Here is a 69,604-nt window from a genome sequence, read left to right on the forward strand (position 1 = left end):
GTGAGTAGTAGAACGTAGTAGAGAGTAGTAGAGAGTGAGTAGTAGAGTGAGTAGTGGAACATAGTAGAGAGTAGTAGAGAGTGAGTAGTAGAGAGTAGTAGAGATTGAGCAATAGAGAGTAGTAGAGAGTGAGTAGTAGAGAGTGAGTAGTAGAGAGTGAGTATTAGAGAGTGAGTAGTAGAAAGTGAGTAATAGAGAGTAGTGGAGTAGTAGAGAGTGAGTAGTAGAGAGAGAGTATTAGAGAGTAGTAGAGAGTGAGTAGTAGAGAGTAGTGGAGTAGTAGAGAGTGATTAGTAGAGAGTAGTAGAGAGTGAGTAGTAGAGTGAGTACTAGAGAGTAGTAGAGAGTGAGTAGTAGAGAGTAGTAGAGAGTGAGTAGTAGAGTGAGTTGTAGAGTAGTGGAGAGTAGAAGAGAGAGAGTAGTAGAGAGTGAGTAGTAGAGAGTGAGTAGCAGAGAGTAAGTAGTAAAGAGTGAGTAGTAGAGAGAGAGTAGTAGAGAGTGAGTAGTAGAGAGTAGCAGAGAGTGAGTAGCTGAGACAGAGTAGTAGAGAGTGAGTAGTAGAGAGTAGTACAGAATGAGTAGTAGAGAGTGAGTAGCAGAGAGAGTAGTAGAGAATAGTAGAGAGTGAGTAGTAGAGTGAGAAGTAGAGTGAGTAGTAGAGAGAGTAGAGAGAGAGAGTAGTAGAGGGTGAGTAGTAGAGAGTAGTAGAGAGTGAGTAGTAGAACGTAGTAGAGAGTAGTAGAGAGTGAGTAGTAGAGTGAGTAGTAGAACATAGTAGAGAGTAGTAGAGAGTGAGTAGTAGAGAGTAGTAGAGATTGAGCAATAGAGAGTAGTAGAGAGTGAGTAGTAGAGAGTGAGTAGTAGAGAGTGAGTATTAGAGAGTGAGTAGTAGAAAGTGAGTAATAGAGAGTAGTGGAGTAGTAGAGAGTGAGTAGTAGAGAGTAGTAGAGAGTGAGTCGTAGAGAGTAGTAGAGAGTGAGTAGTAGAGTAAGTAGTATAGAGTAGTAGAGAGCGAGTAGTAGAGAGTGAGTAGTAGAGAGTAGTAGAGAGTGAGTAGCAGAGAGTGAGTAGTAGAGAGTAGTATAGAGTGCGTAGTAGAGAGAGTAGTAGATAGTAGTAGAGAGTGACTAGTAGAGTGAGTTGTAGAGTACTGGAGAGTAGAAGAGAGAGAGTAGTAGAGAGTGAGTAGTAGAGAGTAGTAGAGAGTGAGTAGTAGAGAGTGAGTAGTAAAGAGTGAGTAGTAGAGAGAGAGTAGTAGAGAGTGAGTAGTAGAGAGTAAGTAGTAGAGAGTAGTAGAGAATGAGTAGTAGAGAGTGAGTAGTAGAGAGTAGTAGAGAATGAGTAGTAGAGAGTGAGTAGCAGAGAGAGAGTAGTAGAGAATAGTAGAGAGTGAGTAGTAGAGTGAGTAGTAGAGTGAGTAGTAGAGAGAGTAGTAGAGAGAGTAGAGAGAGAGTAGTAGAGGGTGAGAAGTAGAGCATAGTAGAGAGTGAGTAGTAGAGTGAGTAGTAGAACGTAGTAGAGTAGTAGAGAGAGGGTAGTCAAGAGTGAGTAGTAGAGAGTAGTAGAGAGTAGTAGAGAGTGAGTAGCAGAGAGAGAATATTAGAGAGTAGTAGAGAGCGAGTAGTGGAGTAGTAGAGTGAGTAGTAGAGAGTGAGTAGTAGAGTGTGTACTAGAGAGTAGTAGAGAGTGAGTAGTAGAGAATAGTAGAGAGTGAGTAGTAGAGAGAGTAGTAGAGACTGAGAAGTAGAGAGAGTAAGAGAGAGTAGTAGAATAGTAGAGAGTGTGTAGTAGAGTGAGTAGTAGAGAGTAGTTGAGAGTGAGTAGTAGAGAGTTAATAGTGGAGAGTGACTAGTAGAGAGTAGAAGAGAGTGAGTAGTAGAGAGAGAGTAGTAGAGAGTGAGTAGTAGAGAGTAATAGAATCAGTAGTATCGAGTGAGTAGTAGAGAGTGAGTAGTAGAGTAGTAGAGAGTGAGTGGTAGAGAGTAGTAGAGTGAGTAGTAGATAATAGTAGAGAGTGAGTAGTAGAGAGAGTAGTAGAGAGTAGTAGAGTAGTAGAGAGTGAGTAGTAGAGAGTGAGTAGTAATGGGAGTAGTAGAGAGTAGTAGAGTAATAGAGAGTGAGTAGTAGAGAGTGAGTGGTAGAGAGTAGTAGAGAGTGAGTAGCAGAGAGTGAGTAGTAGAGAGTGAGTAGTAGAGAGTGAGTAGTAGAGAGTAGTAGAGAGTGAGTAGCAGAGAGTAGTAGAGAATGAGTAGTAGAGAGTGAGTAGCAGAGAGAGAGTAGTAGAGAATAGTAGAGACTGAGAAGTAGAGAGATTAAGAGAGAGTAGTAGAATAGTAGAGAGTGAGTAGTAGAGTGAGTAGTAAAGAGTGAGTAGTAGAGAGAGAGTAGTAGAGAGTAGTAGAGAATGAGTAGTAGAGAGTGAGTAGCAGAGAGAGAGTAGTAGAGAGTAGTAGAGACTGAGAAGTAGAGAGAGAAAGAGAGAGTAGTAGAATAGTAGAGAGTGAGTAGTAGAGTGAGTAGTAGAGAGTAGTTGAGAGCGAGTAGTAGAGAGTTAATAGTGGAGAGTGAGTAGTAGAGAGTAGTAGAGAGTGAGTAGTAGAGAGAGAGTAGTAGAGAGCGAGTAGTAGAGAGTAGTAGAATGAGTAGTATCAAGTGAGTAGTAGAGAGTGAGTAGTAGAGAGTGAGTAGTAGAGTAGTAGAGAGTGAGTGGTAGAGAGTAGTAGAGTGAGTAGTAGATAATAGTAGAGAGTGAGTAGTAGAGAGAGTAGTAAAGAGTAGTAGAGAGTGAGTAGTAAAGAGTGAGTAGTAATGGGAGTAGTAGAGAGTAGTAGAGTAGTAGAGAGTGAGTAGTAGAGAGTGAGTAGTAGAGAGTAGTAGAGAGGGAGTAGCAGAGAGTGAGTAGTGGAGAGTAAGTAGTAGAAAGTAGTAGAGAGCGAGTAGTAGAGAGTGAGTAGTAGAGAGTGAGTTGTAGAGAGTGAATAGTAAAGAGAGAGTAGTAGAGAGTGAGTAGTAGAGAGTAGTCGAGTGAATATTAGAGAGTAGTAGAGAGTGAGTAGTAGAGAGTGAATAGTAGAGAGTAGTAGAGAGTAGTAGAGAGAGAGTAGTAGAGAGTGAGTAGAGAGTAGTAGAGAGAGTAGAGAATGAGTAATAGAGAGTAGAGAGTAGGGAGTGAGCAGTAGAGAGTAGTAGAGAGTAGTAGAGAGAGTAGCAGAGAGTGAGTAGTAGAGAGTAGTAGAGTGAGTAGTAGAGAGTGAGTAGTAGAGAGTAGTAGATAATTAATAGTAGAGAGTAGTAGAGAGTGGGTAATAGAGAGTGAGTAGTAGAGAGTACTAGAGAGTGAGTAGTAGAGTGAGTAGTAGAGAGTGATTAGTAGAGTGAGTTGTAGAGTGGGTAGTAGAGAGAGAGTAGTAGAGAATAGTAGAGAGTGAGTAGTAGAGTGAGTACTAGAGAGTAGTGGAGAGTGAGTAGTAGAGAGTAGTAGAGAGTGAGTAGTAGAGAGAGTAGTAGAGAATGAGAAGTAGAGAGAGTAAGAGAGAGTAGTAGAGTAGTAGAGAGTGAGTAGTAGAGTGAGTAGTAGAGAGTAGTTGAGAGCGAGTAGTAGAGAGTGAGTAGTGGAGAGTGAGCAGTAGAGAGTAGTAGAGAGTGAGTAGTAGAGAGTGAGTAGTAGAGAGTAGAAGAGAGTGAGTAGTAGAGAGAGAGTAGTAGAGAGTGAGTAGTAAAGTGTAGTAGAATGAGTAGTATCGAGTGAGTAGTAGAGATTGAGTAGTAGAGAACGAGTAGTAGAGTAGTAGAGAGTGAGTGGTAGAGAGTAGTAGAGTCAGTAGTAGATAGTAGTAGAGAGTGACTAGTAGTGTGAGTTGTAGAGTAGTGGAGAGTAGAAGAGAGAGAGTAGTAGAGAGTGAGTAGTAGAGAGTAGTAGAGAGTGAGTAGCAGAGACAGAGTAGTAGAGAGTGAGTAGTAGAGAATGAGTAGTAGAGAGAGAGTAGTAGAGAGTGAGTAGTAGAGAGTAGTAGAGAGTGAGTAGTAGAGACAGAGTAGTAGAGAGTGAGTAATAGAGAGTAGTAGAGAATGAGTAGTAGAGAGTGAGTAACAGAGAGAGAGTAGTCGAGAATAGTAGAGAGTGAGTAGTAGAGTGAGTAGTAGAGTGAGTAGTAGAGAGAGTAGAGAGAGAGTAGTAGAGGGTGAGTAGTAGAGAGTAGTAGAGAGTGAGTAGTAGAGTGAGTAGTAGAGTGAGTAGTAGAACATAGTAGAGAGAAGTAGAGAGAGAGTAGTAGAGAGTGAGTAGTAGAGAGTAGTAGAGATTGAGCAATAGAGAGTAGTAGAGAGTGAGTAGTAGAGAGTGAGTAGTAGAGAGTGAGTATTGGAGAGTGAGTAGTAGAGAGTGAGTAATAGAGAGTAGTGGAGTAGTAGAGAGTGAGTAGTAGAGAGTAGTAGAGAGTGAGTAGTAGATTGTAGTAGAGAGTGAGTAGCAGAGAGAGAGTATTAGAGAGTAGTAGAGAGTGAGTAGTAGAAAGTAGTGGAGTAGTAGAGAGTGAGTAGTAGAGAATAGTAGAGAGTGAGTAGTAGAGTGAGTACTAGAGAGTAGTAGAGAGTGAGTAGTAGAGAGTAGTAGAGAGAGTAGTAGAGAATGACAAGTAGAGAGAGTAAGAGAGAGTAGTAGAGTAGTAGAGAATGAGTAGTAGAGTGAGTAGTAGAGAGTAGTTGAGAGTGAGTAGTAGAGAGTGAGTAGTGGAGAGTGAGGAGTAGAGAGTAGTAGAGAGTGAGTAGTAGAGAGTGAGTAGTAGAGAGTAGAAGAGAGTGAGTAGTAGAGAGAGAGTAGTAGAGAGTGAGTAGTAAAGAGTAGTAGAATGAGTAGTATCGAGTGAGTAGTAGAGATTGAGTAGTAAAGAGCGAGTAGTAGAGTAGTAGAGAGTGAGTGGTAGAGAGTAGTAGAGTGAGTAGTAGATAATAGTAGAGAGCGAGTAGTAGAGATTAGTAGAGAGTAGGAGAGTAGTAGAGAGTGAGTAGTAGAGAGTGAGTAGTACAGGGAGTAGTAGAGAGTAGTAGAGAGTGAGTAGTAGAGAGTGAGTAGTAGATAGTAGTAGAAAGCGAGTAGCAGAGAGTGAGTAGTGGAGAGTGAGTAGTAGAGAGTAGTAGAGAGCGAGTAGTAGAGAGTGAGTAGTAGAGAGTGAGTTGTAGAGAGTGAATAGTAAAGAGAGAGTAGTAGAGAGTGAGTAATAGAGAGTAGTAGAGTGAGTAGAAGAGATTGAGAATTAGAGAGAGAGTAGTAGAGTGTAGTAGAGAGTGAGTAGTAGAGAGTAGTAGAGAGTGAGTAGCAGAGAGAGAGTATTAGAGAGTAGTAGAGAGTGAGTAGTAGAGAGTGAGTATTAGAGAGTAGAAGAGAGTGAGTAGTAGAGAGTGAGTAGTAGAGAGTGAGTTGTAGAGAGTGAATAGTAAAGAGAGAGTAGTAGAGAGTGAGTAATATAGAGTAGTAGAGTGAGTAGAAGAGATTGAGAATTAGAGAGAGAGGAGTAGAGTGTAGTAGAGTGAGTAGTAGAGAGTAGTAGAGAGTGAGTAGCAGAGAGAGGGTATTAGAGAGTAGTAGAGAGTGAGTAGTAGAGAGTAGTGGAGTAGAAGATAGTGAGTAGTAGAGAGAGAGTAGAAGAGAGTGAGTAGTAGAGAGTAGTAGAATGAGTAGTATCGAGTGAGTTGTAGAGATTGAGTAGTAGAGAGCGGTAGTAGAGTAGTAGAGAGTGAGTGGTAGAGAGTAGTAGAGTGAGTAGTAGATAATAGTAGAGAGTGAGTAGTAGAGAGAGTAGTAGAGAGTAGTAGAGTAGTAGAGAGTGAGTAGTAGAGAGTGAGTAGTAGAGAGTAGTAGATTAGTAGAGAGTGAGTAGGTGATAGTAGTAGAGAGCGAGTAGTAGAGAGTGAATAGTAGAGAGTGAGTTGTAGAGAGTGAATAGTAAAGAGAGAGTAGTAGAGAGTGAGTAATAGAGAGTAGTAGAGTGAGTAAAAGAGATTGAGAATTAGAGAGAGATTAGTAGAGTGTAGTAGAGAGTGAGTAGTAGAGTAGTAGTAGAGAGTGAGTAGTAAAGAGTGAGTAGTAGAGAGAGAGTAGTAGAGAGTGAGTAGTAGAGAGTAAGTAGTAGAGAGTAGTAGAGAATGAGTAGTAGAGAGTGAGTAGCAGAGAGAGAGTAGTAGAGAATAGTAGAGAGTGAGTAGTAGAGTGAGTAGTAGAGTGATTAGTAGAGAGAGTAGTAGAGAGAGTAGAGAGAGAGTAGTAGAGGGTGAGTAGTAGAGCGTAGTAGAGTAGTAGAGAGAGAGTAGTCAAGAGTGAGTAGTAGAGAGTAGTAGAGAGTAGTAGAGAGTGAGTAGCAGAGAGAGAATATTAGAGAGTAGTAGAGAGCGAGTAGTGGAGTAGTAGAGTGAGTAGTAGAGAGTGAGTAGTAGAGTGAGTACTAGAGAGTAGTAGAGAGTGAGTAGTAGAGAATAGTAGAGAGTGAGTAGTAGAGAGAGTAGTAGAGAGTAGTAGATTAGTAGAGAGTGAGTAGTAGAGAGTGAGTAGGTGATAGTAGTAGAAAGCGAGTAGTAGAGAGTGAGTAGTAGAGAGTGAGTTGTAGAGAGTGAATAGTAAAGAGAGAGTAGTAGAGAGTGAGTAATAGAGAGTAGTAGAGTGAGTAAAAGAGATTGAGACTTAGAGAGAGATTAGTAGAGTGTAGTAGAGAGTGAGTAGTAGAGTAGTAGAGAGTGAGTGGTAGAGAGTAGTAGAGAGTGGTCGAGTGAGTATTAGAGAGTAGTAGAGAGTGAGTAGTAGAGAGTGAATAGTAGAGAGTAGTAGAGAGTAGTAGAGATAGAGTAGTAGAGAGTAGTAGAGAGTGAGTAGAGAGTAGTAGAGAGAGTAGAGGATGAGTAATAGAGAGTAGAGAGTAGAGAGTGAGCAGTAGAGAGTAGCACAGAGAAGTAGAGAGTAGTAGAGAGAGTAGCAGTGAGTGAGTAGTAGAGAGTAGTAGAGTGAGTAGTAGAGAATGAGTAGTAGAGAGTAGTAGAGAGTGGGTAATAGAGGGTGAGTAGTAGAGAGTAGTAGAGAGTGAGTAGTAGAGTGAGTAGTAGAGAGTAGTAGAGAGTGAGTAGTAGAGAGTAGTAGAGAGTGAGTAGCAGAGAGAGAGTAGTAGAGAGTAGTACAGAGTGAGTAGTAGAGTGAGTAGTAGAGTGGGTAGTAGAGAGAGAGTAGTAGATAGTAGTAGAGAGTGACTAGTAGAGTGAGTTGTAGAGTAGTGGAGAGTAGAAGAGCGAGAATAGTAGAGAGTGAGTAGTAGAGAGTGAGTAGCAGAGAGTAAGTAGTAAAGAGTGAGTAGTAGAGAGAGAGTAGTAGAGAGTGAGTAGTAGAGAGTACAAGAGAGTGAGTAGCAGAGACAGAGTAGTAGAGAGTGAGTAGTAGAGAGTAGAACAGAATGAGTAGTAGAGAGTGAGTAGCAGAGAGAGAGTAGTAGAGAATAGTAGAGACTGAGAAGTAGAGAGATTAAGAGAGAGTAGTAGAATAGTAGAGAGTGAGTAGTAGAGTGAGTAGTAAAGAGTGAGTAGTAGAGAGAGAGTAGTAGAGAGTAGTAGAGAATGAGTAGTAGAGAGTGAGTAGCAGAGAGAGAGTAGTAGAGAGTAGTAGAGACTGAGAAGTAGAGAGAGAAAGAGAGAGTAGTAGAATAGTAGAGAGTGAGTAGTAGAGTGAGTAGTAGAGAGTAGTTGAGAGCGAGTAGTAGAGAGTTAATAGTGAAGAGTGAGTAGTAGAGAGTAGTAGAGAGTGAGTAGTAGAGAGAGAGTAGTAGAGAGTGAGTAGTAGAGAGTAGTAGAATGAGTAGTATCAAGTGAGTAGTAGAGAGTGAGTAGTAGAGAGTGAGTAGTAGAGTAGTAGAGAGTGAGTGGTAGAGAGTAGTAGAGTGAGTAGTAGATAATAGTAGAGAGTGAGTAGTAGAGAGAGTAGTAAAGAGTAGTAGAGAGTGAGTAGTAAAGAGTGAGTAGTAATGGGAGTAGTAGAGAGTAGTAGAGTAGTAGAGAGTGAGTAGTAGAGAGTGAGTAGTAGAGAGTAGTAGAGAGGGAGTAGCAGAGAGTGAGTAGTGGAGAGTAAGTAGTAGAAAGTAGTAGAGAGCGAGTAGTAGAGAGTGAGTAGTAGAGAGTGAGTTGTAGAGAGTGAATAGTAAAGAGAGAGTAGTAGAGAGTGAGTAGTAGAGAGTAGTCGAGTGAATATTAGAGAGTAGTAGAGAGTGAGTAGTAGAGAGTGAATAGTAGAGAGTAGTAGAGAGTAGTAGAGAGAGAGTAGTAGAGAGTGAGTAGAGAGTAGTAGAGAGAGTAGAGAATGAGTAATAGAGAGTAGAGAGTAGGGAGTGAGCAGTAGAGAGTAGTAGAGAGTAGTAGAGAGAGTAGCAGAGAGTGAGTAGTAGAGAGTAGTAGAGTGAGTAGTAGAGAGTGAGTAGTAGAGAGTAGTAGATAATTAATAGTAGAGAGTAGTAGAGAGTGGGTAATAGAGAGTGAGTAGTAGAGAGTACTAGAGAGTGAGTAGTAGAGTGAGTAGTAGAGAGTGATTAGTAGAGTGAGTTGTAGAGTGGGTAGTAGAGAGAGAGTAGTAGAGAATAGTAGAGAGTGAGTAGTAGAGTGAGTACTAGAGAGTAGTGGAGAGTGAGTAGTAGAGAGTAGTAGAGAGTGAGTAGTAGAGAGAGTAGTAGAGAATGAGAAGTAGAGAGAGTAAGAGAGAGTAGTAGAGTAGTAGAGAGTGAGTAGTAGAGTGAGTAGTAGAGAGTAGTTGAGAGCGAGTAGTAGAGAGTGAGTAGTGGAGAGTGAGCAGTAGAGAGTAGTAGAGAGTGAGTAGTAGAGAGTGAGTAGTAGAGAGTAGAAGAGAGTGAGTAGTAGAGAGAGAGTAGTAGAGAGTGAGTAGTAAAGTGTAGTAGAATGAGTAGTATCGAGTGAGTAGTAGAGATTGAGTAGTAGAGAACGTGTAGTAGAGTAGTAGAGAGTGAGTGGTAGAGAGTAGTAGAGTCAGTAGTAGATAGTAGTAGAGAGTGACTAGTAGTGTGAGTTGTAGAGTAGTGGAGAGTAGAAGAGAGAGAGTAGTAGAGAGTGAGTAGTAGAGAGTAGTAGAGAGTGAGTAGCAGAGACAGAGTAGTAGAGAGTGAGTAGTAGAGAGTAGTAGAGAATGAGTAGTAGAGAGAGAGTAGTAGAGAGTGAGTAGTAGAGAGTAGTAGAGAGTGAGTAGTAGAGACAGAGTAGTAGAGAGTGAGTAATAGAGAGTAGTAGAGAATGAGTAGTAGAGAGTGAGTAACAGAGAGAGAGTAGTCGAGAATAGTAGAGAGTGAGTAGTAGAGTGAGTAGTAGAGTGAGTAGTAGAGAGAGTAGAGAGAGAGTAGTAGAGGGTGAGTAGTAGAGAGTAGTAGAGAGTGAGTAGTAGAGTGAGTAGTAGAGTGAGTAGTAGAACATAGTAGAGAGAAGTAGAGAGAGAGTAGTAGAGAGTGAGTAGTAGAGAGTAGTAGAGATTGAGCAATAGAGAGTAGTAGAGAGTGAGTAGTAGAGAGTGAGTAGTAGAGAGTGAGTATTGGAGAGTGAGTAGTAGAGAGTGAGTAATAGAGAGTAGTGGAGTAGTAGAGAGTGAGTAGTAGAGAGTAGTAGAGAGTGAGTAGTAGATTGTAGTAGAGAGTGAGTAGCAGAGAGAGAGTATTAGAGAGTAGTAGAGAGTGAGTAGTAGAAAGTAGTGGAGTAGTAGAGAGTGAGTAGTAGAGAATAGTAGAGAGTGAGTAGTAGAGTGAGTACTAGAGAGTAGTAGAGAGTGAGTAGTAGAGAGTAGTAGAGAGAGTAGTAGAGAATGAGAGGTAGAGAGAGTAAGAGAGAGTAGTAGAGTAGTAGAGAATGAGTAGTAGAGTGAGTAGTAGAGAGTAGTTGAGAGCGAGTAGTAGAGAGTGAGTAGTGGAGAGTGAGGAGTAGAGAGTAGTAGAGAGTGAGTAGTAGAGAGTGAGTAGTAGAGAGTAGAAGAGAGTGAGTAGTAGAGAGAGAGTAGTAGAGAGTGAGTAGTAAAGAGTAGTAGAATGAGTAGTATCGAGTGAGTAGTAGAGATTGAGTAGTAAAGAGCGAGTAGTAGAGTAGTAGAGAGTGAGTGGTAGAGAGTAGTAGAGTGAGTAGTAGATAATAGTAGAGAGCGAGTAGTAGAGATTAGTAGAGAGTAGTAGAGTAGTAGAGAGTGAGTAGTAGAGAGTGAGTAGTACAGGGAGTAGTAGAGAGTAGTAGAGAGTGAGTAGTAGAGAGTGAGTAGTAGATAGTAGTAGAAAGCGAGTAGCAGAGAGTGAGTAGTGGAGAGTGAGTAGTAGAGAGTAGTAGAGAGCGAGTAGTAGAGAGTGAGTAGTAGAGAGTGAGTTGTAGAGAGTGAATAGTAAAGAGAGAGTAGTAGAGAGTGAGTAATAGAGAGTAGTAGAGTGAGTAGAAGAGATTGAGAATTAGAGAGAGAGTAGTAGAGTGTAGTAGAGAGTGAGTAGTAGAGAGTAGTAGAGAGTGAGTAGCAGAGAGAGAGTATTAGAGAGTAGTAGAGAGTGAGTAGTAGAGAGTGAGTATTAGAGAGTAGAAGAGAGTGAGTAGTAGAGAGTGAGTAGTAGAGAGTGAGTTGTAGAGAGTGAATAGTAAAGAGAGAGTAGTAGAGAGTGAGTAATATAGAGTAGTAGAGTGAGTAGAAGAGATTGAGAATTAGAGAGAGAGGAGTAGAGTGTAGTAGAGTGAGTAGTAGAGAGTAGTAGAGAGTGAGTAGCAGAGAGAGGGTATTAGAGAGTAGTAGAGTGTGAGTAGTAGAGAGTAGTGGAGTAGAAGATAGTGAGTAGTAGAGAGAGAGTAGAAGAGAGTGAGTAGTAGAGAGTAGTAGAATGAGTAGTATCGAGTGAGTTGTAGAGATTGAGTAGTAGAGAGCGGTAGTAGAGTAGTAGAGAGTGAGTGGTAGAGAGTAGTAGAGTGAGTAGTAGATAATAGTAGAGAGTGAGTAGTAGAGAGAGTAGTAGAGAGTAGTAGAGTAGTAGAGAGTGAGTAGTAGAGAGTGAGTAGTAGAGAGTAGTAGATTAGTAGAGAGTGAGTAGTAGAGAGTGAGTAGGTGATAGTAGTAGAGAGCGAGTAGTAGAGAGTGAATAGTAGAGAGTGAGTTGTAGAGAGTGAATAGTAAAGAGAGAGTAGTAGAGAGTGAGTAATAGAGAGTAGTAGAGTGAGTAAAAGAGATTGAGAATTAGAGAGAGATTAGTAGAGTGTAGTAGAGAGTGAGTAGTAGAGTAGTAGTAGAGAGTGAGTAGTAAAGAGTGAGTAGTAGAGAGAGAGTAGTAGAGAGTGAGTAGTAGAGAGTAAGTAGTAGAGAGTAGTAGAGAATGAGTAGTAGAGAGTGAGTAGCAGAGAGAGAGTAGTAGAGAATAGTAGAGAGTGAGTAGTAGAGTGAGTAGTAGAGTGATTAGTAGAGAGAGTAGTAGAGAGAGTAGAGAGAGAGTAGTAGAGGGTGAGTAGTAGAGCGTAGTAGAGTAGTAGAGAGAGAGTAGTCAAGAGTGAGTAGTAGAGAGTAGTAGAGAGTAGTAGAGAGTGAGTAGCAGAGAGAGAATATTAGAGAGTAGTAGAGAGCGAGTAGTGGAGTAGTAGAGTGAGTAGTAGAGAGTGAGTAGTAGAGTGAGTACTAGAGAGTAGTAGAGAGTGAGTAGTAGAGAATAGTAGAGAGTGAGTAGTAGAGAGAGTAGTAGAGAGTAGTAGATTAGTAGAGAGTGAGTAGTAGAGAGTGAGTAGGTGATAGTAGTAGAAAGCGAGTAGTAGAGAGTGAGTAGTAGAGAGTGAGTTGTAGAGAGTGAATAGTAAAGAGAGAGTAGTAGAGAGTGAGTAATAGAGAGTAGTAGAGTGAGTAAAAGAGATTGAGACTTAGAGAGAGATTAGTAGAGTGTAGTAGAGAGTGAGTAGTAGAGTAGTAGAGAGTGAGTGGTAGAGAGTAGTAGAGAGTGGTCGAGTGAGTATTAGAGAGTAGTAGAGAGTGAGTAGTAGAGAGTGAATAGTAGAGAGTAGTAGAGAGTAGTAGAGATAGAGTAGTAGAGAGTAGTAGAGAGTGAGTAGAGAGTAGTAGAGAGAGTAGAGGATGAGTAATAGAGAGTAGAGAGTAGAGAGTGAGCAGTAGAGAGTAGCACAGAGAAGTAGAGAGTAGTAGAGAGAGTAGCAGTGAGTGAGTAGTAGAGAGTAGTAGAGTGAGTAGTAGAGAATGAGTAGTAGAGAGTAGTAGAGAGTGGGTAATAGAGAGTGAGTAGTAGAGAGTAGTAGAGAGTGAGTAGTAGAGTGAGTAGTAGAGAGTAGTAGAGAGTGAGTAGTAGAGAGTAGTAGAGAGTGAGTAGCAGAGAGAGAGTAGTAGAGAGTAGTACAGAGTGAGTAGTAGAGTGAGTAGTAGAGTGGGTAGTAGAGAGAGAGTAGTAGATAGTAGTAGAGAGTGACTAGTAGAGTGAGTTGTAGAGTAGTGGAGAGTAGAAGAGCGAGAATAGTAGAGAGTGAGTAGTAGAGAGTGAGTAGCAGAGAGTAAGTAGTAAAGAGTGAGTAGTAGAGAGAGAGTAGTAGAGAGTGAGTAGTAGAGAGTACAAGAGAGTGAGTAGCAGAGACAGAGTAGTAGAGAGTGAGTAGTAGAGAGTAGAACAGAATGAGTAGTAGAGAGTGAGTAGCAGAGAGAGAGTAGTAGAGAATAGTAGAGAGTGAGTAGTAGAGTGAGAAGTAGAGTGAGTAGTAGAGAGAGTAGAGAGAGAGAGAGTAGTAGATGGTGAGTAGTAGAGAGTAGTAGAGAGTGAGTAGTAGAGTGAGTAGTAGAACGTAGTAGAGAGTAGTTTAGAGTGAGTAGTAGAGAGTAGTAGAGATTGAGCAATAGAGAGTAGTAGAGAGTGAGTAGTAGAGAGTGAGTAGTAGAGAGTGAGTATTAGAGAGTGAGTAGTAGAGAGTGAGTAGTAGAGAGAAGTGGAGTAGTAGAGAGTGAGTAGTAGAGAGTAGTAGAGAGTGAGTCGTAGAGAGTAGTAGAGAGTGAGTAGCAGAGAGAGAGTAGTAGAGAGTAGTAGAGAGTGAGTAGTAGAGATTAGTGGAGTAGTAGAGAGTGAGTAGTAGAGAGTAGTAGAGAGTGAGTAGTAGAGTGAGTACTAGAGAGTAGTAGAGAGTGAGTAGTAGAGAGTAGTAGAGAGTGAGTACTAGAGAGAGTAGTAGATAATGAGAAGTAGAGAGAGTAAGAGAGAGTAGTAGAGTAGTAGAGAGTGAGTAGTAGAGCGAGTAGTATAGAGTAGTTGAGAGCGAGTAGTAGAGAGTGAGTAGTGGAGAGTGAGCAGTGGAGAGTAGTAGAGAGTGAGTAGTTGAGAGTGAGTAGTATAGAGAGAGTAGTAGAGAGTGAGTAGTAGATAGTAGTAGAATGAGTAGTAGAGAGTGAGTAGTAGAGAGTGAGTAGTAGAGTAGTAGAGAGTGAGTGGTAGAGAGTAATAGAGTGAGTAGTAGATAATAGTAGAGAGTGAGTAGTAGAAAGAGTAGTAGAAAGTAGTAGAGTATTAGAGAGTGAGTAGTAGAGAGTGAGTAGTAGAGGGAGTAGTAGAGAGTAGTAGAGAGCGAGTAGCAGAGAGCGAGTAGTAGAGAGTGAGTAGTAGAGAGTGAGTTGTAGAGAGTGAATAGTAAAGATACAGTAGTAGAGAGTGAGTAGTAGAGAGTAGTAGAGTGAGTAGAAGAGATTGAGAATTATAGAGGGAGTAGTAGAGTGTAGTAGAGAGTGAGTAGTAGAGTAGTAGAGAGTGAGTGGTAGAGAGTGAATAGTAGAGAGTAGTAGAGTGAGTAGTAGAGAGTAGTAGAGAATGTGTAGTAGAGAGTGAGTAGCAGAGAGAGAGTAGTAGAGAGTAGTAGAGACTGAGAAGTAGAGAGAGTAAGAGAGAGTAGTAGAATAGTAGAGAGTGAGTAGTAGAGTGAGTAGTAGAGAGTAGTTGAGAGCGAGTAGTAGAGAGTTAGTAGTGGAGAGTGAGTAATAGAGAGTAGAAGAGAGTGAGTAGTAGAGAGAGAGTAGTAGAGAGTGAGTAGTAGAGAGTAGAAGAATGAGTAGTAGAGAGTGAGTAGTAGAGAGTGAGTAGTAGAGAGCGGTAGTAGAGTAGTAGAGAGTGAGTGGTAGAAAGTAGTAGAGTGAGTAGTAGATAATAGTAGAGAGTGAGTAGTAGAGAGAGTAGTAGAGAGTAGTAGATTAGTAGAGAGTGAGTAGTAGAGAGTGAGTAGGTGATAGTAGTAGAGAGCGAGTAGTAGAGAGTGAGTAGTAGAGAGTGAGTGGTAGAGATTAGTATAGTGAGTAGTAGATAATAGTAGAGAGTGAGTAGTAGAGAGAGTAGTAGAGAGTAGTAGAGAGTGAGTAGTAGAGAGTGAGTAGTAGAGAGTGAGTAGTAATGGGAGTGGTAGAGAGTAGTAGAGTAGTAGAGAGTGAGTAGTAGAGAGTAGTAGAGAGCGAGTAGCAGAGAGTGAGTAGTGGAGAGTGAGTAGTAGAAAGTAGTAGAGAGCGAGTAGTAGAGAGTGAGTAGTAGAGAGTGAGTTGTAGAGAGTGAATAGTAAAGAGAGAGTGGTAGAGAGTGAGTAGTAGAGAGTAGTCGAGTGAATATTAGAGTGTAGTAGAGAGTGAGTAGTAGAGAGTGAATAGTAGAGAGTAGTAGAGAGAGAGTAGTAGAGAGTAGTACAGAGTGAGTAGAGAGTAGTAGAGAGAGTAGAGGATGAGTAATAGAGAGTAGAGAGTAGGGAGTGAGCAGTAGAGAGTAGTAGAGAGTAGTAGAGAGAGTAGCAGAGAGTGAGTAGTAGAGAGTAGTAGAGTGAGTAGTAGAGAGTGAGTAGTAGAGAGTATTGGAGAATGAGTAGTAGAGAGTAGTAGAGAGTGGGTAATAGAGAGTGAGTAGTAGAGAGTAGTAGAGAGTGAGTAGTAGAGAGTAGTAGAGAGTGAGAAGTAGAGAGTGAATAGTAGAGAGTGAGTAGTAGAGAGAAGTAGAGAGTGAGTAGCAGAGATAGAGTAGTAGAGAGTAGTACAGAGTGAGTAGTAGAGTGGGTAGTAGAGAGAGAGTAGTAGAGAATAGTAGAGAGTGAGTAGTAGAGTGAGTACTAGAGAGTAGTGGAGAGTGAGTAGTAGAGAGTAGTAGAGAGTGAGTAGTAGAGAGAGTAGTAGAGAATGAGAAGTAGATAGAGTAAGAGAGAGTAGTAGAGTAGTAGAGAGTGAGTAGTAGAGTGAGTAGTAGAGAGTAGTTGAGAGCGAGTAGTAGAGAGTGAGTAGTGGAGAGTGAGCAGTAGAGAGTAGTAGAGAGTGAGTAGTAGAGAGTAGAAGAGAGTGAGTAGTAGAGAGAGAGTAGTAGAGAGAGAGTAGTAGAGAGTGAGTAGTAAAGAGTAGTAGAATGAGTAGTATTGAGTGAGTAGTAGAGATTGAGTAGTAGAGAGCAAGTAGTAGAGTAGTAGAGAGTGAGTAGTAGAGTGGGTAGTAGAGAGAGAGTAATAGATAGTAGTAGAGAGTGACTGGTAGAGTGAGTTGTAGAGTAGTGGAGAGTAGAAGAGAGAGAGTAGTAGAGAGTGAGTAGTAGAGAGTGAGTAGCAGAGAGTAAGTAGTAAAGAGTGAGTAGTAGAGAGAGAGTAGTAGAGAGTGAGTAGTAGAGAGTAGTAGAGAGTGAGTAGCAGAGACAGAGTAGTAGAGAGTGAGTAGTAGAGAGTAGTACAGAATGAGTAGTAGAGAGTGAGTAGCAGAGAGAGAGAAGTAGAGAATAGTAGAGAGTGAGTAGTAGAGTGAGAAGTAGAGTGAGTAGTAGAGAGAGTAGAGAGAGAGAGTAGTGGAGGGTGAGTAGTAGAACGTAGTAGAGAGTAGTAGAGAGTGAGTAGTAGAAAGTAGTAGAGATTGAGCAATAGAGAGTAGTAGAGAGTGAGTAGTAGAGAGTGAGTATTAGAGAGTGAGTAGTAGAGAGTGAGTAGTAGAGAGTAGTGGAGTAGTAGAGTGTGAGTAGTAGAGAGTAGTAGAGAGTGAGTCGTAGAGAGTAGTAGAGAGTGAGTAGCAGAGAGAGAGTATTAGAGAGTAGTAGAGAGTGAGTAGTAGAGAGTAGTGGAGTAGTAGAGAGTGAGTAGTAGAGAGTAGTAGAGAGTGAGTAGTAGAGTGAGTACTAGAGAGTAGTAGAGAGTGAGTAGTAGAGAGTAGTAGAGAGTGAGTAGTAAAGAGTAGTAGAATGAGTAGTATCGAGTGAGTAGTAGAGATTGAGTAGTAGAGAGTGAGTAGTAGAGTAGTAGAGAGTGAGTGGTAGAGAGTAGTAGAGTGAGTAGTAGATAATAGTAGAGAGTGATTAGTAGAGATTAGTAGAGAGTAGTAGAGTAGTAGAGAGTGAGTAGTAGAGAGTGAGTAGTAGAGGGAGTGGTAGAGAGTAGTTGAGAGCGAGTAGTAGAGAGTGAGTAGTGGAGAGTGAGCAGTGGAGAGTAGTAGAGAGTGAGTAGTTGAGAGTGAGTAGTATAGAGAGAGTAGTAGAGAGTGAGTAGTAGATAGTAGTAGAATGAGTAGTAGAGAGTGAGTAGTAGAGAGTGAGTAGTAGAGTAGTAGAGAGTGAGTGGTAGAGAGTAATAGAGTGAGTAGTAGATAATAGTAGAGAGTGAGTAGTAGAAAGAGTAGTAGAAAGTAGTAGAGTATTAGAGAGTGAGTAGTAGAGAGTGAGTAGTAGAGGGAGTAGTAGAGAGTAGTAGAGAGCGAGTAGCAGAGAGCGAGTAGTAGAGAGTGAGTAGTAGAGAGTGAGTTGTAGAGAGTGAATAGTAAAGATACAGTAGTAGAGAGTGAGTAGTAGAGAGTAGTAGAGTGAGTAGAAGAGATTGAGAATTATAGAGGGAGTAGTAGAGTGTAGTAGAGAGTGAGTAGTAGAGTAGTAGAGAGTGAGTGGTAGAGAGTGAATAGTAGAGAGTAGTAGAGTGAGTAGTAGAGAGTAGTAGAGAATGTGTAGTAGAGAGTGAGTAGCAGAGAGAGAGTAGTAGAGAGTAGTAGAGACTGAGAAGTAGAGAGAGTAAGAGAGAGTAGTAGAATAGTAGAGAGTGAGTAGTAGAGTGAGTAGTAGAGAGTAGTTGAGAGCGAGTAGTAGAGAGTTAGTAGTGGAGAGTGAGTAATAGAGAGTAGAAGAGAGTGAGTAGTAGAGAGAGAGTAGTAGAGAGTGAGTAGTAGAGAGTAGTAGAATGAGTAGTAGAGAGTGAGTAGTAGAGAGTGAGTAGTAGAGAGCGGTAGTAGAGTAGTAGAGAGTGAGTGGTAGAAAGTAGTAGAGTGAGTAGTAGATAATAGTAGAGAGTGAGTAGTAGAGAGAGTAGTAGAGAGTAGTAGATTAGTAGAGAGTGAGTAGTAGAGAGTGAGTAGGTGATAGTAGTAGAGAGCGAGTAGTAGAGAGTGAGTAGTAGAGAGTGAGTGGTAGAGATTAGTATAGTGAGTAGTAGATAATAGTAGAGAGTGAGTAGTAGAGAGAGTAGTAGAGAGTAGTAGAGAGTGAGTAGTAGAGAGTGAGTAGTAGAGAGTGAGTAGTAATGGGAGTGGTAGAGAGTAGTAGAGTAGTAGAGAGTGAGTAGTAGAGAGTAGTAGAGAGCGAGTAGCAGAGAGTGAGTAGTGGAGAGTGAGTAGTAGAAAGTAGTAGAGAGCGAGTAGTAGAGAGTGAGTAGTAGAGAGTGAGTTGTAGAGAGTGAATAGTAAAGAGAGAGTGGTAGAGAGTGAGTAGTAGAGAGTAGTCGAGTGAATATTAGAGTGTAGTAGAGAGTGAGTAGTAGAGAGTGAATAGTAGAGAGTAGTAGAGAGAGAGTAGTAGAGAGTAGTACAGAGTGAGTAGAGAGTAGTAGAGAGAGTAGAGGATGAGTAATAGAGAGTAGAGAGTAGGGAGTGAGCAATAGAGAGTAGTAGAGAGTAGTAGAGAGAGTAGCAGAGAGTGAGTAGTAGAGAGTAGTAGAGTGAGTAGTAGAGAGTGAGTAGTAGAGAGTATTGGAGAATGAGTAGTAGAGAGTAGTAGAGAGTGGGTAATAGAGAGTGAGTAGTAGAGAGTAGTAGAGAGTGAGTAGTAGAGAGTAGTAGAGAGTGAGAAGTAGAGAGTGAATAGTAGAGAGTGAGTAGTAGAGAGAAGTAGAGAGTGAGTAGCAGAGATAGAGTAGTAGAGAGTAGTACAGAGTGAGTAGTAGAGTGGGTAGTAGAGAGAGAGTAGTAGAGAATAGTAGAGAGTGAGTAGTAGAGTGAGTACTAGAGAGTAGTGGAGAGTGAGTAGTAGAGAGTAGTAGAGAGTGAGTAGTAGAGAGAGTAGTAGAGAATGAGAAGTAGATAGAGTAAGAGAGAGTAGTAGAGTAGTAGAGAGTGAGTAGTAGAGTGAGTAGTAGAGAGTAGTTGAGAGCGAGTAGTAGAGAGTGAGTAGTGGAGAGTGAGCAGTAGAGAGTAGTAGAGAGTGAGTAGTAGAGAGTAGAAGAGAGTGAGTAGTAGAGAGAGAGTAGTAGAGAGAGAGTAGTAGAGAGTGAGTAGTAAAGAGTAGTAGAATGAGTAGTATTGAGTGAGTAGTAGAGATTGAGTAGTAGAGAGCAAGTAGTAGAGTAGTAGAGAGTGAGTAGTAGAGTGGGTAGTAGAGAGAGAGTAATAGATAGTAGTAGAGAGTGACTGGTAGAGTGAGTTGTAGAGTAGTGGAGAGTAGAAGAGAGAGAGTAGTAGAGAGTGAGTAGTAGAGAGTGAGTAGCAGAGAGTAAGTAGTAAAGAGTGAGTAGTAGAGAGAGAGTAGTAGAGAGTGAGTAGTAGAGAGTAGTAGAGAGTGAGTAGCAGAGACAGAGTAGTAGAGAGTGAGTAGTAGAGAGTAGTACAGAATGAGTAGTAGAGAGTGAGTAGCAGAGAGAGAGAAGTAGAGAATAGTAGAGAGTGAGTAGTAGAGTGAGAAGTAGAGTGAGTAGTAGAGAGAGTAGAGAGAGAGAGTAGTGGAGGGTGAGTAGTAGAACGTAGTAGAGAGTAGTAGAGAGTGAGTAGTAGAAAGTAGTAGAGATTGAGCAATAGAGAGTAGTAGAGAGTGAGTAGTAGAGAGTGAGTATTAGAGAGTGAGTAGTAGAGAGTGAGTAGTAGAGAGTAGTGGAGTAGTAGAGTGTGAGTAGTAGAGAGTAGTAGAGAGTGAGTCGTAGAGAGTAGTAGAGAGTGAGTAGCAGAGAGAGAGTATTAGAGAGTAGTAGAGAGTGAGTAGTAGAGAGTAGTGGAGTAGTAGAGAGTGAGTAGTAGAGAGTAGTAGAGAGTGAGTAGTAGAGTGAGTACTAGAGAGTAGTAGAGAGTGAGTAGTAGAGAGTAGTAGAGAGTGAGTAGTAAAGAGTAGTAGAATGAGTAGTATCGAGTGAGTAGTAGAGATTGAGTAGTAGAGAGTGAGTAGTAGAGTAGTAGAGAGTGAGTGGTAGAGAGTAGTAGAGTGAGTAGTAGATAATAGTAGAGAGTGATTAGTAGAGATTAGTAGAGAGTAGTAGAGTAGTAGAGAGTGAGTAGTAGAGAGTGAGTAGTAGAGGGAGTGGTAGAGAGTAGTTGAGAGCGAGTAGTAGAGAGTGAGTAGTGGAGAGTGAGCAGTGGAGAGTAGTAGAGAGTGAGTAGTTGAGACTGAGTAGTAGAGAGAGAGTAGTAGAGAGTGAGTAGTAGATAGTAGTAGAATGAGTAGTAGAGAGTGAGTAGTAGAGAGTGAGTAGTAGAGTAGTAGAGAGTGAGTGGTAGAGAGTAATAGAGTGAGTAGTAGATAATAGTAGAGAGTGAGTAGTAGAAAGAGTAGTAGAAAGTAGTAGAGTATTAGAGAGTGAGTAGTAGAGAGTGAGTAGTAGAGGGAGTAGTAGAGAGTAGTAGAGAGCGAGTAGCAGAGAGCGAGTAGTAGAGAGTGAGTAGTAGAGAGTGAGTTGTAGAGAGTGAATAGTAAAGATACAGTAGTAGAGAGTGAGTAGTAGAGAGTAGTAGAGTGAGTAGAAGAGATTGAGAATTATAGAGGGAGTAGTAGAGTGTAGTAGAGAGTGAGTAGTAGAGTAGTAGAGAGTGAGTGGTAGAGAGTGAATAGTAGAGAGTAGTAGAGTGAGTAGTAGAGAGTAGTAGAGAATGTGTAGTAGAGAGTGAGTAGCAGAGAGAGAGTAGTAGAGAGTAGTAGAGACTGAGAAGTAGAGAGAGTAAGAGAGAGTAGTAGAATAGTAGAGAGTGAGTAGTAGAGTGAGTAGTAGAGAGTAGTTGAGAGCGAGTAGTAGAGAGTTAGTAGTGGAGAGTGAGTAATAGAGAGTAGAAGAGAGTGAGTAGTAGAGAGAGAGTAGTAGAGAGTGAGTAGTAGAGAGTAGTAGAATGAGTAGTATCGAGTGAGTAGTAGAGAGTGAGTAGTAGAGAGCGGTAGTAGAGTAGTAGAGAGTGAGTGGTAGAAAGTAGTAGAGTGAGTAGTAGATAATAGTAGAGAGTGAGTAGTAGAGAGAGTAGTAGAGAGTAGTAGATTAGTAGAGAGTGAGTAGTAGAGAGTGAGTAGGTGATAGTAGTAGAGAGCGAGTAGTAGAGAGTGAGTAGTAGAGAGTGAGTGGTAGAGATTAGTATAGTGAGTAGTAGATAATAGTAGAGAGTGAGTAGTAGAGAGAGTAGTAGAGAGTAGTAGAGAGTGAGTAGTAGAGAGTGAGTAGTAGAGAGTGAGTAGTAATGGGAGTGGTAGAGAGTAGTAGAGTAGTAGAGAGTGAGTAGTAGAGAGTAGTAGAGAGCGAGTAGCAGAGAGTGAGTAGTGGAGAGTGAGTAGTAGAAAGTAGTAGAGAGCGAGTAGTAGAGAGTGAGTAGTAGAGAGTGAGTTGTAGAGAGTGAATAGTAAAGAGAGAGTGGTAGAGAGTGAGTAGTAGAGAGTAGTCGAGTGAATATTAGAGAGTAGTAGAGAGTGAGTAGTAGAGAGTGAATAGTAGAGAGTAGTAGAGAGAGAGTAGTAGAGAGTAGTACAGAGTGAGTAGAGAGTAGTAGAGAGAGTAGAGGATGAGTAATAGAGAGTAGAGAGTAGGGAGTGAGCAGTAGAGAGTAGTAGAGAGTAGTAGAGAGAGTAGCAGAGAGTGAGTAGTAGAGAGTAGTAGAGTGAGTAGTAGAGAGTGAGTAGTAGAGAGTATTGGAGAATGAGTAGTAGAGAGTAGTAGAGAGTGGGTAATAGAGAGTGAGTAGTAGAGAGTAGTAGAGAGTGAGTAGTAGAGAGTAGTAGAGAGTGAGAAGTAGAGAGTGAATAGTAGAGAGTGAGTAGTAGAGAGAAGTAGAGAGTGAGTAGCAGAGATAGAGTAGTAGAGAGTAGTACAGAGTGAGTAGTAGAGTGGGTAGTAGAGAGAGAGTAGTAGAGAATAGTAGAGAGTGAGTAGTAGAGTGAGTACTAGAGAGTAGTGGAGAGTGAGTAGTAGAGAGTAGTAGAGAGTGAGTAGTAGAGAGAGTAGTAGAGAATGAGAAGTAGATAGAGTAAGAGAGAGTAGTAGAGTAGTAGAGAGTGAGTAGTAGAGTGAGTAGTAGAGAGTAGTTGAGAGCGAGTAGTAGAGAGTGAGTAGTGGAGAGTGAGCAGTAGAGAGTAGTAGAGAGTGAGTAGTAGAGAGTAGAAGAGAGTGAGTAGTAGAGAGAGAGTAGTAGAGAGAGAGTAGTAGAGAGTGAGTAGTAAAGAGTAGTAGAATGAGTAGTATTGAGGGAGTAGTAGAGATTGAGTAGTAGAGAGCAAGTAGTAGAGTAGTAGAGAGTGAGTAGTAGAGTGGGTAGTAGAGAGAGAGTAGTAGATAGTAGTAGAGAGTGACTGGTAGAGTGAGTTGTAGAGTAGTGGAGAGTAGAAGAGAGAGAGTAGTAGAGAGTGAGTAGTAGAGAGTGAGTAGCAGAGAGTAAGTAGTAAAGAGTGAGTAGTAGAGAGAGAGTAGTAGAGAGTGAGTAGTAGAGAGTAGTAGAGAGTTAGTAGCAGAGACAGAGTAGTAGAGAGTGAGTAGTAGAGAGTAGTACAGAATGAGTAGTAGAGAGTGAGTAGCAGAGAGAGAGAAGTAGAGAATAGTAGAGAGTGAGTAGTAGAGTGAGAAGTAGAGTGAGTAGTAGAGAGAGTAGAGAGAGAGAGTAGTGGAGGGTGAGTAGTAGAACGTAGTAGAGAGTAGTAGAGAGTGAGTAGTAGAAAGTAGTAGAGATTGAGCAATAGAGAGTAGTAGAGAGTGAGTAGTAGAGAGTGAGTATTAGAGAGTGAGTAGTAGAGAGTGAGTAGTAGAGAGTAGTGGAGTAGTAGAGTGTGAGTAGTAGAGAGTAGTAGAGAGTGAGTCGTAGAGAGTAGTAGAGAGTGAGTAGCAGAGAGAGAGTATTAGAGAGTAGTAGAGAGTGAGTAGTAGAGAGTAGTGGAGTAGTAGAGAGTGAGTAGTAGAGAGTAGTAGAGAGTGAGTAGTAGAGTGAGTACTAGAGAGTAGTAGAGAGTGAGTAGTAGAGAGTAGTAGAGAGTGAGTAGTAAAGAGTAGTAGAATGAGTAGTATCGAGTGAGTAGTAGAGATTGAGTAGTAGAGAGCGAGTAGTAGAGTAGTAGAGAGTGAGTGGTAGAGAGTAGTAGAGTGAGTAGTAGATAATAGTAGAGAGTGATTAGTAGAGATTAGTAGAGAGTAGTAGAGTAGTAGAGAGTGAGTAGTAGAGAGTGAGTAGTAGAGGGAGTGGTAGAGAGTAGTTGAGAGCGAGTAGTAGAGAGTGAGTAGTGGAGAGTGAGCAGTGGAGAGTAGTAGAGAGTGAGTAGTTGAGACTGAGTAGTAGAGAGAGAGTAGTAGAGAGTGAGTAGTAGATAGTAGTAGAATGAGTAGTAGAGAGTGAGTAGTAGAGAGTGAGTAGTAGAGTAGTAGAGAGTGAGTGGTAGAGAGTAATAGAGTGAGTAGTAGATAATAGTAGAGAGTGAGTAGTAGAAAGAGTAGTAGAAAGTAGTAGAGTATTAGAGAGTGAGTAGTAGAGAGTGAGTAGTAGAGGGAGTAGTAGAGAGTAGTAGAGAGCGAGTAGTAGAGAGCGAGTAGCAGAGAGCGAGTAGTAGAGAGTGAGTAGTAGAGAGTGAGTTGTAGAGAGTGAATAGTAAAGATACAGTAGTAGAGAGTGAGTAGTAGAGAGTAGTAGAGTGAGTAGAAGAGATTGAGAATTATAGAGGGAGTAGTAGAGTGTAGTAGAGAGTGAGTAGTAGAGTAGTAGAGAGTGAGTGGTAGAGAGTGAATAGTAGAGAGTAGTAGAGTGAGTAGTAGAGAGTAGTAGAGAATGTGTAGTAGAGAGTGAGTAGCAGAGAGAGAGTAGTAGAGAGTAGTAGAGACTGAGAAGTAGAGAGAGTAAGAGAGAGTAGTAGAATAGTAGAGAGTGAGTAGTAGAGTGAGTAGTAGAGAGTAGTTGAGAGCGAGTAGTAGAGAGTTAGTAGTGGAGAGTGAGTAATAGAGAGTAGAAGAGAGTGAGTAGTAGAGAGAGAGTAGTAGAGAGTGAGTAGTAGAGAGTAGTAGAATGAGTAGTATCGAGTGAGTAGTAGAGAGTGAGTAGTAGAGAGCGGTAGTAGAGTAGTAGAGAGTGAGTGGTAGAAAGTAGTAGAGTGAGTAGTAGATAATAGTAGAGAGTGAGTAGTAGAGAGAGTAGTAGAGAGTAGTAGATTAGTAGAGAGTGAGTAGTAGAGAGTGAGTAGGTGATAGTAGTAGAGAGCGAGTAGTAGAGAATGAGTAGTAGAGAGTGAGTAGTAGAGAGTAGTGGAGTAGTAGAGAGTGAGTAGTAGAGAGTAGTAGAGAGTGAGTAGTAGAGTGAGTACTAGAGAGTAGTAGAGAGTGAGTAGTAGAGAGTAGTAGAGAGTGAGTAGTAAAGAGTAGTAGAATGAGTAGTATCGAGTGAGTAGTAGAGATTGAGTAGTAGAGAGCGAATAGTAGAGTAGTAGAGAGTGAGTGGTAGAGAGTAGTAGAGTGAGTAGTAGATAATAGTAGAGAGTGATTAGTAGAGATTAGTAGAGAGTAGTAGAGTAGTAGAGAGTGAGTAGTAGAGAGTGAGTAGTAGAGGGAGTGGTAGAGAGTAGTTGAGAGCGAGTAGTAGAGAGTGAGTAGTGGAGAGTGAGCAGTGGAGAGTAGTAGAGAGTGAGTAGTTGAGACTGAGTAGTAGAGAGAGAGTAGTAGAGAGTGAGTAGTAGATAGTAGTAGAATGAGTAGTAGAGAGTGAGTAGTAGAGAGTGAGTAGTAGAGTAGTAGAGAGTGAGTGGTAGAGAGTAATAGAGTGAGTAGTAGATAATAGTAGAGAGTGAGTAGTAGAAAGAGTAGTAGAAAGTAGTAGAGTATTAGAGAGTGAGTAGTAGAGAGTGAGTAGTAGAGGGAGTAGTAGAGAGTAGTAGAGAGCGAGTAGCAGAGAGCGAGTAGTAGAGAGTGAGTAGTAGAGAGTGAGTTGTAGAGAGTGAATAGTAAAGATACAGTAGTAGAGAGTGAGTAGTAGAGAGTAGTAGAGTGAGTAGAAGAGATTGAGAATTATAGAGGGAGTAGTAGAGTGTAGTAGAGAGTGAGTAGTAGAGTAGTAGAGAGTGAGTGGTAGAGAGTGAATAGTAGAGAGTAGTAGAGTGAGTAGTAGAGAGTAGTAGAGAATGTGTAGTAGAGAGTGAGTAGCAGAGAGAGAGTAGTAGAGAGTAGTAGAGACTGAGAAGTAGAGAGAGTAAGAGAGAGTAGTAGAATAGTAGAGAGTGAGTAGTAGAGTGAGTAGTAGAGAGTAGTTGAGAGCGAGTAGTAGAGAGTTAGTAGTGGAGAGTGAGTAATAGAGAGTAGAAGAGAGTGAGTAGTAGAGAGAGAGTAGTAGAGAGTGAGTAGTAGAGAGTAGTAGAATGAGTAGTATCGAGTGAGTAGTAGAGAGTGAGTAGTAGAGAGCGGTAGTAGAGTAGTAGAGAGTGAGTGGTAGAAAGTAGTAGAGTGAGTAGTAGATAATAGTAGAGAGTGAGTAGTAGAGAGAGTAGTAGAGAGTAGTAGATTAGTAGAGAGTGAGTAGTAGAGAGTGAGTAGGTGATAGTAGTAGAGAGCGAGTAGTAGAGAGTGAGTAGTAGAGAGTGAGTGGTAGAGATTAGTATAGTGAGTAGTAGATAATAGTAGAGAGTGAGTAGTAGAGAGAGTAGTAGAGAGTAGTAGAGAGTGAGTAGTAGAGAGTGAGTAGTAGAGAGTGAGTAGTAATGGGAGTGGTAGAGAGTAGTAGAGTAGTAGAGAGTGAGTAGTAGAGAGTAGTAGAGAGCGAGTAGCAGAGAGTGAGTAGTGGAGAGTGAGTAGTAGAAAGTAGTAGAGAGCGAGTAGTAGAGAGTGAGTAGTAGAGAGTGAGTTGTAGAGAGTGAATAGTAAAGAGAGAGTGGTAGAGAGTGAGTAGTAGAGAGTAGTCGAGTGAATATTAGAGAGTAGTAGAGAGTGAGTAGTAGAGAGTGAATAGTAGAGAGTAGTAGAGAGAGAGTAGTAGAGAGTAGTACAGAGTGAGTAGAGAGTAGTAGAGAGAGTAGAGGATGAGTAATAGAGAGTAGAGAGTAGGGAGTGAGCAGTAGAGAGTAGTAGAGAGTAGTAGAGAGAGTAGCAGAGAGTGAGTAGTAGAGAGTAGTAGAGTGAGTAGTAGAGAGTGAGTAGTAGAGAGTATTGGAGAATGAGTAGTAGAGAGTAGTAGAGAGTGGGTAATAGAGAGTGAGTAGTAGAGAGTAGTAGAGAGTGAGTAGTAGAGAGTAGTAGAGAGTGAGAAGTAGAGAGTGAATAGTAGAGAGTGAGTAGTAGAGAGAAGTAGAGAGTGAGTAGCAGAGATAGAGTAGTAGAGAGTAGTACAGAGTGAGTAGTAGAGTGGGTAGTAGAGAGAGAGTAGTAGAGAATAGTAGAGAGTGAGTAGTAGAGTGAGTACTAGAGAGTAGTGGAGAGTGAGTAGTAGAGAGTAGTAGAGAGTGAGTAGTAGAGAGAGTAGTAGAGAATGAGAAGTAGATAGAGTAAGAGAGAGTAGTAGAGTAGTAGAGAGTGAGTAGTAGAGTGAGTAGTAGAGAGTAGTTGAGAGCGAGTAGTAGAGAGTGAGTAGTGGAGAGTGAGCAGTAGAGAGTAGTAGAGAGTGAGTAGTAGAGAGAGAGTAGTAGAGAGAGAGTAGTAGAGAGTGAGTAGTAAAGAGTAGTAGAATGAGTAGTATTGAGTGAGTAGTAGAGATTGAGTAGTAGAGAGCAAGTAGTAGAGTAGTAGAGAGTGAGTAGTAGAGTGGGTAGTAGAGAGAGAGTAGTAGATAGTAGTAGAGAGTGACTGGTAGAGTGAGTTGTAGAGTAGTGGAGAGTAGAAGAGAGAGAGTAGTAGAGAGTGAGTAGTAGAGAGTGAGTAGCAGAGAGTAAGTAGTAAAGAGTGAGTAGTAGAGAGAGAGTAGTAGAGAGTGAGTAGTAGAGAGTAGTAGAGAGTGAGTAGCAGAGACAGAGTAGTAGAGAGTGAGTAGTAGAGAGTAGTACAGAATGAGTAGTAGAGAGTGAGTAGCAGAGAGAGAGAAGTAGAGAATAGTAGAGAGTGAGTAGTAGAGTGAGAAGTAGAGTGAGTAGTAGAGAGAGTAGAGAGAGAGAGTAGTGGAGGGTGAGTAGTAGAACGTAGTAGAGAGTAGTAGAGAGTGAGTAGTAGAAAGTAGTAGAGATTGAGCAATAGAGAGTAGTAGAGAGTGAGTAGTAGAGAGTGAGTATTAGAGAGTGAGTAGTAAAGAGTGAGTAGTAGAGAGTAGTGGAGTAGTAGAGTGTGAGTAGTAGAGAGTAGTAGAGAGTGAGTCGTAGAGAGTAGTAGAGAGTGAGTAGCAGAGAGAGAGTATTAGAGAGTAGTAGAGAGTGAGTAGTAGAGAGTAGTGGAGTAGTAGAGAGTGAGTAGTAGAGAGTAGTAGAGAGTGAGTAGTAGAGTGAGTACTAGAGAGTAGTAGAGAGTGAGTAGTAGAGAGTAGTAGAGAGTGAGTAGTAAAGAGTAGTAGAATGAGTAGTATCGAGTGAGTAGTAGAGATTGAGTAGTAGAGAGCGAGTAGTAGAGTAGTAGAGAGTGAGTGGTAGAGAGTAGTAGAGTGAGTAGTAGATAATAGTAGAGAGTGATTAGTAGAGATTAGTAGAGAGTAGTAGAGTAGTAGAGAGTGAGTAGTAGAGAGTGAGTAGTAGAGGGAGTGGTAGAGAGTAGTTGAGAGCGAGTAGTAGAGAGTGAGTAGTGGAGAGTGAGCAGTGGAGAGTAGTAGAGAGTGAGTAGTTGAGACTGAGTAGTAGAGAGAGAGTAGTAGAGAGTGAGTAGTAGATAGTAGTAGAATGAGTAGTAGAGAGTGAGTAGTAGAGAGTGAGTAGTAGAGTAGTAGAGAGTGAGTGGTAGAGAGTAATAGAGTGAGTAGTAGATAATAGTAGAGAGTGAGTAGTAGAAAGAGTAGTAGAAAGTAGTAGAGTATTAGAGAGTGAGTAGTAGAGAGTGAGTAGTAGAGGGAGTAGTAGAGAGTAGTAGAGAGCGAGTAGCAGAGAGCGAGTAGTAGAGAGGGAGTAGTAGAGAGTGAGTTGTAGAGAGTGAATAGTAAAGATACAGTAGTAGAGAGTGAGTAGTAGAGAGTAGTAGAGTGAGTAGAAGAGATTGAGAATTATAGAGGGAGTAGTAGAGTGTAGTAGAGAGTGAGTAGTAGAGTAGTAGAGAGTGAGTGGTAGAGAGTGAATAGTAGAGAGTAGTAGAGTGAGTAGTAGAGAGTAGTAGAGAATGTGTAGTAGAGAGTGAGTAGCAGAGAGAGAGTAGTAGAGAGTAGTAGAGACTGAGAAGTAGAGAGAGTAAGAGAGAGTAGTAGAATAGTAGAGAGTGAGTAGTAGAGTGAGTAGTAGAGAGTAGTTGAGAGCGAGTAGTAGAGAGTTAGTAGTGGAGAGTGAGTAATAGAGAGTAGAAGAGAGTGAGTAGTAGAGAGAGAGTAGTAGAGAGTGAGTAGTAGAGAGTAGTAGAATGAGTAGTATCGAGTGAGTAGTAGAGAGTGAGTAGTAGAGAGCGGTAGTAGAGTAGTAGAGAGTGAGTGGTAGAAAGTAGTAGAGTGAGTAGTAGATAATAGTAGAGAGTGAGTAGTAGAGAGAGTAGTAGAGAGTAGTAGATTAGTAGAGAGTGAGTAGTAGAGAGTGAGTAGGTGATAGTAGTAGAGAGCGAGTAGTAGAGAGTGAGTAGTAGAGAGTGAGTGGTAGAGATTAGTATAGTGAGTAGTAGATAATAGTAGAGAGTGAGTAGTAGAGAGAGTAGTAGAGAGTAGTAGAGAGTGAGTAGTAGAGAGTGAGTAGTAGAGAGTGAGTAGTAATGGGAGTGGTAGAGAGTAGTAGAGTAGTAGAGAGTGAGTAGTAGAGAGTAGTAGAGAGCGAGTAGCAGAGAGTGAGTAGTGGAGAGTGAGTAGTAGAAAGTAGTAGAGAGCGAGTAGTAGAGAGTGAGTAGTAGAGAGTGAGTTGTAGAGAGTGAATAGTAAAGAGAGAGTGGTAGAGAGTGAGTAGTAGAGAGTAGTCGAGTGAATATTAGAGAGTAGTAGAGAGTGAGTAGTAGAGAGTGAATAGTAGAGAGTAGTAGAGAGAGAGTAGTAGAGAGTAGTACAGAGTGAGTAGAGAGTAGTAGAGAGAGTAGAGGATGAGTAATAGAGAGTAGAGAGTAGGGAGTGAGCAGTAGAGAGTAGTAGAGAGTAGTAGAGAGAGTAGCAGAGAGTGAGTAGTAGAGAGTAGTAGAGTGAGTAGTAGAGAGTGAGTAGTAGAGAGTATTGGAGAATGAGTAGTAGAGAGTAGTAGAGAGTGGGTAATAGAGAGTGAGTAGTAGAGAGTAGTAGAGAGTGAGTAGTAGAGAGTAGTAGAGAGTGAGAAGTAGAGAGTGAATAGTAGAGAGTGAGTAGTAGAGAGAAGTAGAGAGTGAGTAGCAGAGATAGAGTAGTAGAGAGTAGTACAGAGTGAGTAGTAGAGTGGGTAGTAGAGAGAGAGTAGTAGAGAATAGTAGAGAGTGAGTAGTAGAGTGAGTACTAGAGAGTAGTGGAGAGTGAGTAGTAGAGAGTAGTAGAGAGTGAGTAGTAGAGAGAGTAGTAGAGAATGAGAAGTAGATAGAGTAAGAGAGAGTAGTAGAGTAGTAGAGAGTGAGTAGTAGAGTGAGTAGTAGAGAGTAGTTGAGAGCGAGTAGTAGAGAGTGAGTAGTGGAGAGTGAGCAGTAGAGAGTAGTAGAGAGTGAGTAGTAGAGAGTAGAAGAGAGTGAGTAGTAGAGAGAGAGTAGTAGAGAGAGAGTAGTAGAGAGTGAGTAGTAAAGAGTAGTAGAATGAGTAGTATTGAGTGAGTAGTAGAGATTGAGTAGTAGAGAGCAAGTAGTAGAGTAGTAGAGAGTGAGTAGTAGAGTGGGTAGTAGAGAGAGAGTAGTAGAGAGTAGTAGAGAGTGAGTAGTAGAGAGTGAGTAGTAGAGAGTGAGTAGTAATGGGAGTGGTAGAGAGTAGTAGAGTAGTAGAGAGTGAGTAGTAGAGAGTGAGTAGTAGAGAGTAGTAGAGAGCGAGTAGCAGAGAGTGAGTAGTAGAAAGTAGTAGAGAGTGAGTAGCAGAGACAGAGTAGTAGAGAGTGAGTAGTAGAGAGTAGTACAGAATGAGTAGTAGAGAGTGAGTAGCAGAGAGAGAGAAGTAGAGAATAGTAGAGAGTGAGTAGTAGAGTGAGAAGTAGAGTGAGTAGTAGAGAGAGTAGAGAGAGAGAGTAGTAGAGGGTGAGTAGTAGAGAGTAGTAGAACGTAGTAGAGAGTAGTAGAGAGTGAGTAGTAGAGAGTAGTAGAGATTGAGCAATAGAGAGTAGTAGAGAGTGAGTATTAGAGAGTGAGTAGTAGGGAGTGAGTAGTAGAGAGTAGTGGAGTAGTAGAGAGTGAGTAGTAGAGAGTAGTAGAGAGTGAGTCGTAGAGAGTAGTAGAGAGTAGCAGAGAGAGAGTATTAGAGAGTAGTAGAGAGTGAGTAGTAGAGAGTAGTGGAGTAGTAGAGAGTGAGTAGTAGAGAGTAGTAGAGAGTGAGTAGTTGAGTGAGTACTAGAGAGTAGTAGAGAGTAGTAGAGAGTGAGTAGTAGAGAGAGTAGTAGAGAATGAGAAGTAGAGAGAGTAAGAGAGAGTAGTAGAGTAGTAGAGCGAGTAGTAGAGAGTAGTTGAGAGCAAGTAGTAGAGAGTGAGTAGTGGAGAGTGAGCAGTGGAGAGTAGTAGAGAGTGAGTAGTTGAGAGTGAATAGTAGAGAGTAGTAGAGTGAGTAGTAGATAGTAGTAGAATGAGTAGTATCGAGTGAGTAGTAGAGAGTGAGTAGTAGAGAGTGAGTAGTAGAGTAGTAGAGAGTGAGTGGTAGAGAGTAGTAGAGTGAGTAGTAGATAATAGTAGAGAGTGAGTAGTAGAAAGAGTAGTAGAAAGTAGTAGAGTATTAGAGAGTGAGTAGTAGAGAGTGAGTAGTAGAGGGAGTAGTAGAGAGTAGTAGAGAGCGAGTAGCAGAGAGCGAGTAGTAGAGAGTGAGTAGTAGAGAGTGAGTTGTAGAGAGTGAATAGTAAAGAGAGAGTAGTAGAGAGTGAGTAGTAGAGAGTAGTAGAGTGAGTAGAAGAGATTGAGAATTATAGAGAGAGTAGTAGAGTGTAGTAGAGAGTGAGTAGTAGAGTAGTAGAGAGTGAGTGGTAGAGAGTAGTAGAGAGTAGTCGAGTGAGTATTAGAGAGTAGTAGAGAGTGAGTAGCAGAGAGTGAATAGTAGAGAGTAGTAGAGAGAGAGTAGTAGAGAGAGAGTAGTAGAGAGTAAGTAGAGAGTAGTAGAGAGAGTAGAGGATGAGTAATGGAGAGTAGAGAGTAGGGAGTGAGCAGTAGAGAGTAGTAGAGAGTAGTAGAGAGAGTAGCAGAGAGTGAGTAGTAGAGAGAAGTAGAGTGAGTAGTAGAGAGTAGTAGAGAGTGGGTAATAGAGAGTAAGTAGTATAGAGTAGTAGAGAGCGAGTAGTAGAGAGTGAGTAGTAGAGAGTAGTAGAGAGTGAGTAGCAGAGAGAGAGTAGTAGAGAGTAGTATAGAGTGAGTAGTAGAGTGAGTAGTAGAGTGGGTAGTAGAGAGAGAGTAGTAGATAGTAGTAGAGAGTGACTAGTAGAGTGAGTTGTAGAGTAGTGGAGAGTAGAAGAGAGAGAGTAGTAGAGAGTGAGTAGTAGAGAGTAGTAGAGAGTGAGTAGTAGAGAGTGAGTAGTAAAGAGTGAGTAGTAGAGAGAGAGTAGTAGAGAGTGAGTAGTAGAGAGTAAGTAGTAGAGAGTAGTAGAGAATGAGTAGTAGAGAGTGAGTAGCAGAGAGAGAGTAGTAGAGAATAGTAGAGAGTGAGTAGTAGAGTGAGTAGTAGAGTAAGTAGTAGAGAGAGTAGAGAGAGAGTAGTAGAGGGTGAGTAGTAGAGCATAGTAGAGAGTGAGTAGTAGAGTGAGTAGTAGAACGTAGTAGAGTAGTAGAGAGAGTAGTCAAGAGTGAGTAGTAGAGAGTGAGCAGTAGAGAGTAGTAGAGAGTGAGTAGCAGAGAGTGAGTAGTAGAGAGAGAGTAGTAGAGAGTGAGTATTAGACAGTGAGTAGTAGAAAGTGAGTAGTAGAGAGTAGTGGAGTAGTAGAGGATGAGTAGTAGTGAGTAGTAGAGAGTAGTAGAGAGTGGGTAGTAGAGAGTAGTAGAGAGTGAGTAGTAGAGTGAGTAGTAGAGCGTAGTAGAGTGTGAGTAGCAGAGAGAGAGTATTAGAACGTAGTAGAGAGTGAGTAGTAGAGAGTGAGTAGTAGAGTGAGTACTAGAGAGTAATAGAGAGCAAGTAGTAGAGAGCAAGTAGTAGAGAGTGTGTAGTAGAGAGTGAGTAGTAGAGAGTAGTAGAGAGTGAGTAGTAGAGAGAGTAGTAGAGAGTGAGACGTAGAGAGAGAGAGTAGTAGAGAGTGAGTAGTAGAGTGAGTAGTAGAGAGTAGTTGATAGCGAGTAGTAGAGAGTGAGTAGTTGAGAGTGAGCAGTTGAGAGTAGTAGAGAGTGAGTAGTAGAGAGTAAGTAGTAGGGAGTAGTAGAGATTGAGTAGTAGGGAGAGAGTAGTAGAGAGTGAGTAGTAGAGAATGAGTAGTCGAATAGTAGAGAGTGAGTGGTAGAGAGTAGTAGAGTGAGTAGTAGATAATAGTAGAGAGTGAGTAGTAGAGAGTAGTAGAGTAGTAGAGAGTGAGTAGTAGAGAGTGAGTAGTTGAGAGAGTAGTAGAGAGTAGTAGAGTAGTAGAGAACGAGTAGCAGAGAGTGAGTAGTGGAGAGTGAGTAGTAGAGAGTAGTAGAGAGCGAGTAGTAGAGAGGGAGTTGTAGAGAGTGAATAGTAGAGAGAGTAGTAGAGAGTGAGTAGTAGAGAGTAGTAGAGTGAGTAGTAGAGAGAGAGAATTAGAGAGAGAGTAGTAGAGAGTAGTAGAGAGAGAGTAGTAGAGAGTGAGTAGTAGAGAGTACTACAGAGTGAGCAGAAGAGAGTAGTAGAGAGTGAGTAGTAGAGATTAGTAGAGAGAGAGTAGTAGAGAGTGAGTAGTAGAGAGTGAGTAGTAGAGAGGAGAGTGAGTAGTAGAGAGGAGAGTGAGTAGTAGAGAGTAGTAAAGAGTGAGTAGTAGAGAGTAGTACAGAGTGAGTAGCAGAGAGAGAGCATTAGAGAGTAGTAGAGAGTGAGTAGTAGAGTGAGTAGTAGAGAGTAGTGGAGTAGTAGAGAGTGAGTAGTAGAGAGTAGTACAGAGTGTGTAGTAGAGTGAGTAGTAGAGAGTAGTAGAGAGTGAGTAGTAGAGTGAGTACTAGAGAGTAGTAGAGAGCGAGTAGTAGAGAGCAAGTAGTAGCGAGTGTGTAGTAGAGAGTGAGTAGTAGAGAGTAGTAGAGAGTGAGTAGTAGAGAGAGTAGTAGAGAGTGAGAAGTAGAGAGAGTAAGAGAGAGTAGTAGAGTAGTAGAGAGTGAGTAGTAGAATGAGTAGTAGAGAGTGGTTGAGAGCGAGTAGTAGAGAGTGAGTAGTGGAGAGTGAGCAGTAGAGAGTAGTAGAGAGTGAGTAGTAGAGCGTGAGTAGCAGGGAGTAGTAGAATGAGTAGTATTGAGTGAGTAGTAGAGAGTGAGTAGTAGATAGTGAGTAGTAGAGTAGTAGAGAGTGAGTGGTAGAGAGTAGTAGAGTGAGTAGTAGATAATAGTAGAGAGTGAGTAGTAGAGAGAGTAGTAGAGAGTAGTAGAGTAGTAGAGAGTGAGTAGTAGAGAGTGAGTAGTTGAGAGAGTAGTAGAGAGTAGTAGAGTAGTAGAGAGTGAGTAGTAGAGAGTGAGTAGTAGAGAGTAGTAGAGAGCGAGTAGCAGAAAGTGAGTAGTGGAGAGTGAGTAGTAGAGAGTAGTAGAGAGCGAGTAGTAGAGAGTGAGTAGTAGAGAGTAGTAGAGTGAGTAGTAGAGAGTGAGAATTAGAGAGAGAGTAGTAGAGAGTAGTAGAGAGAGAGTAGTAGAGAGTGATTAGTAGAGAGTACTACAGAGTGAGCAGTAGAGAGTAGTAGAGAGTGAGTAGTAGAGAGTAGTAGAGAGAGAGTAGTAGAGAGTGAGTAGTAGAGAGGAGAGTGAGTAGTAGAGAGTAGTAGAGAGTGAGTAGAAGAGAGTAGTAGAGAGTGAGTAGTAGAGAGTAGTACAGAGTGAGTAGTAGAGTGCGTAGTAGAGAGTAGTAGAGAGTGAGTAGTAGAGGGAGTACTAGAGAGTAGTAGAGAGCGAATGGTAGAGAGCAAGTAGTAGAGAGTGTGTAGTAGAGAGTGAGTAGTAGAGAGTAGTAGAGAGTGAGTAGTAGAGAGAGTAGTAGAGAGTGAGAAGTAGAGAGAGTAAGAGAGAGTTGTAGAGTAGTAGAGAGTGAGTAGTAGAGTGAGTAGTAGAGAGTAGTTGAGAGTGCGTAGTAGAGAGAGAGTAGTAGGGAGTGAGTAGTAGAGAGTAGTAGAATGAGTAGTAGAGAGTGAGTAGTAGAGAGGGAGTAGTAGAGAGTGAGTATCAGAGAGAGAGTAGTAGAGAGTAGTAGAGTGAGTAGTGGAGTAGTAGAGAGTGAGTGGTAGAGAGTAGTAGAGAGAAGTCGAGTGAGTATTAGAGAGTAGTAGAGAGTGAGTAGTAGAGAGTGAATAGTAGAGAGTAGTGGAGAGTAGTAGAGAGTGAGTAGTAGCGAGTAGTACCGAGTTAGTAGTAGAGAGTGAGTAATAGAGAGTGAGTAGTAGAGAGTGAGTAGTAGAGAGTAGTAGAGTAGTAAAGAGTGAGTAGTAGAGAGAGTAGTAGAGAGTAGTAGAGAGTGAGTAGTAGAGTAGTAGAGAATGAGTGGTAGAGAGTAGTAGAGAGTAGTGGAGTGAGTAGTGGAGAGTAGTAGAGAGTGAGTAGTAGAGAGTGAATAGTAGAGAGTAGTAGAGAGTGAGTAGTAGAGAGAGAGTAGTAGAGAGTGAGTAGTAGAGAAAGAGTAGTAGAGAGTAGTAGAGAGTGAGTAGTAGAGAGTAGTAGAGAGAGAGTAGTAGAGAGTGAGTAGTAGAGAGTGAGTAGTAGAGAGGAGAGTGAGTAGTAGAGAGTAGTAGAGAGTGAGTAGTAGAGAGTAGTAGAGAGTGAGTAGTAGAGAGTAGTACAGAGTGAGTAGCAGAGAGAGAGCATTAGAGAGTAGTAGAGTGAGTAGTAGAGAGTAGTGGAGTAGTAGAGAGTGAGTAGTAGAGAGTAGTACAGAGTGAGTAGTAGAGTGCGTAGTAGAGAGTAGTAGAGAGTGAGTAGTAGAGTGAGTACTAGAGAGTAGTAGAGAGCGAATGGTAGAGAGCATGTAGTAGAGAGTGTGTAGTAGAGAGTGAGTAGTAGAGAGTAGTAGAGAGTGAGTAGTAGAGCGAGTAGTAGAGAGTGAGAAGTAGAGAGAGTAAGAGAGAGTAGTAGAGTAGTAGAGAGTGAGTAGTAGAGTGAGTAGTAGAGAGTAGTTGAGAGTGCGTAGTAGAGAGAGAGTAGTAGGGAGTGAGTAGTAGAGAGTAGTAGAATGAGTAGTAGAGAGTGAGTAGTAGAGAGGGAGTAGTAGAGAGTGAGTATCAGAGAGAGAGTAGTAGAGAGTAGTAGAGTGAGTAGTGGAGTAGTAGAGAGTGAGTGGTAGAGAGTAGTAGAGAGAAGTCGAGTGAGTATTAGAGAGTAGTAGAGAGTGAGTAGTAGAGAGTGAATAGTAGAGAGTAGTGGAGAGTAGTAGAGAGTGAGTAGTAGAGAGAGTAGTAGAGAGTAGTAGAGAGTGAGTAGTAGAGTAGTAGAGAATGAGTGGTAGAGAGTAGTAGAGAGTAGTGGAGTGAGTAGTGGAGAGTAGTAGAGAGTGAGTAGTAGAGAGTGAATAGTAGAGAGTAGTAGAGAGTGAGTAGTAGAGAGAGAGTAGTAGAGAGTGAGTAGTAGAGAGTAGTAGAGAGTGAGTAGTAGAGAGTGAGTAGTAGAGAGTGAGTAGTAGAGCGTAGTCAGTCAGTGTCAGTCAGTGTCAGTCAGTCAGTGTCAGTCAATCAGTGTCAGTCAGTGTCAGTCAGTCAGTGTCAGTCAATCAGTGTCAGTCAGTCAGTGTCAGTCAATCAGTGTCAGTCATTGTCAGTCAGTCAGTTTCAGTCAATCAGTGTCAGTCAGTGTCAGTCAGTGTCAGTCAATCAGTGTCAGTCAATGTCAGTCAGTAAGTGTCAGTCAGTCAGTGTCAGTCAGTCAGTGTCAGCTAGAGCAGCTCTGCTGACCTGGTTCTCTGGCTCTAAAACAGCTCTGCTGACCTGATTCTCTCCCTCTAAAGCAGCTCTGCTGATCTGATTCTCTGGCTCTACAACAGCTCTGCTGACCTGGTGCTCTGGCTCTAAAGCAGCTATGCTGACCCGGTTCTATGGCTCTAAAGCAGTTCTGATGACATGGTTCTCTGGCTCTAGAGCAGCTCTGCTGACCTGGTTCTCTACCTCTAGAGCAGCTCTGCTGACCTGGCTCTCTCCCTCTAATGCAGCTCTACTGACCTGGTTTCTCTGGCTCTGCAGCAGCTCTGATGACCTGGTTGTCTGGCTCCAGAGCAGCTCTGCTGACCTGGTTCTTAGGCTCTAGAGCAGCTCTGCTGACCTGGTTCTCTGGCTCTAAAGCAGCTCTCCTGACCTGGTTCTCTCCCTCTAAAGCAGCTCTGCTGACCTGGTTCTCTGGCTCTAAAGCAGCTTTGCTGACCTGGTTCTATGGCTCTAAAGCAGCTCTGCTGACCTGGTTCTCTGGCTCTAAAGCAGCTCTGCTGACCTGGTTCTCTGGCTCTAAAGCAGCTCTGCTGACCTGGCTCTCTCCCTCTAATGCAGCTCTACTGACCTGGTTTCTCTGGCTCTGCAGCAGCTCTGATGACCTGGTTGTCTGGCTCCAGAGCAGCTCTGCTGACCTGGTTCTTAGGCTCTAGAGCAGCTCTGCTGACCTGGTTCTCTGGCTCTAAAGCAGCTCTCCTGACCTGGTTCTCTCCCTCTAAAGCAGCTCTGCTGACCTGGTTCTCTGGCTCTAAAGCAGCTTTGCTGACCTGGTTCTATGGCTCTAAAGCAGCTCTGCTGACCTGGTTCTCTGGCTCTAAAGCAGCTCTGCTGACCTGGTTCTCTGGCTCTAAAGCAGCTCTGCTGACCTGGTTCTCTCCCTCCAAAGAGCTCTGCTGACCTGTTTGTCTGGCTCTAAATCAGCTCTGCTGACCTGGTTCTCTAGCTCTAGAGCAGCTCTGCTGACCTGGTTCTCTGGCTCTAAAGCAGTTCTGCAGACCTGGTTCTCTCTCTCTAAAGCATCTCTGCTGACCTGGTTTCTCTGGCTCTACAGCAGCTCTGCTGACCTAGTTCTCGGCCTCTAGAGCAGCTCTGCTAACCTGGGTTTCTGTTTCTAGAGCAGCTCTGCTGACCTGGTTCTCTGGTTCTAGAGCAGCTCTGCTGACCTGCTTCTTAGGCTCTAGAGCAGCTCTGCTGACCTGGTTCTCTGGCTCTACAATGGCTCTGCTGACCTGTTTTGTATATGATGTAACTGAAAAACATGCAGCCGTCGCGCACACCGTACGCGGATCCTACACGACTTTTCTAAAATGGCGGCTAGAATGCACGCACCCACCGTGATGTGTACGCTTTGTACGCTGTGTAAATTGGAATTTAAAAAAAAAAAGAAAATAACATAAATGTATTAAAATAAAAATTTAAAACAAGAAAATTAATCAATATTTCAGTTTGAATTTTTTATTTTTTTTTGCAATTTTCAGAAAAATAGATAATGTTATTTAATGAATAAGATATTTATAAATAAACACTTAAAAAACTGTAGAAAATCAGTACAAAAAAATAGGTATAACTACTATCACACTTAAAAATTAGCATTTAAAAAACCTTTGAAATTCACTGAAAAAAAACATAGGTTTCAGAGACATTATAGTTAGAAAAGAGCATTTAAAAAAGCATTTAAATTCACTGAAAGAACCATAGGTTTCAGAGACGTTATAGTTAGAAATTAGCATTTAAAAAACCTTAGAAATTCACAGAAAAAAACATAGGTTTCAGGGGTGTTATAGTTAGCTGGCCATTTCACTCGTACAAAACCATAGAAATTCCTCCGTTATAGTTAGTTCTGCTAACTATAAATCGAGCGCCCGCAATGCACTGCTGATGATGTCACATATTGCATCATTCATGACATGGTCAGTGACATCACTGATGACATCACTGATGACATCTCAAATGATGCAATATGTGACATCATCAGCAGTGCATTGCGGGCGCGCGAGTTATAGTTAGCAGAACTAACTATAATGGAGGAATTTCTATGGTTCTGTACGAGTGAAATGGGCAGCTAACTATAACACCCCTGAAACCTATGTTATTTTCAGTGAATATATATATATATATATATATATATATATATATATATATATATATATATGTCGGGGATTTCGCCTGGGGGGCTCCTGCAATCCAACAGTCTTCCAAGGAAACACAGGAACAGACGATAACTGACCCAAGGTGCAAGTGAGTAATTTGTTTTAATTAAATCTCAGCAATGCCTGCATGACGCGTTTCAGCCTTCCAGAGGCCTTGATCACATGACGCCTTGGGAGTTGCAATACTGCATTTAAAGTGCTTGATGCAAATGAGAGCTATGACACGATTGGCTGTTTGACACATAGCACAATGAACATAGAAAAAATACATGTTTGGAAAAATAGTCACAAATGAATGGTCACAAGCAACAAATTTAAACACATAATAAATAGCTAAAAATCCTTTTGAAAAATTTAAGAACACAAGGTCAGTGTAGTTATTACATTTCAAAGGTAAAAGCTAAGAGAAGAAGATTTTAAAATTACATTTACATTAAAATCCTCTCCTATATGTGCAATATGGGCATTATTGTGCGAATTAGGCAAATTAGAAATATAACCCAAGTGGGTAAAGTCCAATTTTAACAACTAGACCGGCCATATCGATGACACACGTGCCTGAAGATGTAATAATGTCAAGTAGCTATATTGACTAGGCTGGATGTACATACAAACCAGGAACCAGCCCAACAATTGTTATGATACGCCCATAAATGTTACTAACGGACCAGCAGACGATTAGAACATCTGTCCAAATGGACATCAACATAACTATGTCCAAGTGCAAGTGTCAGTGCAATATAATGTGCAAAGTGCACGATTAAAAAATCGTGTAAAGATATTAAAATTGATAAATGTTCAGGAGGCATGACCAATATGAAAATCAGTATATAAAATGCTTGATGTCATAAAGTAGACCAAACTAAAGACAAGTATAAAAATCTTCGCTTGAAATCAGACCCTGCGGCGTTTTGGTATCTAATTCTAGGATGTATTTAGTTTTGAGGGCACGTAACAGGGACTCACGATTTCCTCCCCGTCTCAGGGGGAGTACTGAATCAATGACAAAGAACTTGAGAAGTTCACTCTTATTGTCATGTCGCTCTTTGAAGTGGCGCGCAACCGGATAAGAGGCATCACTGCCGTTGATTGCCCTAATGTGCTGGAGTACCCACTTGTGAACCTGCAACTTGGTACTACCAACATATTGCAGGCCACACGGACACTCCAGCACATAGACAGCAAAGTCAGTCTTGCAAGTAAGCAATTTAGAGATAGGCCGAAGGGCGTCACAGAAAGGGGTTCTGAATTCTTTTTTACTAACACCATGTCTGCAAGCTTTGCAGCTGGTTATCTCTTGAAGCCCTTGCTGGCTTGTAGCCATGTTTTACTGGAGCCAATTTCAGGACTAGATTTAACTAAGGAATCGCTCATAGTTCGTGCTTTCCTGAAAGTAATTTCAGGACTGACTGCCATTAGATCCCCAATGACAGGATCGTTATACCAGGCTCCAATTTTTCATTAGTATTTTCCGAAGAGCTTGGTGTTGGCGATTATAGGTTAAAATCAATCTGACTGGCTCTTTAGCTTTGACCAATGTTACTTTAGATGTTTTATTCTGCAAGACATCATTTCTAGAGATCCAGTTAGCCTTGTGGATCGCACTATCAATCATAGAGGTTGAGTAGCCCCTGGACAAAAATCTCTCTTTACTGGCCTCCTGTGCTTTGAGACACTCAAACTCCGTGCTGCAAATGCGCCTGATACGCAGCATCTCCCCATAGGGGGTGCTGCGTATCAGGTGCGCTGGATGATGACTTGTAGCATGCAGCACGGTGTTACCCGCAGTAGGTTTCCTGAAAAGTCGTGTCACAAGTTTGCCATTACTAACAATGATTTCTACGTCCAAGAAGAACACTTGGTCCTGACTTATGTTGGACGTGAAATTGAGATTTAGTGTGTTAGCATTGATCACATCAATGAAGTCCAAAGCTTGTTGTTTAGTACCCTGCCATATCAAAAAGATATCGTCAATGTAGCCATACCATTGATTTACAAGTTTAGTGAAAATGTCATGGTGCTGGCGTTAGACAACCTGTTCCTCCCAGCAGCCCATATGTAGACAGGCGTAGCTGGGAGAAAAACAGGCCCCCATGGCAACGCCCCTGACCTGTTGTAAGTATTGATTACCAAACATGAAGAAGTTATTATGTAGGCAGATGGAGATCATGGCAAGTAATATTTTGTTATGGTTGAACAACTGTATGGGCCTGGTCCCCAAGTAATGATTGACTGCTTTCAAACCATCCGGGTGGTGGATGCTGGTGTAAAGGGATGTAACATCCAGCGTTATCAACCAATACGAGGGGTCCCATGTCAGTCCGGCTAATTTCCTAAGGAAATCGCCTGTGTCTTGGACATAAGAGGGCAAAGCCTTAACATGTTCCTGCAAGAAAGCATCAATGTACACAGACGTATTTTCAAACAAACCTTTGCGTGCCGATATAATGGGCCTGCCTGGAGGCTTTTCAATATTTTTGTGAATTTTAGGGATGAAATAAATTACAGGAGTTACTGGATAGTCATTCTTGAGGAATTTAAGTTCGTCTTGACTCAGTAATCCTGTACTTTTCCAGGCAACAAGGTGAGAATAAAATTCAGTTTGTGCTTTTTTCACTGTGGCTGCATCACAACGCTTGTAACACTGGGGATCGTTAAGCTGATTGTAAGCTTCCTCCAGATAAAGCTCTCGAGGCCACAGCACTACGTTACCGCCCTTATCTGATTGGCGCACTATGATGTTGTCGTTGGCCTGCAATTTTTTGACAAGCTGGGTGTAACAGCTATTGTGCGCTGTGTATTTGTATTTTTCACGTAGTGTAGAAGAATACAGTTTCTTAATCCCTGAGATAGACAGTTCATGAAAAATGTCAATGTTATCATGCAGCATTAAAGGAGTGAAAGTCGATTTAGGTTTGAATTTGTTGTAGCCAGGAGTATTTAAAACCAGTTGTTCTTCCGTGTTGCCAGAACTATGGGCTTCATTGTGTAGTTGCTGTAGATCTTGTAGTAAATCTGAGTCGTTAACACATAATCCTTGTGGCATCTTTTCCATGGACATTGGATTAGGCCTTGGGGCTGTCCTGTTGAGCAGAAAGTACTTCTGGAGTTTAAATTTGCGCGTAAATTTGTATAGGTCAATCCGAGTTTTTGCATAGTTAAGATTGCTTGCTGGACTATACGTAAGACCAAGATGGAGAATTTTAGTCTCTGCTTGACTCAAATGGATGTCAGTGAGATTTAATACTGATGAAGACCCGATTTGGTCATTATCGGCATGAAGCACGTTCATTGTTTGTTCCATCTTTTGTTGTTTTTTCTTTTTGGCTTGGCATTTGAGGCCTGCTTTTCGACGTAGTCTGCGCTTTTGATTGTTTCTTTTGCGTTGCTGGGATTTGGCCTCCTGGGTCTTAGGGTATTGCGTCGATCCTGTCGCAAGCAATCCACCTCTTGCGCTAGGGAAAACTTTGTAATCCCCAATCGTGTAGCGTTTCTATTGAGCTCTGTGTCGGACTCACTATCAGGTACCGAACTAAGGTCCGATACTGAGGACGCTGATTGCGGTATTTGTTTAGCGCTAGTGCTTGATTCAGTGGAGGATGCGCCAATGGAATTTTAGAGGCTTTGATGGCATCAAATTTCTTTGCGAAAGTAAAAATACGACCCTGTTGATAGTCAATTTTATCTCGCTGAAATTTGAATGCCTTTCGCTTTTTTATAATTTCCTCCTCTTTACGCAGAGGAATATTCATTTCATCCCTGTATTTTGTACAATCGACCGGAGCGTCAAATGCATTGATTTCTTTATTTAGTTCATCGATTTTGTCCTGCAACGCTGCGCGATCCCTTTCCGCGTACTTTACTAGGATAGTTACCAGCTTGCGCAAAGACTCCAAATTGCATTCAGCCCATTCATTGAGCATGTTAGGATCTGGTTGCTCATAACTAGGCGCCAGTATGATTCTGAGTCCACGGGGTATACGCCCCACCTCCAGATATCTGCTCAGGGAGCGATGCTCACACCATTTGGCCTGTTCGGCTTTCATTAGTTTCTCCAAGCGTTTAAACATGTCGCGTAGGTTGGAACTCCCATTAGATGTAATCACTGATTGTGTGGTTGTCGATGACCCACCAGCCGGTGAGTCATCAAACAGATCTATGGCCGCCTCCTCCCTACTCCTCAAAGCGTCTGCAGACATGGCGCTGTTTCGAATAAATCACTAGTGTGAACTCACTGGGTAAAAGGACAAATAGGATAATACCGATGTCCAGAACCCTTGTGCTCCTTCACCGAACAACATTACACAATCCCAACCACAGCGAGTACCTTGGTGCATACAGGGTCATCTGACTCTCAGCACCGCTCTCGTTGCCGGTTCCGGGAGTAGTAACTGCAGTCCGGGGGCTGTAGCAGCTGATCCTGACAGGAACAAGTGAGAACTTCCGGGACACCGAAAGAGCTGCTTCCTGCTGCTTAGCCAACTTCAGAGGAGGGGTCCGTACCGGAGAAGCAATCCCGGTAAGATAAATGTCGGGGATTTCACCTGGGGGGCTCCTGCAATCCAACAGTCTTCCAAGGAAACACAGGAACAGACGATAACTTACCCAAGGTGCAAGTGAGTAACTCGTTTTAATTAAATCTCAGCAATGCCTGCATGACGCGTTTCAGCCTTCCAGAGGCCTTGATCACATGACGCCTTGGGAGTTGCAATACTGCATTTAAAGTGCTTGGTGCAAATGAGAGCTATGACACGATTGGCTGTTTGACACATAGCACAATGAACATAGAAAAAAAAAATGTTTGGAAAAATAGTCGCAAATGAATGGTCACAAGCAACAAATTTAAACACATAATAAAAAGCTAAAAGTCCTTTTGAAAAATTTAAGAACACAAGGTCAGTGTAGTTATTACATTTCAAAGGTAAAAGCTAAGAGAAGAAGATTTAAAAATTACATTTACATTAAAATCCTCTCCTATATTAGAAATATAACCCAAATCCTCCATCCAGACAGTAATATATCCACTCAATCTTCAATAAAGATTGGTATATATATAATACATATTTAAATTTCAAACTAAACCACATTCACTGGATGATGTCATCAGTGATGTCATTTGAGATGTCATCAGTGAGGTCATCAGTGATGTCACTGACCATGTCATGAATGATGCAATATGTGACATCATCAGCAGTGCATTGCGGGCGCGCGAGTTATAGTTAGCAGAACTAACTATAATGGAGGAATTTCTATGGTTCTGTACGAGTGAAATGGCCAGCTAACTATAACACCCCTGAAACCTATGTTTTTTTCTGTGAAAAAAAAAATATATATATGTATATATATATATATATATGTATATATATATATATATATGTATATATATATATTCAATGAAAAAACCATAGGTTTCAGGGACTTTATAGCTCGTTGGACATTTGAATCATATAAAACCAGAGAAATTCGCCTGTTATAGTTAGTTGAGCTAACTATAACTCCCGCGCCCGCAATGCACTGGTGATGACGTCACATAGTACATCACTCATGACATGGTCAGTGACATCACTGATGACATCTCAAATGACATCACTGATGATATCATCCAGTGAATGTGTGTTTCTGTAAAGTTTAAATATTTTTCCTATATATAGCTATGCCAAGCCGTATTGAAGCATGAGGGGATTTACAAGTGCCTGAATGGATTATTTAGTAGGTGCGTGACTGACTGTATAAGTGAGTGATTGAACATGTGTTACTGAATGTATGGGTTAGTGACTAAACTGTGTGAAAGTCTGTATTAGTGTCTCAGTTGGTGTATAAGCGGCTGGATGGGTTGGTGAGTAGCTACATGAGTGTCTATATGGGTTATTGAGTTGTTGTTTCAGTATCTGTATGAGTGCCTGAGTGTCTGTGTGGGTAGGTGGGGGGTGTGTGACTCTGTGCATACATGTCTGAGTGGGTGATTCACTGGTTGTATGGATTCAAAACTACATCTAGGAAGGGCTGTATGGGTGAGTTAGTGTGTGAATGAATGTCTCACTGGTATATGTGTGAGTAACTACGTATGTTTTAAGGCAGTATATGTGAGTGTTGGAGTATATAAATGACTATACATGAGAGTAAGTTATTTGAAATGTGGGTGTATAAAAGAGTGTCTGCTTGCATCAGTGATTGTATAAGACAGTAAGTATGTGTTAGTATCTGCATAAATAAGTGATGTGGTGTGTGTATAAATACCTCAGGTGTGTATAATTGTATACATGAGTAAATGGGTATGTGATTGATTCTTTGCATGACAGACTAGGTGTGTGAGTAACTCTATGGATGAGTGGCGGACTGTGACTGTATGTGTACGTGTATGAGTGCGTATTATAGTATTATAGTACTGTATTGATGAGTAACTGCATGTATAAGTGAGTGGATGTGAGTGTAGACCTAGGAAATAGTGGGTGGTATGTAGTATCTGGCATTGTTGTGTGTATGGTTTCAAAAATAGAAGTCTGTATTTTAGAGTGCGTGTATCAAAGTTTATATTAAGCCATCAGTATGTGCATCAGATTATCACGTGGATGATGTCATCAGTGATGTCATTTGAGATGTCATCAGTGATGTCATGAGTGATGTCACTGACCATGTCATGAGTGATGTAATATGTGACGTCATCACCAGTGCATTGCGGGCGCGCAAGTTATAGTTAGCTCAACTAACTATAACGGGTGAATTTCTCTGGTTTTATATGCGTCAAATGTCCAACTAACTATAACGTCCCTGAAACCTATGTTTTTCTCAGTGAATTTCAAAGGTTTTTTAAATGCTAATTCCTAACTATAACGTCTGTAAAACCTATGGTTTTTTCAGTGAATTTCGAAAGTTTTTTAAATGTTAATTTCATATTTTAATATTTATAAAACCTATATTTTTTCTATTTTTTTTTGTAATATTTTGGAACTCTATTATCCTTTTTTTAAATTACTTTTAAAAAATATGTAATGTTTTATATCTTCAAAAAAACAAGTATCTATATCTTTTTTTTGTTGTTGAGAAAACTGAAGTCCCGTACCGGTAGTGTACCAAGCTCCATCAGCACGCGAATCCTATCCGCCATATTGGTAAACTCGTAAAGGATGTGCATTTCATATCCGACGGGATTGTTTGTGGCACCGCATCCCGCGTAACATCATATACGTATGTGGTCGCGCCAGCTGCTACTTTGGTATGCGACGGGTACGCAGTATCAAGCCACGCCTTACGTCATGTACGTGACGTTGCGTATGCGACGAGTGCACGCTGCCATGCCCTGTGTTACATCATAGACGTATGGTGTCACGCTGGGTACACCATTCCCTCATTTCTTTTTTGTCTCAAAACTATATCTAAATAAGTTGAAAGGGTAAATGAGAACAAGCGATAATCTAAAATATTTTAAACATGTATATATTTCTAACTGTAATAAACTTATATTAAGGTAAACATATTTTCTCAAAATCGCGTCGGGTGCGTCCTCCTTGCGCGCTCGGTGCGCGATTGCCATGTGACCTTAAGGAAAAGCATTTGATTGCTTCATAACATTTCCAATTGTAACAGTTGGAGGACCCCACCCATTTTAGTCATTCTCTCTACAGCATTTGATGAGAGACTCCTCGTCTGCTTAGAGAGCTTTTTTGAAAACGTTTTGCCATGTACACATATCTGACACTACACACAACATGCAACCCTCATTTTCATCAATATTTATGCTCTGTAAAATAGCCTTCCACCTGTGATAGCCATGCATCTTAAAGCTACATAACAGAACTTTTCCCCACTGCCAGAGGTAACATGGTTGCATACGCTGTCCACAGCACAATGTAATGTTGTATGGCCCAGGGGCAGTATAATGCATAGATAATGAACACATGGACACAGATAGATAGTGGAAGTGGGTACAGGCATGTGGGCTCGACTCCTTTTTATTATGACGTCTGTGCTGAATGCATGAGGGGTGAGCATAAACCAGCCCTCAAGAAATGGTTGCTGCTAGCATCAACTACAACAGTAATCATTGAATCACACACAGAGATTCAATAATAAAAGGGTCAATAGCTTGTGCTGCAGTAAGGTAGGGACACTAGATGTGAAATAGTACAGACAAGATTCTATCGTAAAAGAACCTTAACTTGTGGTATACTGAGATACAGGCAGATCTGAAATAATACACAAAAAGATTGTATTATAAAGGGTCCATCAGGTCTAGTGCACTCAGATAGCCACATCAAAAGCATTCAGCATGTGCACAGCCAGCGATGATGCATGCTGCGGGCGGGCCGTACTAGGAACAATGTCTGTTTCCTACAGGACTGCCTCATCTACAATAGCGACTCGATCTGAATTGTGAACACTGCTGTCTGCACTGTAAATTGAAGGCAGTAGTGAGCACAGTCTTCCATGAATACTTTTTCTCACTTCAGTCAGCAAAGCCCAATAATCATGTGCAGCAGTTAGCTACGGAAGCACAGAGTCTGATGCACCTCAACGGAGGAAGTTCTGTGAAAAACAAGCAGCAAGTAATATCGGACAGTGTCCATTCTGGGATCAAGACACCTTTCCACTGTTGGGACCTAGAGTTGCTTGCACCTGGTCGAAGGGAGTACATTCATCTCCACTCTCAGATGTAGTTCTAACATCGTCCATTGTGGGATCAAGACACCGTTCCACTGTTGGGACCTAGAGTTGGTTACACCTGGTCAAAGGGAGTACCCTCATATTCACTCTCAGATGCAGTTCTAACAACGTCCATTGTGGGATCAAGACACCTTTCCACTGCTGGTACCTGTTGGACTACTGTGCTAGTAGTATACAGAGCACTCCACGGTGCTGGGCCTCAGGCTGGGCGCTGTCTGCCTGTGTCGTGGTAGCCAGCGTTGATATCAGGAGCCTTCCCAGCTCGCAGACCTCGTCCCAAAAGCTTCCGCCGGCACGTGGTGGGCCCTCTTTCACATTCGGTGGTGTCGAAAGGTGAACTGTGGGGCATATGTGCGTCACAGAGGCCATGACGTTTTCTGGGTAGCAAGCAGGCTGAGAACATTATTCCCGCAACCACCTTCACTCACGGCGTCAGCCTCGTGGCGGTGTAGAGTTATGTATAAATGGGGTAACCCGGTAGACCACTGGACTCGGGTATAGATAGGTACACAAAAGATTGTCACAGTGGAAACAAATTTAAAGAAGTACAAGAACATACATTTGTTAGTGATTCGAACAAATTTAACGACACCACCTATTTCCTGCATGTATGACCATCATTTAATTGATTATCCAAGTTTTCAGTCAAAAGGAAGATCAGCAATTTAAATCAAGGCCAAAAACATCACAAAGTCAACATTTTTAAATATATATAGGTGTAAGGTACGTGATAGGTGCAAGGTTTTGGGATTAGTGCAGGGCGTTGTGAGGGAGGGAGGTTGCGAAAATTTAGGAACATCCACAATTTGTTGAAGAGCCTAACCTGCCAATTCAATGGCCACAAAACTTAAATCAGACAACACAAAATAAGACAGCAGTTGTACATTCACTGACAATCTCCTGTGTTGATTGAAGACAGAAGTAAGTCGACGTTTCGACCCCTGTTAGAACCAGCAAATTGGTTTGCTTGGAGTTGGGGTCTTCATCAGGACCAAGGGAAAGGGCTTACACCTAGGGGCAAGGGTCAAAGATGTAAAAACGTGAGGTGTGTCTTATCATAAACCATTATAATTAAGAGAGAAACAATGATAAAAATTACCAGCATCAGCAGCATGCATCAAGCTGGAAAATTGGGAAGGGGCCAATCAGTGCTCCTGGGAAAAAGGAAAAGAGACGAGGAATACCACTGAAACCATACTTTAAAATCACAATGAGTGTCCGTAAAACCTGAGTGGCGAAAAATACTCACCCAAGGTGTAGTATTCCAACTCTCGATAAGTGAGTCAAGGGAAGGCTGAATAAATCAGCACAAGCAAGGATCCATTAGTGTCCAAAGCTGGAAAAAAAGGGGGGGGGTGAGGAAAGGAGAATTATTCTCCCACACTCGGATCATATCCGAGAATGCAGCGCATATAGGATTAATTGAACCATTAATTATATTACGCGGGAAAAGGGTGAATGCACGAATCAGAATTAAATCGCAGCGCATGTCTAGCTCGTCATTTGACATTAACAGAGCATACGGGAGTTTTTAAACGAAATCTGGGAAAACAATCTCCACACGGGGTGTAGCAAACCTCACTAATGCGATAACGGAACGGAGGGAGCCACTGAGTCAGCAGACTGCAACATACCTCGAGGGCCGCGCCGAGTGTACTGACAGCTAACCCTGGGCTTGGTCACATGACTATTAAAATACGGACTAGACGCGCGCACAACCGGAACAGTTGCGCCATGATTGGTGGAGACTCAGGGGTGTGTGTGGCCACGTGTTCGGATGTGATTACACATCCAAACAGAGCCGGGGGTTCTTTCAGCCGCATTAATGCGTAAACGGGAGAGAGAGGGAAGCGAAAACACAGAGGCTGCAGGCAGCAACATACCTCAAAGGCCGCGTGAGTCAGTCTGACAGCTAACCCTGAGCTGGGTCACATGACCATTTTAAATACCCAACAGACGTGCGCACACCCGAAGGGATTGCGCCCTGATTGGTGGGAATTCAGGGGTGTGTACTGCTACCTGTTGTGATGTCAGCTCATGTAAAGCAGGGACCATTTGCTGGTTCTAGGTTCATAACCACAGTACAAAAGGTAATATGATAATATGGTTACTGCAGTGAGTGATACGACAGCAACCATATCATTGAGCATAATTGATACATTCCTTGTTGGCGCTCACAAACATTTTTGCCGATTACCCAACATACAGAATATCATAAGACAAATGACATCACTGAAAGACACAACAATTATAGTGCACAATGGGTTTAACTGTAATTTGAAATGGACACATCGCATCACCTAAAACCACAGCAAATACTTTGTGTAGTGGGGTTGACCATGAATTAGACTAGACAGTTTAAAATGTATAGCCTTCAGTATCGTAATGCTTAACCATTATTCAATAAGGATAGTTGGGTGTAGGTTGCATCAAATTCATTGAGGCCACAAAGGACAGAGTCAAAGCGGTCCATCCACTTACATTCCCTGATGTTGAGAATTGAGCCGAGGTCACCACCCCTAACGCCCAGTGTTATGGCTTCAATTACCAGCCATTTTATCGATTCAGGGGAATGGTTGCATGTTTTAAAGTGGTCGACCATGGGTGCTCCAGGCGTGTTACATCTTATCCTGCTGCAGTGTTGTAGTATCCTACATTTCACTTTCTGGGTAGTCTGGCCTATGTAAATCTTATTGCAAGGGCAGACTATCGCATAGATGACGTTCTTAGTATTGCAATTGGTGAGCGTCTTTAAATCCACTGTACAGTTGTTATGTTGGAACGTCTTTGTTTCAATGGTCAGATTGCAGGCTTTACACTGTCCACATTTGACATGGCCCGTAGGGGCTGGAAGATGCCATAGCGATTCAATTGTTGGTCTAGGCTGTGTTTCCAAGAGTGACTTGACCACATGATCGCGGACATTTTTGCCTTTCTTGAAAGAATGCATTGGGGGTTCGGTGAGCTGTAGTTCTGCTGACACCAAGTGCCAATGTTTATTGACAATCTTGCGGATATCATTGCTCATGGTGTTAAAGGTCGTGACACATATTAGTCTGTTAGGATCATCCGTCCGTACTTTAGGAGTGAGGAGGAGGTCTCTATGGTTGTACCAGGCTCTCTTGCGGGCCCTCTTGACAAGCCTCCGAGGATAGCCGCGTTCGATCAATCTAAGGATGAGGTCATTAGATTCCGTGAAGAAATCATCTTTTCTGGAACAGTTCCTCCTGATCCTTAGAAACTGGCCGAAAGGAAGGTTATCGCGTAGTCCTCTAGGGTGGTGACTTCCATACCTCAATAAGGTGTTTCTTTCCGTAGTTTTACGGAACAAGGTTGTATAAAGACAATCGTCCATAGCCTTGATGGTAATGTCAAGAAAATCAATACTAGACTTGTCCTTGGTCATGGTAAACCGAATGTCAACCGATCTGTCATTCAACCAAAGGAAAAATTCATCCAGTTCCTGGTCGTTGCCTGTCCAAATCATCAGGACGTCGTCGATATATCGTTTCCAATACTTGACTTTTTGACTGAACGGATTTGCGATGTTACTGACAAAGGTCTGCTCGAAGTTGTCCATATACAGAATGGCCAGGTCTGGGGCAAAGCTGGCACCCATCGCCACGCCTTTCGTTTGCATGAAGAAGTCATTTTGAAAGAAAAAGAAATTCTGTGTCATTGCTATGTTGAGCAATTTAATGATGAAATCCGAGGGAACTTGCATCGGTTGGTTTCTTGTCTCCAAATATTTCAAAGTTACCTCCAATGCATGTTGTTGAGGGATACTGGTATAAAGGGACACAATGTCCAGTGTCACTAGAATTTGGGTGGCTGGATCGAAAGGCATCCCATCAACCAGATTAATAACTTGCATCGTGTCCCGCAGGTACGAATCTGTATTCTCTGCCAAAGGCTTCAAGAAAAAATCGATGTATTTACACAGGGGCTCAAGAATTGAGCCACACCCCGAGACTATGGGGCGGCCGGGTGGCCTTTCCTGGTTTTTATGTACCTTGGGTAAGGTGTAGATTGTTGGAAGACGAGGCTGAGGCTGATTCAAAAAATGGAACTCCAGGTTCGAAAGGAAACCTTGGGCAAGGCCATCTTGGGTTACTCGGAGGATCATGGTACTGATCTTTTTGGTGGGATTTAGATTGAGTCTGATATAGCTGATGCCATCATTCAATTGAGAGTAAAGTTCTTCCTTATAGTTATCCACGCTCTGTAATACGATGGCTCCACCCTTGTCAGCGGGTTTGATGACAATAGAGTGGTTATTCCTCAAGTCATCCAGGGCCTTTCGTTCCGCAGAGGTGACATTATGTTTGACATACTTTCTAGTGGAGCAGACTCGTAGTGCCTCCTTAAGTACAGTACTTTCGTAGGTCAAAATCCGATGTGAGACCATCTGAGAGGTAGGTGTGAATGTAGAGGGAGTGCGTAGGCCAGTACACGATGTGGTCGTACTCACAGGAGCCTGACGAAAGAAGTAGCGTAACCGTATTTTTCGAAAAAACCGGTGTAACTCAGTCTGCAGGTTGAATTTGTTGGGATAGGTCGTAGGAACATATGATAGGCCTTTACTCAAAATCCGGTGTTCATCATCGGTAAGTATATGATCAGACAAGTTCATGATGGGATCCTTTGATGTGCCTACCAACGATAGACTCGGCGTCTCGTTTGAATTTCCCCATGTGGTTCCTGAGGGAAGTGTACCTGCTTCTGGGCAGTGTTCATCCCTTGTTGCTGAACTCTGTCCCAACCCTGCACTTGTTGTAGGCGGCCGCGTCCGCGTCCCCTGTTCCAATTCCAATTCGCATTTCTTCCCCTGGGTGGTCGCCATTGTCGGTCTTCTAAAAAAGCCGGTCCAGAGGGTGGGTAATAGGCAGTATCCTGAGGTTGGTTCCATGTGTAGCTCCACAGAAACTGCACAGACCTGACAGACATGTTTGCCATTCCGGAAGAGAACCACACCCAGAGAAACGTGCCTTTTATTCATACCCCTACACTAGCCTTACGTACGCCGAGCCAGCCCACTGCGCTATGTTTTTGTAATCTTCCCTACTGACTGTACTATCATGGTTGCGTCCACTGTCCACGTCACTCAATAGACCATCAGTGTATGTTGACATGTACATGTCTGTGCTCTGCATACTGAAATCTGTCCGGCACATCCCCTTAACACTTTGCATTGTATACTTTTATAATCGAGAATCACTTGCCACCTTCGCACATACTTTGCTCCCATCTCTCCCCGCATTCTGCATTGTGTGGCAGAGGTGCTATGTTTGGTTTGTGTACATGGCTAGCCACAGTTCCCACAGTATGTAGTGTCATTGTGTCTGCTAGGGGTACATGTTGTTTGTCATGTTGTATGTGATTATATAAGGTAGCGCATTTGTTTACGAGCAGTGGTTTCTCCCATTTACATATCGCTGTCTTAAAGAGGATACAGAAGTTTTTCTCACAGGTGAAAAGTGGGACCACAATGGCAGTCATTCATTACTATGCAAGAATGTCCAACTGCACAACGCTTCTAAGCTTACAGCCCCCAATCTTGCGTGCTTTCTTAAAAGCACGCCCACTCCCACAATCAGACCAACATTCACACAGCTTTCTAACGGCAGTTATCTGCTTCTTAATAACATGGACTGCTATTCAATGTGAGTTGGCATACCGTATGCCCTTACTGTTTCAAACCGGATAACTTCCTCTGGCAATCTCTATTCCCACCCACACAAAGTAACTCTCAAAGTTCAACTTGGCCTTCAATACCTACTTTGAAAACTGATTTTATTAAACAGAGCGAACTGAAAGCGCTTTTGTTTCAAACAGAAGTGTCCCTCACTTATCGACTGCAGGTAGCACGAACTTCAAGTAAAATACACTCCCTTTTAAATAAGAACCTTCCATTACACTTTGTGAATTGTTACACAATGTTCAACACATCTGAGATTTAAGGTCTGGCACACTTTGTTAACACTGTCTCCTCCGGCCTTGTCACAGGCTTTCAAACTGTTTTTAGTCTAATACCAGACTTCATTCCTTCGATCATCTCTGGAATAACAGGGACAGTGCCCATAATTCTCACTCTGTTTGAGGCCATCCTACTACTATTGTAGCTTGTTAAAAATGGCTGCGCTCCCTGTGGTAACAAGCATGTCCGACAGAATACGCCTCTACGCGAAACTACATCAATACCGTGAAAAAATGGAACAACTTTTCGGCTGCCTGCCTCTATCTATTATCGGAGCCAGCTACAACATGACATTTATTTACACATATACAATCTGCGTGCAACCATCTTTTTATTGCAAAACTTGCCCAATCGACTGGCGAATGGATCTATGCCTTGCCAACATCCCAGCAAACGCTCCCAATATCCAGCAGGTAATGGAGTATCTTGAAAACCATGAACTTGATTGTTCGGACAGTGAAGCAATGGTGGATGCAACGCAAAAAAGTATCCTGGCGGAATGGGATTTCTGCGCAGCCGCGAAAGATCTCCTGCAACGTGCGACCTTTGAAAACATCGCAGAACGCCTGCCAATTCAAATTGCCGCTCCGACATTCGAGGAACATTACTGTCCCTTCGAGGATATGAATTGGATCACTTCGCTTTTCTCACACGATGGCAACAATCGCCTCTAGGAACATTACACATCTCAAGCCACTGAAGAACTTCCAGACTGCAATCTCCAAGACTTGTAAGAAATTCACTTTATTCTTGGATTGATTTTTTCCACCTTTTTTGACTTTTTCCTATAATTTTTTTTAATACACTTCAATCGAACTATTTTCATATAATAACTTTCTAAGTATGCTTAGGCATTTGAACTCTGTTTTCATTATTGGCCCTTACGTCTCCAGACTAACCAGGGATGGATGATGTATGGCCTATGCAAATACGCTATTTACTTGCTAAATTAGCCTAAACCCGACATCCATTTTGAAACCATGTCTATACTTTGTACACACGTCTCTCTGCCTGCCTGTTATCCACGAAGCCCTTTCACACAAATTAGCTCATCCTCAGCCTCTGCTCACGAGCTGGCGATCAAGATCAAAAAACGCAGCATTGTTTAGGAAATGGTTGGAACAGTGTGGTAATCGTATCCTACCTTTATTTTCATTCTACAATTTACAGTCATTCATGTCTAATAGGTATTGTTTATGTCACATGGAACTGTAACATGTAATGTGGAATTGACTGATGCAAGAGCTGAGGTTTGAATACAGCAGAAGCGGTTGGAATTTGCCTCAACTGGATGCCTTAGCTCTTGCACCAGTGGGTCCATTTATGGCACTTAAATAAAGACACTTTTTACATAACTTGCAGACTCCATCGCTTTATCCCACACAGCCACTTTCTTAAACACACCTTATTTCACCATTTGCCTTCTGTGGAATTGCAACATTCTGCATTATATTCTTCAAAATTATTTCTTTATTCCTGTTTGCTAAAGCACTCCATTCGAGTCTTCAGACCGGTAGGAGTGAGTAGTTTGCTTCCCACTCCCGCTATAGTCTAAACCCATACTAACACCACTTGCACAGCTTTGCTACAGCGGTCAGTATGCTACAGCGCCCAGAGCACATCAGTTTACAGCAATCAGCTCACGGTTTCATCCCCGAGTGTACCGGCACCTCACCTCAGCACCATCTCACTCTGGGCAAAACAGCACTTTCACACCGGAAGGGGTGAATACATCGCTTCACACTCCCTGTGTAGCACACCCTAACCACCCCACATACCTCACAGCACTCCTACCCTCCTCTTTCCTACTCTTTTTCCCCTTTTTTCCCCTTACTCGCTTCAGCAGAATCACAAAATGGTTGCCAACACTTCCTAGTTGCAACCGCTCACAGCCAATAAGCAGCAAGCTTGTGCTCGTAACGCCTCAGCCAATCAGATGGCAGAATTTCCAAATATCGATATCTGTAAATGTTGATATTTCTCAAAAACTACTGAATGGATTTACACCAAATAAACAAAAGCGTGCTTTCTAGACCAAGACCCTTCTCCCTGCCAAATTTGGGGTAATTCCGTTCACCGGTTCAACCTGTAGCCTTGTCTAAAGTTTTCTATATCCTGAAAGTCTCGGGTGATTCGTCAAGCGGGGGCCGAGAAAAAAGAGGGGCCCCAAAACGTGTTTTCCCCATGCAATTTTCCATAGGGACTGTTAGTCGCAGCTACAGCCCGAACTGCTGAACGGAATTACACCAAATTTGGCAGAAAGGTAGCCCTCAGTTCACACTCGTGCCTTTTGCTTAAATGGTGTAAATTCGTTCAGTAGTTCCTGAGAAAATCATAGATATATCTATGGCCTCGGAGGATCCGCGCACCTTATGCGCACCTAGCGCGCACCCTCCCGATCACGAGCTGCATGCTAATTGGCTGTCAACACTCCAAATCAGGAAGTGTTGGCAGCCATCTTGTGCCTTGGTTCTACCTAATAAAAAAATGCACAAAACGCGAAATGGGGGCAGGGTAGAAACACCCTGACCCACTAGGCCATCTGAGGGGGTCCCATAAGGACCCCCAAGGCCCCCCTCAATTTTTTTTTTTTTTTAAATCAGCAAAATCTGCGCTGGGTGCGCGGATCCTGGCGATCCCAAAAAAAGACGAAGCGCGGACTCCCGCGCTTCAATGCTAATTAGCCCCAGGGGGGGCCAAATACCGGGGGCATTATAAAAATAAAGTGTGGGGGGCCCAATCCCCCCACACTGCCCCGGGGACTGCCACTCCGGGGCAAAGTATGAATAATTGCAGGGAGGCACACGGCCCCCTGAAGCCCTGGGGACCGCCACCCCCTGGGGCTTTAATTTATTAACATTGCGGGGGGGCCACACAGCCCCCCCTGCAGCCCTGGGGACCACCACCCCCCGGGGCTTTTGTTAAATAAATAAACACGCCCCGGGGACCACCACCTCCCCGGGGCACTAAAGATTCAAAAGGGGGGTCCGTGACAGACCCCCCAGCCCCAGGGACCACCACCCCGCAGGGCTTTGTGAGAGATGGGAGGGGGGCCACGCGGCCCCCCTCCTGGAGCATTGTTGTGGCCCTGGGGACCGCCAACCCCCAAAGCCAGCTCCTGCAGTGTCCTGGGGTGCCCACCCCGGGACACTGTAGTTTGCTATGGCAGGTGGGAGCCTCAAGGCTCCCGCCCTGCCACAGCAAACTGCTTTGCTATTTGGAAGAGAGAGCACGAAACCTGCTCTCTCTTCCAAATAGCAAAGCAAAATGCTTTTCCACAGGGGGAGCTGCATCTTAGCAGCCCCCCGTGTGGAAAAGCAATGCCGGCTCCCGCAGGAGGCGGGGGGAGCCGGAGGGACCGTGGGGGGATTGGGGCCCCCCACGGTCCCCAATGGAGAGGGCCAGCCCTGGGGGATGGGGTCCCCGGGGCTACAAGTGGCCCGGGAGGGGGGCCACGCGCCCCCACCCCAAAATGTAAACTTTTTATAAAAAATTAAATTTAAAAAAGGCCGGCCTGGGGGATGGGGTCCCCGGGGCCATAAATGGCCTAAGGAGGGGGGAAAGGCAGCCCCACTCCTATATGATTTTTTTTAAAGGGCCATGCCCCGGGGCATGGGGTCCCTGGGCAATTATGGCCTTGGGTGGCCCCTTCCTGATTTTTTTATTTAAAAAAAAAATAATTAGGGGACAGGCCCTGGGGGATGGGGTCCCCAGGGCCAAAATATTAGGAAAAGAAGGGGGCCGCACAGACCCCCTTCTTAAACAAAACAAAAAAAAGACCGGCATCGCGCCGGAGGCCACGCCCCCTTCTTGAAGCACTCTGCAAACGCGCCCCATGGCAGTAACTTGAATTTCGTTCCATAGGCTAACATTGACTGGTTTCACTTGGAAATTCTTCTAAGTGTGGAGTTTTGGAACTTTAAAATATTCACCTAAAATCATCCGAACAACGAATTCCGATTTACTCACCTGTTATCAGCAGTGCATTGCAGGCGCACGAGTTATAGTTAGCTGAACTACCTATAACGGGGGAATTTCAATGGTTTTGTACGAGTGAAAAGTCCAGCTAACTATAACGCCCCTTAAACCTATGGTTTTTACAGTGAATTTCTAAGGTTTTTTAAATGCTAATTCCTAACTATAACGTGCCTGAAACCTTTGGTTTTTTCAATGAATTTCAAAGGATTTTTAAATGCTAATTTCTAAGTATGCCTACAAAGATAGGACATGTGAAGAAAGGAGAAAAAACGCACAGAAAGAAAAAAAAGAAATGCAGAAAGAAGCAACAGAAGTCCTCAAAGATGAAGAAAAGTGCAGGAAGAAGGATAACGTGCAGAAAGAACAAACAGAAGAGCAGAAAGAAGCATTGTCGTAAAATCATCCTGTACCCTCAACTTTTTCAGACGGATACTGGTGGCAACTGAGTTTGACTAACCAGTCCTAGAGCCAGTGCTATACTAAAAGACACTTAGAATACAGTGAAAACACCTACATACACTAGGGAACACTATACGTGGGGGTCCCCCTGTGATTGGCATGACCTCCTCTGTAAGCCCCTAGTATATAATAGTGCAGGGGGATTAAAACTACCTCTTAAAATGCGCCACAGGGCGTGTTTGCACACGTCACCTCAGACCCCGTCCCCTCCCTTCCCCACTGGGTAAACACGCCCTGTGGCCGATTTAAGTTAGGAGATTAAGTCCCCTTGAATCCTGAGGGTCCCTAGGGTCCAACTAGCCTACTAGGTACCTCCAGTAAGCGCCACAGATTTGCGTTGCAGAGAGGTGTAAAAAGTGGCACGGCCTGGACCACCTCTCTGCAACGCAACGCCGTGGCGCTTACTGGAAGCACCTGGTGGGCTAGTTGGCCCCCAAGGTCTCTCAGGATTGAAAGGGAATTATTTCCCCAACTTAAAACACACCACAGGGCGTGTTTGCACACGTCACTTCAGGCCCCGTCCCCTCCCTTCACCACTGTGTAAACGCGGCCTGTGGCCGTTCTAAGTTGAGAGATTAAGTCCCATTGAATCCTAAGGGTCCCTAGGGCCCACTAGGTACCTCCAGTAAGTGCCACAGAGCTGCGTTGCAGAGAGGTGTAAAAAGGGGCGTGGCCTCAGAACACCTGTCTGCAATGCAGCTCCCTGGCACATACTGGAGATACCGGTTGGGCTAGTTAGCCCTCAGGGACCCTCAGTATTGAAGGTGAATTAATTCCCCAACTTACAACTCGCCAGGTGGCACGTTTGCAGAGTGCTGCAAGGAGGGGGCATGGCCTCCGGCGCGATGCCGGTCTTTTATTTATTTTTAGTTTTTAAGAAGGGGGCTGTGTGGCCCCATTCTTTTTCTAAATTATTGGCCCTGGGGACCCCATCCCCCAGGGCCTGACCCCTAATTTTTTTTTGAGAAAAAAATTAATTTGGAAGGGGGGCCACTCCCGAGGCCTTAATCAGCCCCGGGGACCCCAACCCCCGGGGCATGGCCTTTTTTTTTTTTAAATTCTTTAGGTGGGGGGCTGCATTGCCCCCCTCCTCAGGCCACTTATGGCCCCGGGGACCCCATCCCGTGGGGCCGGCCTTTGGTTTTGTTTCATATATATTTATAGAAACACCTAGGACATGCTGGACAAACCGTACGTACCTATCACCATGACGATTTGCGTGATATTCATTAAAAGGCGATTATGCATACAATTAATCCACTTGGAATGTATTTACACCGCTAGTGAAGCTCGGACGTGTCTGATGCCCTAACGTGCCTAATCCCGGCGTCCCCGCCGGTGGGTACTCTCCAAGTAGACACCCTTGTCGTTTATTTATACAAACATGGGTAGCTATTGACTGGCACATTTAATACACACACACACCAAGCCATTTAAAGGGGATTCGACAAAAATGTGACCAAAACTATGTAAGAAACCCCCCTCATGGCTAATAAAACACAAATCCACCGCCGGATGTGTAATACTTTTTATTTTACTCTCTGGAAAGGAGACAAACCTCACTTGAGAATCACAGCGTGCTCCTGACTGAGCCCAATGCTGTGTTACACCCACCAGTGCCCACCGAGTGCCACACACCTCTGTGTTTATTCCACCAGTTACTGCGTATGCTATGACACTCTCTAGCCCATGTACACTGTAACACCACCCCATGAATATGTCATGCCACACTTGCCTTCGCACGGGTTATATTGCCCCATCTAACGTGCCTTCCTCGATGCCTATGTTATAACGCACAGCGCTATGCCATACATATTACAATCTGGGATCCATATCTTTGTCACAGTGTATATGCAACATTACACTCCCCAGCACATATTTTATATTACAACTTTAGAGACTAGTTAGGTTACACAACACTGCCCTATGCATATTACACTCCAAGGTGCATATCGCATAGCACGCACTAGTGTCTCTGCTATCTCGCGCTCTCCAATGAATCTGTCATTGCGCACAATGTATTGCATATTATATTTCACGCCCCAGTTCATCTTATATCACACTTTTTGGTGCATAGTTTATACCATACACTATATCTAGTTTTCATTTTCAGTCGTGCTCTCAGGACTATATTCTATATGACACTGCGTTCACCTACTCTTTTCACAGGCATTACATTTTGCGATGGGGGGTGGAGGGTCAGGGGGTGTTTCTGCCAAGTGAGCCCAGAGTCACAGTCACAAACGTCCTCTTCTTCCTGAATAAAAGTGAGATTATGCTGCATACTTGTTCCTATTTTAAGTAGTTCGCACAGACACATATTTTAAAAACAATAAAGTTCCTAATACTCGCCTTCTCTGAACAGTTAGCTTGCTGCCCCATCCACCTCCTCCCTATCCTCTGTTGTCTGAATCCATGGACTAGCCTCCTCCCTCCTGCCATGCATGGTCTGATGTGCTGCCACTGCCCTCCATTTAGCATGATGTACCAGTCCACTCCTCCTGCCCTCCATTGCCCAATTCTATGCCCCATGATTGACCTCCTGCTTAGTCTCTGTGCTTAGCTTGCTGCCCCTATTCACCTTCCCCCTGCCCTCCGATGTCTCTGCTCCATCCTTTTTGCCCACCATGTTCCATGGACCTGCCACCCCTATCTACTCTGAGTGTTCTGTTGAGCTGCCACTCCCCTCCCACCTGCCCAGCATTGTCAGATGACTGTAACCTGTCTCTGCCACCTCCACCCCGCCTGTCCACATTCCATGCCCCTATCCCCTTTCTCCTGTCCTCCATGGTCCATTTTACTGCCACACCCTTCTGCCCTCCCTGGTCTGTTGTGCTGCAATTGCTCCTCCTGCCTGCCCCACTTGGTCTGTTGTGAGGTCCCTTCCCCTGAACTCTCTTGTCTGTGCCCAGGTCCTGACCCTCCCTTCTATCCTCCATGGTCCTTTGTGCATGCCCCTGCACCCTCCTTCTTGCCCATCATAGCCATTGTGCTGCCACTAACCCTCCCACTTGCCATGCATGGACTTCTGTGCTGCCACGGCCCCTCACCCCTTCCCTGTGTGGTGAGCTAGCTGCCCCAGACCCCCTCCCACCTTCCCTCTATGGTCTGTGTGTATGCCATCATAGTCTCACTGTTGCTCTCCATGGTGTGTCTTGCTTCTAGTGCCCACCCTGCCTGACCTCCATGGTCATCTTGCTGCTCCTGCCCTGCCCCCTTGCCCCAGCCCTCTGTTTCCATGTGCAGACCCCTTTTCCCTCCCTCCTGGCTTGTCTGTTCCATTGTAAGGCCCCTGATCCGCCCCTCCTGCCCTTTATGGTCTGTTATGCTGCAGCTTTCTCTCTTGTCTGTCCATTATGGTCAGCTAGCTACCATTGCCTCTTGCCCCTCTGTTCTCTGTTGTCCATGTGCATGGTCCTGTCCCCTCCCTCTTGCTTTCTATGGATTGTTGTGCTGCACCCCCGTCCCGCATGCCCTGTGTGGTGTATTGTGCTGCTGCAAACCCTGATGCCTGCCCTGCAGGGTCAGTTTGGTGCACCTCTCCATGTCCCTCCTGTCCTCTGTTATCCAAGTCCATGTCCCTACCCCATTTCCTTCCATGATCCAATGTACCATACTTGCGAACATTTTGAACTTGGTAAGAGGGAGATTTTTAAAAAAACTGGGGTATTGATTTTCCCCTTTGAGTTACATTGAAAAAGAAGAGATTGTAGACAGGAGACAGATCAAATAAAGCCCATTTGAGCTTAAAAACATTTGACGTTTCCTGGCTGAATCGGGTCTGTTGGCATGTATGGTTGTACTACCACTGCCTCTTCCTTCTGCCCACAGTGGTCTATTATATTGCCACACCCTCTCTTGCCAGTCCTGTATTGTTGGTTTGTTGCCCCTGCCCCCCTTTCCACTGCCCTCCATAGTCTGTTGTGCTGCCACTGCCCTTCCTGCCTACCCAGTGTGGTCAAATTGTTGCCTCTGCACCCTCTTACCTGCCTTCAATTTTCAGAGTCCGTGCCCCTGGCCTCCCACTAGAATCCTAATGAACAACTAGATTGCTAACATTCTATATTTATTACAAAAGTGTGGAACGCCTGACGTAATCTTGATGTCATCAAAACTGTAATACCTAGAGCATTTCCTTTAGAAATTACATATATGAGAGGGTCTTATTTGCATAAAAATTATGGTTAGTGCTCTAAAAAACTAAAATGAGGACATATTTTCTGAGTTTTCAAATAGCGACAAAGCACTTTTAAATTATTTGTTATCTTTATGTTTTTTTATCCAGTTGACCACTTGATTAATGTTGCACTTAGGGGAGAGGATGTGGTGTTACTTCCAGAGCTGCAGACTTTGCAACTGGGGAACCAGGTTGGAGTTTCTGCTTCAGCTCGACATTCTGTGATTCTGGTCAAATCACTTAATCTCCCCATGTCTACAACCAAAATGAATTTGTTCTTGTGTGATGTAACCAATGCTCATGTAAAGCACTCCAATACCTGACAAGTCTGCACTATACAAAACTGCAAAAACACAACAAAAAAAACGTGTTTTGCTCACTTCTGTAATTGGGCTACATGTGGGCTACATCTGGGTGATATTTGTGCTGCTTTTGTCTCTGGTGGCCATCTTGGGAGATTTATTTGTTATGAAGTTTCCTAATGTCCTCATTTACTGCAGTCTCCTCAGTAGGAAATGCTTTGAGTTTTGTACTTTGGTTCCATCAAGAAGGCATTCAGATGTGTCACACATTTGCCATACATTCAGAATGTTAGCACTCTAGTTGCTCATTAGATCACTGTAGTAAAGCTACTGCTCACCAGGGAAGTCTGCTGCTGGTATTGAAAGTACATGTTTCAGTCTGCATGTCAGAATTTTTTAATGAAATAGAAGAGGATTTGAGAAGTCACTCAAAATGTGCCCTAATTTTTCTTTCTGCAGCACTTATCATAATTTCTATGGCAAAATGAACCCCCTCATTTTGTTCCTTTGCAAATTAAATGTTTTAAGTGTTACCACTTTATTCCAATCAAGATGGCTTCATGTGTGCCATACTTTTGTCATAAGTAAGACAGTAAGCGCTCTAGTTGTTCTTTAGAAAACCCAGGGACATTCTGTCAATGGGCTATACTTGGGCTACATCTGGGTGATATGTGTGCTACATTTGGGCTCTTTTGTCTCTGGTGGCCATCTTGGGAGACTTCTTTGTTATAAAGTTTCCTAATTTCCTCATTTACTACAGTCTCCTCAGTAGGAAATACTTTCAGTTTTTTACTTTGATTTCATCAAGAAGGCATTCAGATGTGTCACACATTTGCCATAAATTCAGAATGTTAGCACTCTAGTTGCTCATTAGATCACTGCAATGAAGCAACTGCTCACCAGGGAAGTCTGCTGCTGGTATTGAAAGTGCATGTTTCAGTCTACATGTCAGAATTATTTATTGAAATAGAAGAGGATTTGAGAAGTCACTCAAAATGTGCCCTAATTTTTCTTTCTGCAGCACTAATCATACTTTCTATGGCAAAATGAACCCCCTCATGTTGTTCCTTTTTAAATTAAATGTTTTAAGAGTTACCACTTTATTCCAATCAAGATGGCTTCAGGTGTGCAGTACGTTTGTCATAAGTAGGACTGTTAGCGCTCTAGTTGTTCTTTAGAACACTCTGGGAATCTGCAGTAGAACACAAAGGAATCAACTGACAGTCTCTGCCCTTGTTGGATGTACATATTTTACTGAGACTGTCAGACTTCATTCTCACATGACTGAGAAAGATAATGTGAATTTACAGAAAATATGCTCTCAGTTTAGCTTATAGATCACCTTCAAAAAATCTGTGGGAAAAGCATGAGAAAATAGATTTCTCTCAAACATGATTCATGATATCCCAGCAGAAGGTTTTTTCACATGGTAAAATCACCTTAGAACACACCACAATTCCTAAAATGAGTATGGTACCATCAACAAATGAATTATAATGTAACTAAAGTCTTAAAACCTTCTATTAACTGCAATGCTTTTGAATGAGGTGCTATCATGTATATTGGTCCCAAGATGTCTGCCAACACTTCTTGGATGAAGTGCTGACAGCCAATCAGATCTCACGATGAGATGTGTGGTTAGGCTCCGCCCAGATATATATGTGATTTTACTTTTGATTTTCTCAGGAACTACTGAACGGATTTACACCATTTAACCAAAAGGCACGACTCTGTACCAAGGACTACCTTTTTGCCAAATTTGGTGTAATTCCGTTTAGCAGTTCGGGCTGTAGCTGCAATTAAAGGTTCCTATGGGAAATTGCATGGGGAAAACACGTTTTGGGGCCCCCATTTTTTCTCGGCCCCCCCTTGACGAATCACCCCGAGACTTTCAGGGTAGGAGCGGACCGGAGCGCCCCACCAGTTTTGAAAATTACGCGAAGATTCGTCAGCCGGCGCCAAATTTATTCCAAATAGAATGTTGCGGATTTCCTATGGATAATAGGTCCTAAATATAACTACCTACTGTCGACTGCCTACTGGCGGTCGCCAGTAGATAGTTATAGTTAGGACCGTGTTTCCATAGGAAATCTGAAAATTCTATTTTGAATAACTTTGGCGCCGGTTGACGGATCCACAAGAAATTTTCAAAACTAATGGGGCGCTCCGCTCAGCTCCTACCCTGAAAGTCTCGGGGTGATTCGTCAAGAGGGGGCTGAGAAAAAAGGGGGGTCCCAAAACACGTTTTCCTCATGCATTTTCCCATAGGACCTTTAGTCGAAGGTACAGCCCGAACGGCTGAACAGAATTACTAGAAATTTGGCAAAGAGGTAGTCCTCAGGGATGTGCCTTTTGCATATATGGTGTCAATCTGTTCAGTAGTTCCTGAGAAAATTGCAGTTAAAAGTACATAAATATCTATAAGCGCGCACCGTGTGCACACCGCGCGCGCACCATAACGTGCGCGAGCATAATTCTGATTGGTGGTTACATGTCAGTCAACATTCGAATCGGTCGAAATCAGGAAGTGTCATCCGCCATTTTGTGTGTGACAGTGAAAAAGAAAGGTGGAGCACGTGAAAAGGGGGCAGGGTACAGAGTTCCTGACCCCCTAGCCTTTGTCAGGGGGACCCTGAAGGACCCCGAAGGGTGAAAAAAACATTTTATATTTGTATTTTTAAAAATCGCGAGGTGCGCGCACCGGCACGAGGGGCGCGCACGGTGCGTGCACGGCGGAAAAAAATCATTAAAAAAATAGAATTAAAAATCAAATTTAAGTGTTTAGATGTTAGGTGGCTCTAAAAAGAGCCGTTGTGTGGGGGCGTGGCCGAGCCGAGCCGCAAGATGGCCGCCGTGTAACGGGGCTCTGCCGGCCGAACACACAATCCGTGCACCCATCCGTCTGCTGCTTTCATTCCCGTGTGGCGGAGCTGCGGCGGGAGCTGCCTGCGTGCCGTGGACCCGGCGACGGTTTTCGCGACCGCAATCGGTGGCGGCGTTCGGAAGCTGTGGCCCTCGTCGCATCGGCGGCCAGCGCACATCACGCTGGGCGGCCGCACAAACAACGCGAGTCCCCGGTCGAGGGCCGACGATCTGGCGGGCGCGGCGGCGCAGCCGTGAGACCTAGCAGGGGCGGGACCGGGTCGCCGCGAGCTGCCGGAGTGGTGCGGCGGGACCCCGGGCAGGCTGAGAACTGGCCCACTCGCATCGGCGGAGGAGCAAAGTGGCAAAGAACATTGAAGGCAGTCGAGGCCTGGAAAGCGGGGAAGCGCCCTGGCCTGCAGATCTAGCTGACTCTCCGACCAGCACGGGGAGAGGTGTATGCTGGGCCCCTGAGGTGGGTGCTAGATAATTCCTGACTGTATGTGGCGCCTGATTGCACATTAACGTCCATAGCCCTCCTGGGGAGTGTCGGACTGAGTAAGGCGGTGGAGGCAAGGCGGTCTGCAACAGGGGGTCGGAGAGACATGACCGTGGAGAGTGCCCAGTTGCCGCAGGATCAACGCATACATGCCTAGTTAGGCGGAGCCAACACATGCCAGCAGACAGGGCGCGCTGGTGAACTGGTGAGCCTGACGGTCTCGGGGCAGACTATACCCACAGCAGGGGCTGCAGTAGCGGCCCAAAGCGGACGAGGCTCAGGGACCTGCAGGTCCTGCGGACCTAAACGCGGGCCAGATATTGAGTCACCTCACCGGAGCCCCCTCCGGAGCCCCCACCGGGGCACCCCAAAGTATAATGGGGAAGCCGGATGCCAAGCAGCCGAAGCTGCATTTCGAGCGACGCAGTGCCCGGAACACAGAGGTGGAGACGGCGTCCCAGACGGTGGTCCCCGAAACACAGATGGACCCCACGCAAGAGGATGACATAAAGAGTATGTTTCGTGACCTAAAAGGCTGCCTCAAGGAAATAGATAACAAATTGGATTCCATGGCTATGCGCATAGACGGCATCTCACACAAAGTCGACTAACATGAGGAGCGACTGATGGCGGCGGAGGTGCGGATTGCTGAGTGTGAGGAGGGCCACAGTGACACCCGGGAAAAACTGTTGCGCATGGATAAGGTCCTGGAAGTAATATGTGGTCGTAACGAAGATTTGGAAGCCCGCTCACGCAGGAATAACATACGTATTATTGGAATTGCAGAATCCACAAATATTGGAAATATGGAGCAGTTCGTGGAGGGCGTGTTCCGTGACTTGTTTGGTGCGGACCTGCCGGCCATGTTTTTGGTCGAGCGCGCACACCGTACACTGGGCCCGCGCCCGGTGCCGGGTGCGCCGCCGCGCCCGATCCTTGCCCGAGTCCTCAATTATAGGGACAGGGACACAATACTGAGGCTCTCCCGGGAAAAAGGCGAACTAACCTTCCAAAACATGGCTATCTCCTTATACCCTGACTTTACACAAGCTGTGCAATCTGCAAGAAGAGAATTCGTGCCTGCCAAAAAGATCTTTCAAAAAATGGGGACCAAGTATGCCATGTTATATCCTGCCAAACTGAGGATCCAGGTTAAGGGGAAGCCGCTGATTTTTACAGAGGCGAAAGAGGCGCTGAAATTTACACGACAAACAGAGAGGTCACACCGGGAGACGCGTGATGGCCGAGGGACCCCCCCGGCAAGCCAGCTGAGTGACAATGAGTAAACCATTATACTTATCTGGGGGCTGTGATTGCCTGCGACGCCAAAAGAAGCCCTAAGGCCTTGTTGTTAAGTATGCACCATCTTTTTCTTGATACTGCCTTGGGGCTTGGGGTGGGTAGGGGACACAATGATGGGCCGATGGAGGAAGTTAGACACGTGGCACGGACTATTTTTGACTTGTGGCTGAGTACCAATACCGTGCTAGGCGGGGCATGGGGCATGTCCTGCTGCAATTAGGCATATTGCAAATACAGAAGGCAGGAAATGTTCGGCCACCCTGTCGCTTTAAGACAGGGGAGGGTGCCGGTGACCCCACGCCCCTGAAGGGGTGATTCCCAAGATATTGCTTAGGGAGGGTTGTTGTTTGCTTTGTTTGGGGGGGTGATGGATCTCAACCTGATTGGGGGGTTGGAGTGGGAGGAGGGGGGTATGTTCTTTGTTGTGTTGTATTAATGTACTGCAGTATTCTTTGGCACAACTGATTGTTGGGACATCACTGTTTCCGACCGTCTCTAAGCTGCTGCTGGGGGTGGGCCATGGTGCAATATGGCTCCCACCTCCTGCCCCACCTGCTGATCTAAAGGTAGACATACAGCTGCGTAGGACACATTTCCAGACATCCCTCTGTCCGCGCTGCGCTGCCTGACATGGAACATTCGCGGTTTAAATGACCACCGCAAGATCCGGCTGACTCACGCACACTTGACCAGACACCACATTGACATATGTCTCTTACAGGAGACCCACCTGTTGGGGAGGGCTGGGGAGCGTCCCAGACATGCCAGATGGGGTGAAGTCCACGCCTCTGGCTACTCCAGCTATTCCCGTGGAGTGGCCATATTGATTCGTAAGGGCCTACCGTGGCAAACGTTAAAGGTACACATCGACCCCGAGGGGCGCTATATATTACTGTTGGGGCGATTATTTCACACACAGGTAATAATTATAAACACTTATGGACCTAACTCGGACGACCCAGGTTTTTTCCGGCATGTTTGGCTCAAAGCACAGACATTGGGGGAGGGGGCATACATATGGGGCGGAGACTTCAATGCCGTGCTTTCACTGGAATTAGACAGGGAGGGGGCTGCTCGCACACACCATCCACAAACGGCGGGTCTCCTCCGGGGCCTGATGGAGGAATATAACTTACTGGATTCTTGGCGGATATTGCACCCCGCGGTAAGGGAGGGCACCTGTTTCACACCGCACAGAGGAGCCTGGTCCAGACTAGACTTTTGGCTATTGACCCCAAATGTGCATGCCTGGGTTTCTGGGGTTCATCATAGGGCGCGCACCCTCTCAGACCACTCCCCGGTAGAGCTAGTGCTACAGGTCCCCAAACCGTACATTCCACCCTTCACATGGCGAATGCCGGCACAGGCCTTGTTAGATCAGGCGTTCCGCGAAGACATACACAAGCGCATCCTCGACTATTTCGAGATTAACACTAACTCGGTGCCCTCGCTGGGCACCTTGTGGGATGCATTCAAGGTGGTTATCAGGGGCCACTGTATTGCGGGGCAAGCCCGTGTACTGAGGGATATCAGGAACACGCTCCAAGGGCTGGAGGAACGCCTGCACGCCCTGGAGGTGCAATATTGCTCTGATCCTTCAGCAGACACGCTAGCGGAGACACGTACCAAGCTTACGGAATATCAAACTGAGGCGGATAGGAAGCTTAAATGTTTGCATAAACACGCGGTGGCCCGCCGATATGGTGAAGGGGACCACCCGGGCAGAACACTGGCCAATTTGTTGCGATCACAAAGAAATTCCTCTTATATCTCCTCAGTCAAAACTGGACAGGGCAGCCTTGCACACATGCCCCCGGAAATTTTAGGAACGTTTAGGACATTCTATAAAGCCTTATACAGATCTCAGGGAGTTTCTACATCGGGAGAATTGTCCGATTACCAGGACACGATACAATTACTCTGATTTGATGCGCATCAAAAAGAATATTTCGATCTCCCCTTTACGGTAGAAGATGTCAAGCAAGCAATAGGGTCCCTAACAGCCGGAAAAGCGCCAGGACCAGATGGCCTACCAGCGCAATTCTATAAGGAATATGCTGACCTCCTGGCCCCCAGGCTGTTGGCCGTATACGCGGAGGCAGTGGATGCGGGATTACTCCCGGCGTCAATGAGAGAGGCAATCGTCATTACTCTTTTAAAGCCAGACAAGAATGCCCAGGAATGCGACTCCTATAGGCCACTGTCCCTAATCAACACAGATGCGAAAATATTCGCCAAAATGCTCGCCACGCGGTTGCAGCCAGCACTGCCACTCATGATACGCCCAGATCAGTCGGGATTCGTGCCGGGCCGCTCCACATCTCACAACCTCCGAACCCTATTCGGGGTACTGCACTATTTGGCCCCGCATGTAAAAGCCGCTGCGGTGCTACTGGACGCCACGAAAGCGTTCCATTCCCTGGAATGGGGATTCCTGTTTCCGCTGCTGCAGCGAATGGGGATAAGTGAGTCCTTTATTCGCTATATCAGGTTACTCTACACTGCAATATCTGCCCGAGTAGGGGTGAACGGGCTTATCTCTGAGCCCTTTGCCATTGGCAGAGGCACACGGCAGGGTTGCCCCCTGTCACCCCTGCTCTTTGCGATCGCCACCGAGCCACTGGCGGCGCGGATCAGACAGCACCACACAGCCAGGGGCATCGGGTTCTCGTCCCGGGCACTAACCGTCTCTATGTACGCTGATGACATCACACTGTACATGGTCGATCCACATGAGAATCTCTCCCCCATGACGAGGGAGTTGATACACTATGGCATGCTATCAGGGGTAACTATTAATTGGGAGAAATCGGTCATTCTGCCCCTGACGACTGGGACACGCCGCTTTACTCCGGACTACCCGTTGGTGTGGGCGAGCGGACCGGTGCGCTACCTGGGGATATGGATTAGCACTGACATGCAGGAATTGTGGACCGAAAACTATGGGCGAGCGCTGGGATGGGTCGAAGAAAAGGTGAGCCGATGGAAGCACTTGCCCCTTTCTCTAGCTGGGCGAATAGCTGTGGCCAAAATGGTCATATTGCCCAAACTACTGTATCTATTTGCCAACATCCCGCTGCCCCTGACCGCACATTTTCTGAAACAAGTGCGCTCGCAGGTGATAGAACTGACGTGGGGCGGAGGGCAGCCGAGGGTGGCCTGGGCGACCCTTACTCTCCCACAACGAAAGGGCGGAATGGCGGCGCCGGACTTCACTCTCTATGCCTACTGCGCACAAGCGCAGTTTTTGCACTACTGGGTACACCCCACACCATTTCAGCCACATGTGGCGATAGAGATAGATAGGGTGGCCCCGCTTCCGCTAAATACGACCCTGTACACTCCACACAAGAGAAGATGCAAAGACATTGACACTGTACACGCACTTAAGTGGGCCTGGGACGGGCTGCGTCGCCGGGCCAAGCTGGATCTTCTCTATACAAAATCGATACCCCTGTGCGGCAATCCCATGTGGCCCCCACTGCAAAACATGAAAACCGGGGAGCGAGCAACGACACACGGCCTCAACACTGGGGGGGACCTCTTCCCAGACGATACCCTCATCACGCCGGAACAGATGTATGGTACGGAAGCCCCGACGATGCTCGGCACACTGCTCTATTATCAGCTTCGCCACACA

The sequence above is a fragment of the Triturus cristatus genome, chromosome 8, assembly GCF_964204655.1.
Source record: "Triturus cristatus chromosome 8, aTriCri1.1, whole genome shotgun sequence".
NCBI classification, from domain to species: Eukaryota; Metazoa; Chordata; class Amphibia; order Caudata; family Salamandridae; genus Triturus; species Triturus cristatus.